Genomic DNA, 53,589 nt, shown 5'->3' on the forward strand with positions numbered 1-53,589 from the left:
AGGAGGCCGTGAAAAACACTCCAGAAAGGTTTTCTTTGAAAAAAAGAATCATCATGAATTTTGGCGCAAAAAAAAACGCCTTACTATACTATGTCGAAAAAAAATTGTATTTTTCAAACATGTTGTCAAAACGTGCCATATGATGAAATAATGTAAAGGAGGCCGTGAAAAACACTCCAGAAAGGTTTTCTTTGAAAAAAAATCATCATGAATTTTGGCGCAAAAAAAACGCCTTACTATACTATGTCGAAAAAAAAATGGTATTTTTAAAACATGTTGTCAAAACGTGCCATATGATGAAATAATGTAAAGGAGGCCATGAAAAACACTCCAGAAAGGTTTTCTTTGAAAAAAAAATCATCATTAATTTTGGCGCAATAGAAACGCCTTACTATACTATGTCGAAAAAAAATGGTATTTTTCAAACATGTTGTCAAAACGTGCCATATGATGAAATCATGTAAAGGAGCCCGTGAAAAACACTCCAGAAAGGTTTTCTTTGAAAAAAAAAATCATCATGAATTTTGGTGTAAAAAAAAAAACGCCTTACTATACTATGTCGAAAAAAAATGGTATTTTTCAAACATGTTGTCAAAACGTGCCATATGATGAAATAATGTAAAGGAGGCCGTGAAAAACACTCCAGAAAGGTTTTCTTTGAAAAAAAAATCATCATGAATTTTTGCGCAAAATAAAAAGCCTTACTATACTATGTCGAAAAAAAATGAGATTTTTCAAACATGTTGTCAAAACGTGCCATATGATGAAATAATGTAAAGGAGGCTGTGAAAAACACTCCAGAAAGGTTTTCTTTGAAAAAAAAAAAAATCATGAATTTTGGCGCAAAAAAACCGCGTTACTATACTATGTCGAAAAAAAATGGTATTTTTCAAACATGTTGTCAAAACGTGCCATATGATGAAATAATGTAAAGGAGGCCGTGAAAAACACTCCAGAAAGGTTTTCTTTGAAAAAAAAATCATCATGAATTTTGGCGCAAAAAAACGCCTTACTATACTATAATAATAAATTTTATTTATAAAGCGCTTTTCCAAAAGCTCAAAGACGCTGTACATAAAATACAATAAGATAGAGCAAAACAGTTATTAAACAGTAATTAAAATCAGTAGATAGTAAAACAAGGTCAAGATAAAATACAGAATCACTTAAGGAAAGCAGATCTAAAAAGGTGAGTCTTTAAAAGGGATTTAAATGTGGTGAGGTTGGTGCAGTCACGGAGGGCATGGGGGAGTGAGTTCCAGAGTGTGGGGGCGGCAATGGCGAAGGCTCTGTCCCCCCAATGTCGCCGGCTGGTCCTGTGCGGGATGGAAAGGAGGTTTGTGTGGGAGGAACGGAGATTCCTGGGGGGGGTGTAGGGGAGGAGCAAATCGGTAAGGTAAGAGGGGGCTAGATTATGGATGGACTTGAAGGTGAGGAGAAGCAGTTTGTACTGGATGCGGTGTGAAATGGGGAGCCAATGGAGGTTCCGCAGGATGGGTGTGATATGGTCGTGAGAACAGGTTCGGGTGAGGAGTCGGGCAGCAGAGTTTTGAATGAGTTGAAGTTTATTGAGAACTTTGGAGGTGGAGCCGAAGAGAATGCTATTGCAGTAGTCAAGGCAGGAAGTGACGAAGGCATGAATGAGGGTTTCAGCGGCTGAGAAGGAGAGGAAGGGGCGGAGACGGGCGATGTTGCGGAGATGGAAATAGGCAGTTTTGGTGATCTGATTAATGTGGGGTTCAAAAGTGAGGTTGCTGTCAAATATCACACCGAGGTTGCGGATGTGAGCAGAAGGAGATAGGGTGGTGTTATCAATGGTAATGGGGGAGTGGGGAAATGGTGTGAGTGATTTAGGTCCAATAAAGATGAGATCAGTCATCTGATCTCATCAAAAAAAACGCCTTACTATACTATGTCGAAAAAAAATGCGATTTTTCAAACATGTTGTCAAAACGTGCCATATGATGAAATAATGTAAAGGAGGCCGTGAAAAACACTCCAGAAAGGTTTTCTCACTAGCGGACCACAACATGGTCACATGACAGCGCTGAGCAACAGCAGGCCGCTACGTGGTCACATGACCGAGCTTTCAGCTGGACAGTCCGGCAGACAAGTCGGATAAACACAGCGGCTCGGCCGCAAACTTTCCCTTTTATTTCAAAAACATGTCACCGAAAAGTATTTTTGAAAGCATTTGCAGCTAGAAATAATCTGTGCAGCAGCTGAATCAGTCCTCGTTTTAGGTCACCGAAGCCTAGTTTAGAAGTTTGAGGACAGTTTAACGCGTGGAATCTCTGCATGCCGCATCCAATTTGCATAAAGTAGAAGTCCAGTCTACTTTATGCAAATGAGCTGCGGCCCTTTCTCGGTAAACATACCGGATCGCAGCGGGAAACGCACCACAAGAGGACCAGCATGCCACATGCCGCGCATTTCCAGCTGCAATCCGGTGTGTTTACCTGGAGAGAGCCGCAGCTCATTTGCATTAAGTAGACTGGACTCCAGCGTGACGAGATTAGGTAGGGGGTAAAAAAAAATCGGATAAATCGTGAATCGGGACTTTTTGTGAAAAAATCGGAGATTTTTTTTTTTAGGCCATATCGCCCAGCGCTAATTTGAACAGTTTTAAAAATTACTATACTTTTACTTGTGCAATGAAATATTATTCCATGGCATTTTTTAGACAACATATACTCTGATGTTTTCTGAAAAAACATACTATTTTGACAATATACTGCACTATGACATTTTTTGAACCACATGTCATACATGACAATTTTAGGCAACATCCTATCATTTTGCACTTTTTGAACCACATAATAATCAGTTGGGTTTTTTTGCCGACATGCTACACTATGAACTACAGGCCATACTATGTTATTCTTGAAAAGCATACTATACTTTGACATTTTCTGAACTACATCCTATACTATGGCGTTATACATGGAGTGCTTTGGTTACATGTTGATTTATAATCTAGATTTTTTTCTGTTTTGTTTTTTGACGGGATTACCACAGACCTGACCGTGAACACCGTTGACACCCACCTGAGGGAGATGCTGTCTAAGATCTCAAGGCTGCTTGGTCGTGGTCCTTCTGGTCCTGCTCCAGAACGCCTTCATCAACTACGTCTTCTTTTGAAGAGGCCCTCAGATGCTGCAATCTCTGACCTTAAGGAGGAACTGCTGCTTTCACTCTGTAACGAGACGGCGGCTATTTTAAAGACCCAGCTCCTGGCGGCTTTGAAAGAAAGTTTAATACCCATCAAAACAGAACTACAGACAGTTAAATCTGAGCTGTCGGTCAGTATTTCAAACATCAAGTCCGACCCGGCTGCCCTAAAGCACGCTGTGGGTGAAATGGAAACTTCACTCTCCACATCACCGACGACATCGTCACACTCCAAAGCAGAGCACCTGTCTGCTGAACTTTTAAAAGTGGACTATAAATGTGAAGAATGTGAGCAGCAGCAGACTGTGAGCAGCGGAACAGATGTGATCAGAAAGAAGTCATTTTCTTTTTTTATTTTCTTTCTGGTTGACTTGATGCTGTCAGATGCAGATGTTGGCGCTGATTCTGATCTTTCAGAATAAAAAGCTGCTTTTCTTTCACAGACTTTTCAGGAAATTATTCTCTCAGGTTTTCTCTGCTATTTATATTTTTTTTTATCTGTGATTAGTTCATTATTTCTTTATTGTAAAAATAAAGTTTGAGGTATAAAGACTCATTTGGTTATTTTAATCCTGAAATCTTTGATGTAGCAGAACTAAACTTCCATTTTCCTTCTTGTACTTCTGATACTAGAACTAAATGTATCTTCAGCAGGGATCATCTGCTTTTAATGAATTAGCAGCAACATCACAACAACAAATGAGACAATTTTCAACAAATTAATGAAACTGATGTCATTTAAAACTATCAGAGTCTGTTTTAGTGTCAAATTAAAGCCGATTACTGACAACTAGAACATTAACATTACTGTTTTAATCACATTTAAGTTTCCTGAACGTTACATTAATGCCAACCAGCCACAGTTTTATGAACTTAATGAACCACATTACAGGAACACAACACACTTCAGCTGTTTACATGAAACTCAACACATTAGCTTGATGCTTCGTTAGCTTTAATCAGGCTACGACTGAGCAGCTAGCTCGGTTAGCATCGCTAACATTAAAGCTAATATGTACTATGCTAACTTTCTTCTCTGGTCAACACACACTGAAACAAACTCCACCAACATCTGGAGTGCATGGCACACATTATATCTGACACTAAAGCTGCATATAAAGTGCATTAAAAGCGGCACCGATACGAAAATAAACATTTACTTACCGAACTATTCGAGTCCTCTCAGTGTCTGCTGGTAGAATCAGCCGAAGGTAGAAAACTGGTTAAAACAAGCCAACGGGCAGGAAAACTGTCTGTGGAAAATGTTGTGCTGCTCCACCGATAAATAAACCAACAGTTACTATATCAGAATTAATTCAAACGAGGAGACCAGAGTCTCTGCAGCCTCCTCCATAGGACCTGTCAATCATTCCAGACCGGACTGTCAATCAAGTAGTCCCGCCTCCTGGCTTCGCAAAACTTTAACGCTCTATAAAAAAATCAATATTGATTTATTTTAAGATCTGCCACCTGATCTCTCATTTTGACCATGAAAACTCACGAAAAAAAAAATGTATGTACAGTCTATGCACCGTACTCTGTTTGGCTCCACACTTGCTGATGACCACTTCCGGTCTCAGAACATGAAAAAACGGACCTTTTTTCGTTTCTGTCTCTTACTGATTTTACTTTCTTGTTATTCTAAATATAAAACGAAAATCAAAGCATTTTTAAAAAAAAAATGTATATCCCTTTTTGATCATGAAAAGAGAAAACGCCTTGTATTTAAATTTTAATTTTTGTATTTTAAAACGAAAATCAAATAACCACTCGTTTTTTTGTTTTTCAATACCTGTTTCAGAACGGAAAATCCAATTACCAGATCCGTACACGGACCACGGAGCCCTGCTGCTTTTCACTCTGGTCGTCTAATATCAATTCAACTAACTGCAAATGCTAAACAGGATTTTAAAATGCTTTCAAATAGCAGAGCAATGGGGAAGCTGGAGTCAAATGTAAAATTGTTTCTCAATTTCCCAATCTGCATAAAGTCAGATGTCATTTATACATGCAAATAGTTTTTAAAAAATACGAAAAGGAATACGTATTTATGTAATTGGTGTTATTCAGCACTGTAACTTAGCAGGTGGAAATGCAAATACTGACCCTTTACTGAGGTATATTGTCAACTGATGCTTTATCCAAACTTTCTAATTGTGTCGCCTCACAATTCGAAAGTTTGGATTTGAACCTATTGGTTGGTTGTTGCCTTTCTACGAGGAGTTTGGATGTTCTCCTTGTGTTCGTTTTCTCAAAGTCCTCTGGCTTCTTCCCACAGTCCAAAGACATGCACGGCAGGTTAATTACTGCTTCTAATTTCACTGTAGGTCAACTCCATCTCCACAAAATTATGTCCCTGAACAACTAAAATTGGCTTCTCGTTAAAATTTTTAAAAGTAATTTAAGTTTGGAACAAACATATTTCCTCACCTATGACACTGTAAGAAAGACTTCCAATTTCAAAGAGCATAATGAGGTAGAAGGGGAGGATGGAGGCAAAAGTTGGTACAATACAATACAATAAAATACAATACAATACAATACAATAACTTTATTAATCCTCGAAGGGAAATTCAATTATCTGGGGTCTCATCTGTTTATTTTAGAATTAAATAGTCTAATTGCTGATGGTAAGAAAGATTTTCTGAATCTTTCTGTCCTGCAGCGCAGGGATAGGAGCCGTCCACCATCAATGTTTCGTTGTTCATGGAGGCAGGTGTGAAGTGGATGATCCATGTTTCTCAGAATGGCATTCATCTTGCTCAGTGCCTGTCTCTCCACCTCATCCTCCAATGAGTTCAATCTGATTCCAACCACAGAGCCAGCCTTTTTAATCAGTTTGTTCAGACGCCTTGCATCCTTGTTTTTTTTTTTTATACTGCCTCCCCAGCAGACTGCAGCATAAAACAGAACACTTGCTACCACACAGTGATAGAACATCTGCAGCATCTTACTGCAGATGTCTAATGATCGAAGTCTTCTGAGGCAAAAAAAAAAGTCGGTTCTGGCCCTTTTTGTAGATGAAGTCTCCGTTTTTAGACCAGTCCAACTTATTATCAAGGTGGACACCTAAATATTTATACAATGTCCACACCACAAGTGTTCACTGGCTGAAAAGGGGGTTTGGATCTGCGGAAATCTATGATCATTTCCTTTGTCTTTGAGGCGTTGAGTAGCAGGCAGCTTTTGTGACTCCAGTCACTGAAGGCACTTATCAGATCCCTGTATTCAGCTTCATGTCCATTTCTGATACATGCACGGTAGCAGTGTCATCAGAGTATTTCTGAATGTGGCAGGACTCTGCTGAATTTGAAGTCTGATGTATACAGTGTGAACAGGAATGGAGCCAGGACTGTTGCTTGTGGAGCCCCAGTACTGCTCATTAATGTCCCAGAAACACAGTTCCCCAGCCTGACAAACTGTGGCCTTCCTGTCAGGTAATCTATGATCCAAGAAACACAGGAAGGATCCACTCCCATCTCTGTGAGCTTGTCTTTAAGTATGATGGGTTGGATGGAGTTGAATGCGTTTGAAAAATCAAAGAGCATGATTCTCACATAAACTCCAGGTTCCTCCAGATGAGACAGGACACGGTGAAGCATGAAGAGGATGGCATCATCCACTCCAATGTGTTCTTTGTATGCAAACTGCAGGGAATCGAGTTTGTCTTTGACCTCAAGCCTGAGTAGGTGTAGAATCAACTGCTCCAGAGCTTTCATGATGTGCGAGGTAATGGCAATAGTTCTGTAGTCATTTAGTTCAGCGAGACATTTGATTTTTGGAACCAGTACAATACAGGATGTTTTCCATAGAGCAGGCACCCTCCCCAGCTGTAGACTCAGGTTGAAGATCCTGTGGAGAGGTTGACACAGTTGTGCAGCACAGTCTTTAAGCAGCCTTGGACACACACCATCTGGACCAGCTGCCTTCCCAGAGCAAAGTCTCCCAAGCTCCAACATCACCCCTGTCTCTGTGACAGAGCAGGGTAGAGGTGATAGAAGGGAAGTGGTTGCAGCCGTGGAGGCATGTGTAGGAGACGGAGAAGGAGAAGAAGGTGCTATAGTGGGGATTTCCATATGTTGAGGAGAAGAAGGAGGAGCAGCAGTGGAAGCAGTTGTGTTCACAATGTCAAATCTGTTGAAGAACAGGTACTAAGAAGGAAGAACAAGATTAAGACTACATAGAAGATCAGGGTTGATGGTCAGTGTGTGAATATTATATTAAGACTTTATTTTAGTTTTCAAGCATCATTTACTCTTTGGTGAGGTTTAGGCACCAGAATATTTTGGTTAGACTTCAGTAAAATATTGCTCTTTGGCAAACACAACAAAAACGCATTAGAAGCTTGGTGAGGTTTAGGTACCAAAAGTAGTTGGTTAGGTTTCTGAAAATATCACGGTTCACCTCAAAATACACCTTTTCATTACATATTTAAAGCTTTTCCTCCATTTTCTTGGTTGCCATGGTGATGAATCCCAACCTACTCTGTAAATTATTTTTAGTTATTTTAGCTTAGAAATGTAATTTCCCCTGCTACCTTAAAAATGTGAGTTACTTGCACTTAAGTTGTAAAATCAGCTTAAAGCTATCTGATAAGTTGTGAAAGTATAAAACTAGCTAAGGTTAATTTACTAAATTTGAGAAAACAAGTTCAATAATCTTATGATATTAGGTCGAATCAGCTAGTCATACAGACTGTGGTTACAGACAGACTTTCTCTTGTTTTACATTTCCGAAGTTCAAAGAGTTTTTTTACCTTGTTTAACTTTGAGAACTTACAGCCTCGGCCATTCAGGTCATTTTTCTTTACCAGAGTCAGTACAAAGACAATCTGTGAGGCTGCTCCCAGTTACATTGAGATAAATTGTAAGTCTATAGTGCAGAGACTGAATTCAATACTACCCTTTATTATGAAAAGACACAACCGCAGCTTAATTTAACAAAGACACACGGCAAATTTCCACCATATCCTCCATGTTCTCTGGAGAGTTTTAACTGTGTAACAATACATCCTGGGAAGTCTGCTCATGTACCAGTTTTGCTTTAAACTTAATTGAATGAGTTGAGTGAACTCTCAACTCTTCATTTGTTCAACTCATAGTTTTAAGTCAGAATGTCACAAATCATAAGAACTCATGTTTTGAAATTCTGAAAGTAAAAAATACACATTTAAAGTTCAGTTGACTAGAAATTATTTTTATATATATATATATATATATATATATATATATATATATATATATATATATATATATATATATATATATATATATACACATATATATATATATGCATTAAGTAAACTAAAAAAATAGTATATTTCACTTATGATGCTTTGCAGTGCATGACTGCATGGCTATATATAATAAAATATCTTGAGGGAAAGATATCTTGATTTACAATCTGTTTGAAGAATTACATTTCTGGCAAAACTTTAGTGAGAATGCAGTTTAGTTTTATAGAAACATCATCTTGTGAAGACAGACTTGCAGAGCTGTGGGTGTACATGTGAGTCATTGTCAGTCTCTTTGTGTTTGTCCTGCAGTGAACTGGTATCCTGTCCGTTGTGTAGCACACCTCTGTCAATGTGTCTGCTGCAGTAGGCTTCAACCCCCTCCCCAAGACCATCCGCATTTAGCTAATGGATGCTTAATCGTGTGTTACATTTCAAGTCTGAAAACTACACTTTCCCAGTGGTTCTTTCTGGCCCGCTGCCACACGGTGATGATATATTATTGAAAAATATGCCAGCAGTTAAGGTAAGTTACCACTTGAGAAACGTTTATCAATTATTCAGGAGAGAAAAAAACTCTTTAATGCCTCCCTTTGCACTCCTGTGATGAAACATATCTATCCAAGCATACAGAAAATATGTACACTTCCACAGTGTCGGCCATGATGCCTGCCTCTGTGCTGAAACACATGGAAACACATCAGCTGGCGGATACCCGAATTTTAACAAAATTTGTTCTCACAGGAAGAGCTCTCCGAACTCCAAATTTCTGCCCCTGAAGCTCTGATTTATGCGCATTCATATCTGAAAAAGGGCAGCAGCAACACCACTCCTCTTCCACTCATCCAGTCATCAGCAGCAGGTAGTGCAGGAGAGCAGTTTGACTGAGGGGTTTCACCTGTGATCAGTGAACGGCAGCGAAAATATGGAGCTGTATCATTTTATTCAGTAATACAGGGCTTCACTCTAGTGGGTCTCAGAGAACTTAGAGGCTGAATCCAGATAACTCTAATGTGACACAAAACACACCGACCACTGCAAGCACATCTTATCTGTATTTATACAGTCCTGCTCTGATGTGGGCATTTTGTTCTCACCTAAACCTGAGCAGTCGTCAGACCTCATTTCCTGAGCAATGAACAAAAATTACTGCAGTTGTTTTACCCAAGTGAATAAAAAAACTGGTGCTGTAGTTACATAATTCACAATGACAGGCAAACACTGTGTGAACACTGAATCTGTGCTGACTTTAAGGCGGCCACAGTTTGCCAAACTGACCAACATCATCATTCTATTTTGTTATTTCGTTTAATCAGAAAGTCTGATTGAGATCAAGATCTCATTTGTAAACAGAGGCCTGTACATTCATAGTAACACAGATCATTCATCCCCAAACAGTCACACACAGGCACACAAACAAATAGCATCTCTAATTAAAACCGTTACAAGCGTTTGAGAAGTACAACCTAGTCAAGCTTCTCGTGATTCGTTGTGACTGTGGAAACTGCTCTTCCCCAGTTCAAAGTTCATGTGAGGATCTTTTCAAACCAATTTCTCCTTTGATCTGCTGTCATGATGATGAGCTCTGAGCTCAGCTAAAATGTTCGATATTTTAACAGTTTAGAAAGCAAGGCGGTATAAATGAAGATATTAGTATGCTGAAGCCTTCTAGCTGCCAGTGCAGCAGACAGAAACTCACAGTGGAGAGAGTGTGCAGTAATGAAGCGCAGGCTGCTCTAGTAGAGGGCATCCACAGGTTGAAGGGTGCTGATGGCAGCATGAGTATCCAGGACATCTCCATAACCCAGAGTGGACACTGTGGTGGGTTGTATAATGATGTTTGCTGCTTTCTTAGGAGACACAGGCTCTGCAGTGGAAGAATCCAAACTGAATCTTTAATTTCTCGGCTTACATCTATCTATCTATCTATCTATCTATCTATCTATCTATCTATCTATCTATCTATCTATCTGTCTATCTATCTGTCTATCTGTCTATCTGTCTATCTGTCTATCTGTCTGTCTGTCTATCTGTCTGTCTGTGATGTTGTACATGAGTTTTGCAGGAGGACTATCTGCAAATCAAATTTCCTATACATTTATAAGGCTGGACTGTATCAATTAGATCACCACTTACAATATGGATGGCATTGGGAGCATCAGTGATTCATGGTCTTGGTTAATCATTATACATCTAGTCGTTCTGGAGTTCAGTAAAAGCTTTAAATTCAAGAGAGAGGCAGCTAGTTAAAATTCTTTAATAAATTTGTAAAGCACTACATGTCCTTGCACCAAACTACCTCTGTGAAATATTATTGGTCTATGAACCAGGAAGGCCCCTCTGATCCTCCAGTTCCTCTTTTTAGCCGTTCCACACAGCAGAACAAAGACCTTTTTTTATTATTTGGTGATGCTGCTTTTAACACTCTGAGCCACTGCAGTAGCTTTTCAGACGATGTGAGAGGAGATGAAAACACAGAATCCATCTATTCAGGTTGGCTTTTATTAAGTGTTTTATAATGTATGGTTTTAATATTCATGCTTTATCTATTTTATCATTATTAATAATATTCTATGTAATGGACATTTACGGGAATAAATTGCTGTAAAAATACAGTGGTTCCCTATTTTTCCAAAACACAGAACTGAAAATCTGACACTTTTTTGAAGACAAAAACAAAAAAAAGATCATTAACAGTAGGCTACTATACTATACTAAACTGACTGTGTGACTTCAGCAGTCAGTTTTCCTGCAAGTGTTCACAAAGTATGTTTTATTGTAGTGACTTGATTTAGCAGCTAACTTAACACTGAAACCCTGAGATCGGTCACTTTTACCTTTGTTTTTTCACTTTTCAAATAATTCTTACTTGGTTTCTGAAATATATTTCCCGGACTACAATTAGTCATACATAGCTGCCTTTGAGTAAATCTTCCCAATCCATAAAAAATGTAAATTGCCTAGTGTTTTATCCTTCATTGTTTGATATGCTAAACAGAGTTATTAGATCTCATTGCCGGATCATAAAGATTAGACGACATATTGTATTTCGTAGTTTATATATTTTAAAAGCAGAAAATGTAATCTGCAATTAATTACAGTTAGTCAATTATTGTGCCAATACTATATAAATACAGTATATTATTGGAAAATCAAGATAGAGAGCTAAACAGTAAACCTCATTCTGTTGTAAAATGCTGTCATCAATTACACAGTAAATAACTGTTGAAGTAAATTACAATAGTAACACAAAAATACACTAAAATACTGGTGACAACAGCTGCCAGTAGTCTGCTGTAATCTTTTAGGAACATTTGTTGCAGTGCACGTTTATTTTGTGATTTTATCTTTATTGATTCTCCTACCTTTTATTCATCTTTTACCATCTAAACTACCCGTCAAATACTTTGCCTTATTCCAGTTTTATTTGAGCAGTCTCTGAATCTATTTTTACCATCCTATGCTTTGTGAATCGCTTGTGAAGCACTTCGAACTGCATTTGATTTGTTTGAAAAGTGCTGTATAAAGAACATTTAATGGATTGCACGATTGATATTTGTGCTCGTAGAATCGCCAGGGTTGTGTATTCTGCATTCATGCAGTATTCTGTGCTGCACAAACCTCAGCAGAGTGACGAGGTGACATTAGTCTTAAAGTTTTGTGTGTTTACGACGTGAATAGTAGATGTTTTGTTGCAGGCAGGCAATTCAACACTAATGAACAAAAAGAGTCACTGTCTTAAGAGCTATTTAAATTAATTCTAGCAGCAGCCTTTGCTTATGTGATTATTGTAACCAACAGAGACAATTTCTTGGTCACCATCACTCATCACTGTTGCCAAAAATTCTCCTGAAATTCAACACAGACTCCTGGATGTCGTGTTGTGTAAAACCCACTGGAAGGGTTGCTGTCCTTGCTGTTGTTTTCGTTTATTGTTGACAAAGAGTTACATTAATTTAATCATTTTTCCAACGAATTTGAGATCACATCTTCTTGAAAAAAACAGAAAAGCTTGATTGATTTTGCATTGCAGCATTTTGCCTGTCAGCCCTGACGGAGCCTTTGGGGTATCTCCAGTGCATCTGAGAAGTGTTGCCGTAGCAACAGCCTGTTGTAAGTAAGGCCGTGTACGCATTTAAAATCAGGAGTTCGGCCAAAGAATGGGCAAAAGTGAATGGGTCACTCAAATCACTATGTCCGATTTATCTCAGGTCCTTTAGCTGAGAAAATGCATGAAAAGGTTAAGTTCTAATGGGTTGATGTAAAAATTACATATTTTATAGCATGAGACAAACAAAAAAAAGAAAAAGAGCTGTAATGATGCAGTGCTAACATTTTACAGGTGAGCCGGTGTTCTCCAAATAACCCTGGGAGAGACAGGTGCTCTTTTTGCTTTAAACTATGTACCGATTTGCCTGGTATGAAAGGCAGAATAGAGATATCAGACCATTAGGTGGTTAAGGTGACAGGCTCCTTTCAGAATTCACTGCCTGCAAACCACCTTTTTCTTTCGCATGGCTGCCATTACACTCAGTTCTCAGGGAAGTTAACAACGAGAAGGCCATCCAGTGTGGTGAGCATATGTACATGGTGCGACCCTTCCATACTGTATGAGTATTTATTAATTCACAGATAAGGGTGGAGGCCGCCGTTCCTTCTCACCAGGATTCATTATTTTCTGTTCCGAACTCCTGCTGGTTATGTTAATGTGTCATGAATTTCCATAACAAAATAGGCATCAAGGTAGGCAGAAAAATCACTACAGCACAGCATGCAATTTAAATGTGCCATTTCACAACCAATCATTCTGCAGTGAAGAGTGCTCGGTTACACATAGAGCCGCTAGTCATCTCTCCAAGCTACTGCTGGGTAGGGCGGAGGGTAAAAGACAACAAGTCAGGAGATTTGTCAGTGTCCCCTTCCTTTTTAAACTGCCATTAGTCCTCTTCTTTGTCCTCTTTATGACCCTCATTCTCATTAAGCTGAATAACTCATAATGTATTCTTCACAATTCATTAAAACTGAGAATTTTAACTCGTGTTTACTATGACAGTAATGGGGAAACAATTCAGCGCGCTTAACACTGGTGTTGATTTATTTTGATAATGCATAACATTATGAACTCCATTAATAAATATGATTCATTTAGCATCATTGTCAAGTTGCCTGCTGGAGAGGTGCTAACAATTCAAATGAGCTGATAGAGATGATTAAAATTATGCCAAATGACACTTTTTAGACTTCTCTGCCACAGAATGTCACAGTTTCTCTGCACGCATCAACTCATAAAACACCTCACGCTGCAACATACAGGGAGATTTTCTCATTCACTGTTAATTGGCTCATTTATTCCCGAGTCCAGAGAAAAATAAAAGATGAATCAACCTTGGCTAACAAAGTTTTGAAGCATGTCTGCGTCGAGCTGTCTGGATTGGAACAGACACTGACGTTAATGGAGGGAGGCTAGAGTGTCTGCAGACAGTCCGTGCCACCCGTCTCTCTCGTCACCAGGCTAAATGCTTCTTGTCACAGCTGACAACTTTTGCAATTGATTAAGTCAGTCCTGCTAACAGGAAGACACAAGGTTACAGTTATGATGAATGCTCTGCTGACTCTGTGGATATTATCTTTGCAAAGACTTGCATTTATATTCCTTGAGCTTATAATCATTAGACTGAGCCAGTCAACAGGCAATAACACCATGGTTCATGTGTTAGAGTTTAAAAAAAAAAAAAAAAAAAGCATTTCTGTGAGATGCACTCGGATGAATCTCAAACACGTCACAACACAGCAACAACTTTATCCACTTTCCCTAGCAAAAGGAATGAAATTCAATTTTTCGGTTTATTCATCGCACTGTTCCGTTGTGCATCTATCAGTTCACCAATCTATTAATGTAGCCTGTCAGATATAAGCTTGGGTCCCTCCCTCTCACCTTCAGCATCTGTGCACCTTGGTATCTCCCATCTTTCTAGCTCTTCACGGCTCAATACTCTCTGCTCTAATATATATGACCGATCCTTTCAGAAGCCAATTCAGAAGCTAACCACCACATTCCGGACTTCTATCAGGGCCTGATAACGTGAGGTTTGACCATCTGTCAGCGCTGTGACTGCTGGCTATAAACTTCACGCTCTGTCTTTTTATTCATCTGTTTCTCGGAGGAGAGATGCAGCCAACGCCCGAGAGCTACTGCCAGAGTCAGAGACGAGAGAGAAATCAATTACTGCCTTTGCCTCTGCCTAAAACAAGCCGTGTCGAAGACCATCTACAAAAGGGAGGACAAAAGGGGCTGGGGCCCCTCAAACTCCCAAACCTCAGGAGACAGGGGCGGAGAGCATCCTGTCACGAGCTCTGACATGCAGCCATCACTGCCACCAGTGCAAAATAGGCCCCTGTCACACCTCAAAATGGGATCGAGCCACTTCATGTGCAATCAGGCCTATATCAGTGATTGATGACCGCAAAGTGAAATATGAGGGAAGACAGTAGAGAAATAGCAAAGACAGAAAAGTGAAACCATTTTGAGGAGTAACCTTTACAAGGTCCATACAGTTTAGAGTCTGTCATAGCACAATAGTGAATCAAAACTTTTCTAAGTGGAACAAGTAAGTTAGAAAATGTGCTGCTATTGTAGAGACATAAAAGTAATATGCTGGCACAAGAGAAGGTAATGGATGGGTGTGTGTGTGTGTGTGTGCATAATGTGTTTGGCCTGACCAGCTTTATGAGTAGTAATTGAAGCTACAGTGCATTTACCTTCAAAATGATTATCTGCCACAATTACAATCTATTTCTATCCAGTATCCATAATAATTCTGTTTGTTTCAGTGGTAATAACATGGAGTCAAACGTCTGTGGCAGGTGTTGACATTCTGTTTGTAAGCAAGTACGTTCTTTTTCATATGATATGGAAATTCTCATGAGTAACTCTGTTTTGCATATTATAAAAGCTTATGTCTACGCAAGTCCCTGAACCGCAGGTGAGGCAGATGAAATTAACTAAAACCCATTAGAGAGAGAAAATTACTTCAAATCACTATTTTTTTTTACTTGCTGAAAACTCAAAATGACTTTGCACTGTCACTATTTGCTGAAAGACTTTTTTCACATCACATCCCATGAGTGACAATAAATGCTAAGCGAGTGAATATGAAGCCAGAATGCAAAACGATTTCAATAATGCAAGCAATGCATATTGAAATAGTAAACACCCCTGTTACAAAGTTACTAGTGAGGCCCTGATTGCTTCAGACACTTTGAGTGATACCTAATGGTTTCAGCTGCCTTGTCTATAAAAGCTAGAATGTGCTTTGAGGGAGTGAGAGTTGAGCAGAGCCATCCTCACTTATGTCAAGGCACTGAGATATGAACTCAATAACACTCTGCTTTATTTTCTCCAACCATTTGGTCCAAACCAGCTGGTGAGGCCAGACACAAAACACAGCATCTGGCAGGGGAGACTGTGGACGCCTCGCCACGGCGTGCATGTGTGCATCTGTCTGTCTTGGTATGTGTAGATGGGAACGGTCGTGGATGTGCGGGGCGTCCACGGAGAGGAGATGTGTCACAAATCGCTGCTTTCCATCCACGCGCCATGGACAGTGTGCCCATCAGCTTAGCATGATTACAGGCATGAGAGAGGCTCTGATTGTGGGATGCTGGAGCGTGAAGCCGCTGGAGAGGAACAGAGAGGGGACGTGGCAGGGCCAGAGAGGAGGGATGGAAGAATGGAGGGGAAGCCCAGCTGGCGGCTGCTTCTAATTGGGCTGAGCAGGTTTCCATGGCTGACCAGACCCATATGCAGTGTGGATCTAAAGAGAGGGAGAGAGAGAGAGAGGAGGCCACAAGCAAAGTAGCAGGGCAGGCCAGGCTGCAGGGGTGGAGGAGGGGGGTGTAAAGCGGGCAGGCGGGCGAGAGGCTGGTCACACTCCAGTCGTCACAGCCTCTTTGTGACAGGGGGCAGAAAGAGCCAGCTGTCACCCCCTGACAGGAGCGCACACACACACACACACACACACACACACACACACACACACACACACACACACACACACACACACACACACACACACACACACACACACACACACACACACACACACACACACACACACACACACACACACACACACACACCCCGCCACTGATAACACAGGCTCAGTGAATGCACAAAAACAGAGGCACAACACTCGAGAAACAACTACTTTAATCAAGGCCCCCAGGTGAGGGAGTGAAAGAATGAGGCGAAACAAAACACACATGAAAGACTAGAAAGGGATCTGATGAGAAGAACCAGCGTGTATGAATGTAATGCACTTCTTCACGCAGAATATTTACCGCGTGCCATTGGAAACAATTACACGTGATTAAAACGGAGGTGAACTGACAAGGGGAGTGCGGATTCCCCCACCACCACCTCTACCCCGGCTACCCCCCACCATGCCTGTTAGATGGGGGTGCTAGTGCGTGTCGTGCTCAGGGGGCGAATCGATTCACTTCACACTCTCGGCAGCATTAATTAATGATCTGTTCTCTGTATTGTACAGTGACTGGCTGTCACGCTGCAGTTTCTTTCCTAACTTCACTCCATCCTCACTCGGCACCAGCTTCCCTCGAGTTCCTCTCCTTTCCCTCCCTCTCTTCCTTTTTACAAAGACATAACACAACAACACAGATACACTTAAAGCATAAACGCTGACACAAACAATAAATGTACCAATAAGGATTATAATATTGAAAGGGAATATATGTGTGCATGGAACATAAATTCTTGGAGCGTCATTCATAGGCCTTTGTTCTTATTTATTTGTTCCCTTTACAACCAAGCAGATGTCTGGAGGGCAAACCACAATCCTGTTTATGAGAGAAGAGAGGAAGGAAGGAAAGGTAGCAAGTCAAAGATGACACTCATGGCTCACTGCTGCCCCCTACTGTATGTATGATGCTCAACACGTAATGCACCGCATCCCCTCAAAGAAGCTTTATGGCTGTCAGCGAGGCAAAAAAACCCCAAACATCTGTATTCTTAATATTTTCTTATAGCTTAAGGTCTCAGGTTTGATGCCTCTGTGCACAAATATGTCAGCACTTTTTGTGTGTGTGTGTGAGTAAAATACACACTAACGGAATACGCAAAATAGTCCTTGGAGTTTCTTGTCTGGTGTTTGTTATATCTGTATCCTGCAGCAGTTTGACATTTTCGTTGGGATTTATAAAATGTCAATAAATCTGAAAATTTCAAACTACAACTGGAGAAGCTTAATTATATACACCTTTCTTCTTAATATATTTCTCACACCCACTCCAAGTGATATGTGTGGTTAGGCAGAGAGGAGTTAGAGCAATAGGAGTGACTGCAAGGAATCTCCAGGGGGCTGAGGGAGACGGTAAACTAAGCCATGAGAAAAATCAGATCACCTTGAATTTGCATAAACAGCCTTCAAATGGCTGCGCAGAGGGTATAAGTGTTAGCCATCCAAGCCTGAATAACTCCCAGCCGTGGATTAGTATTGGGTTCACCCAGGTCATTTAACACTTAAGACAGTCTCCGGGGAGCCTATTCATGTTGGACAAATTGTTTTGCCTTTACGGCAGCTCTGTGCTGTACAGGGGTGTTAGTGGACTTCTGAGGAGTAATTTGCCGCCTGTAGTGAGGGACACTTTGCACCCCTGTTCCTCCCCGTTCAGAAAGTGGTGCCGTATCAAAACTACTAAATGGCAACAGGAGCAACATCAGCACCAATTACATGGAAATAGTCACTGTCTGGGTTAAGGTCCCGGGGATGGGCTAAAGACATGGGGAATAATGAGCGAGTGCTTCCTCTTTTTGCTGCAGGCTGAACAGACAACTCGGATGAAATGTGGAACACGGACCTCAGTGAACCTACATGGAAATACTAAAACTTTACAAAAAGCTGGCCATAGCTTGTCAAGTTAGAAAAAGGAATCAGAAGGTTATCAAGAAACTCTGTCTGTGTGACCGAGAGGAAATTGCTTTTGTTGGCTACGAGTCAATTGAATGTGGCTTTATGACACTGCAGAGAGCTGGGACATGCATCCCTACAGCATCCTGCCAAGTGGGATTCACTGGGTGTGAACGTCCTTCATGTTCTACACGATACACTCGTTTGAACACATGAGGAGGCCAAAGAGATGCAGGATGGTCAACCATGTGCCGTCCTATTTGTCCAAAAGTATATTTCTTTGCCCTCCCCATTATCAGATGAGCCAGCAATACTTCAGGTCCAAAGCAGTGATCATTATCCCTGCAGAAAAACATTTGGAGGAAAATGCATCCCCATCTGAATACAGTATGACTGTAAAATAGATTTGTTGCAAACTAATTATGCATTTCCCAAGCAATTTATAACACAGCAATGCCTCCAGTAACACTTAACTTCTGGAGCTTGATTAATGGCAGCATGCTGGGAAGCTGGAAGCCCCGAAATAGTAGGTGTGGAGAAGGAGCTCACAACGCCAGCATCAGCAGTCTGGACTCACTCCTTCTGTCACCGCTCTCACCTCCTTCCCATAAAAGTAAAATGCAGCAGGTTTGGAAAACAGCCTTGTCCTGTTTGTCAGAGGGCTTGTCGTAAATATCATGTTTGTCAAACCCCGGAGGAAAGAAAGCGTTGGTGACAGCACTCATCACCGCCATGGCACTTCATCTGCCAGTGCCAGCTTCAGTTAGTGCAAACGATTGTTTCAGAATGCGCTAATTTGTTGCACCGCAAAGTGATAATCATTTACTTTTACAGCTGCAGTGAGTTAGATTTGGTTCCAGTCGCACTGCGCAAATGACAATGCTATCTCAGCACAGCTTTGATGGGGGTGTTGATCAATTGCAACTATAAATGATTGCTTTAGTCTCTTGGAATTCAGGCCTTCAAAAGTCACTTTTCTGTTTTGGTACAAAAGCTTACCTGAGCAGTGATGGAGGTCGATGCTAGAGCAAAGAATCAGCATCATGAGGAATTTTGTCAGGCTAAATTAAAACAACTATTTTTTTATATAGTGTATCAAATTTGGATACATTACATCTAATTCAGGTGGATTTCCATTTAAGTAGCTTACCCATCTCCTTTGCTAATTTAGGACCTTAATATTTCTTTCAATTACAGGCCAGTATAACCCATGACAGAGATTTATTTGTGTGGTTGCAGTTTGCTGGTTGATTATTTGATTCGGAAATAATACTTCTTTCTCCTATACTATTGGAAAAATGCAACTCATGTACATAATTTAGCATAAAACTGCTGTGATTCCTCATTGCCGTTTCCTTTCCATCAGCTGTAAGTAGGCCACTTCGTGACTTTCAGATCACATCAGTACAGTTGTGTAAATCAAATTAGTGACACTCATTATTACGTGAAGCATGTACCATTTCTCAGTGTATATTTGGAACTGAAGCAGCTGAACACGAGGACCAAAAAGCCAAATGGTGGTTGATTTGACGTCACTACATGCTGTGAGCATGCCCTGTACTAACTACAAGCTCCCACCATCAGACGTAACAATTGAACACATGAGAGTTGAAGAAGCCTCTAAATGAAAGTGATAAAAAGGACAGCTCAGACTATTCTTATGGACAATTTACTAATCTAAGTGCGCTCCACTGACTGGAGCCCAGATTGAATCGGCTTTAACATGGCAATGGCACAATCATTTGCTTCATAATGAAGTGAGAAGTTGAAACCCAGCTGCTGCTAAAATAGAAGGCTGCTATCATTCTAAATGAAAGATGCTGACACAATGTGCATATACAAATAGCAGCACCATCCGACTGTCAACCATTCTTATCGTTCACTAATCCCTCAGCATGTTTACAATGAACCGACATTTTGACTGGAGACCCGTAAACCACCGTCAGGGGATCAAGCTTTACTGAAGGGCACATAACTACAAAACACATTACGGCTGGTACCGACCACAAAAAAGGCAAGTCCTGCAAAAAGAAATGGAACGCATTAACAATTCAAATGCATTTTATGATCATTTTAAACCCATATAATTCAGTGAACCAAAACATTTTAGGTCTCTTATTTACAGAATGTGCCGTCTTTAACTCCTTTACAAGTTTATTTTGTGGAATGTGTGCAAAGCTTTTAACTTAAGCACTACTCATGAATATTTGAAGTTCATCTCTTTCTCCAACTTTCATGAGTGTCTTAAGAAAATTATGTAAAAGCACAGCCTCTCCGAGCAGTTCGTCGTCTCTGCGACCTGCTGCACGGCACCTCTATCTCCTTTTGTTAGAACATAATCAGAAATATTTCAGGTCTCAAAAGACTGCAGTGCCAGCAGCAAAAGTATGAACAGGGCTGCTTTTTTTTCAAGGTGTTAGCTTGTACACCGAACATTCAATTTATGAATAAAAGAAATACAGAAAAAGCAGCCACACAGGCAAATCCTTAAGTTAAAAGCTAATTAGTGGTGGGTGTCACGGAAACAATCTTTTTATGTGAGTTTTTAAAATGAACTGAGGTGGCTTTCCAACAGAGCTGAACCCCCAAGCAAAGTAAAACTGGCTGAATATCTTAACCAAACTTAGTCAGAGCTCACGTATAAAGAATAGTTCTCAATTATCTCAATTCTTTCCTCTTTCTTTATTCCCTTCCTAAACTCCTATACATTTCTACGCCGTTTTCCATCTCTCCGGTTTCATTCAAGAAATGGTTCAAAGATCTTCACGTCACCAAATCAGACGAGCTCAAAACTATCTCTGCTGTTCATCCATAATCAGCACAGTGATGCCCAAGCTTGGTCATTTATGCAGCCAGCAGATTGTGGTGTTTCCCCCTATAATCAGTCTACAGCAGAGCGCCTTCAATACTGCCACTATACACACAGGCATTTTACAGAAATCAAATGTTTTCACTCGCCTGCCAGTTTTCCAGACTTATAATATTATCAGATAAAGCACTGATGCGGAGTGAAGAAAAAAAAAAACTTTTATAACCCAAAAGTCAAGGCAGCAGAATAAACACTGAAGTTATTCTGAAGATAAAAGTGTGATACTGGCAATATTTTAAAATACAAACTTTAAAACTAACTTTGACGTGAAATAAATTTATAATGTATGTTTACATATTCAAGAAAAGCTTTTAGTCTCTTTCACCTCAGAATCCAGGTAAATCAAATCCGAACTCAAGTGTATTTCCAGTTCTTGTGTGTATACTAGAATTGTCACTGGACTGCTCGCTATGGCAGAAAGGCAGCCTCTTATGGAAGCGCTGGGTACATTCACAATCAACAGATGGTGAGCACTGCCTCTTCCCCCCCAGGGCAACAGTAAAATTGAGCTTGTGAAATCTGTCACAATCCATGGTGGTAAATGTCTCGTAGTTCCTGCAAATGCTAATGAAGCTCATGTGAGGTCCAAAACTGAGCAGGGGTGGGCAGGGAGAAATGGAGTCCAATTTAAAAATGACACTGTGTGACAAACTCATTCTTCTAGAGGGCAGAGACTTTTCTCTGGCCTGCGGACAGACACTCACAAATGAGCGCAGCTGAAAGATGCCAGTGACATTCAGGTCACCATTGTGTCTGTCTCCTCTGAGACTCACTCCCAACACGTTCCATCAGAGGCCTGGATAAAACCCGCCACTGCTGGCAAACGCTAGCCTTCATTAGGCAGGAACATAGTGATTAAGTTAATTACGTTGTCCTGCTATTTAGCAAAATGAATTTCAACAAGTAGGGATGCGCATATTGGACATTTTAAAGACCTCCACTCAGCTGGAATTAAACTTGAAAAAGTGCCCTTGACAAGCCTTCAAAAACAGAGTTTGCTATGTGGCTTTGTTTTTAATCTACTAATGAACATATTCAGAAGCCCCACTGATTCACATTACACATTCACACATTGAACTTTTTAATAATTAGCAGCATCAATGTTTTAGACGACAGCTCAAAGTTTAGGATCAGTGCAGAATAGCTGATTAAATCCTGCGAGTCACTACAATGCCTCTAAAACTGCCTGCACTGCAAATGTGGCTTATTCCTGCTACAAAATGAATGATTGTGTGACCGTGTTTACAGCTGATACCTGGAATATATGCTCTGACCTTGCTGCTCTCCACACACAAAAAAAAAACACACTTAGAAAAGCAGATATCAGAGAATGAAAAATATCACTTCTAGCTGAAAATGTGTATTAAATGCAAAGCCTGATGACAGGCATTATATGGAATCTAGTACATCTAGGTGCAGCTAATCCCCTGCTACTTCCTCCACAAGGGAAATAAGACTCAAATATACCATCTAGTAAAGATCAATCTAAACCAGGCAACCCCTCCGGCATGCAAAGTACATCAGCAGGTACTTACAGTGGTTATTTACATAGAGGCTATTAGTCACAAATTAATGGGTTGGAGCAGATAATCTCTTCTTATTAACAGTTACACGCTATGATAAACATAACCATTAACACACAGGTATATTGGCTTAAACTTGGTAGCGACTTTGTGCAGCCGAGTGTTGCAGTATAGGAGCAGGAGCTCTGCAGTAAGACATGATTGGACCAATGTTCCTTCAAAACCTCTGCAGAGACCTTCAAAACCAATGCGCACATTTAACCTAGAGATAGAATGTGAACCTGAGAGTATAATGCAAATGCCCAGCAACAATAAAAAGAAAATGAGCTCTTCCAGTAAAAGCAATTCCCTATTAATATCATTTATATTTTAATAGTGAGCTGTTACCTTCAGAGCAAACCAGCAGTTGGCAACGACATGACATTGGTAACAAGAAAATAGGCAGAATGTCCATAAAAGAGAGCAGTTTGCTGCAAAAATCATTCAGCAATGCACAGAAGTTTATACCAGATGATGTGTGCAGGTGACAACTGCAACCACAAAAAGGTTGTTTGAATGAAGGTGAGCACTGCAGCAAACACATGGTAATACTACACATTTCAGACACATTGGCTTCTTTCCATGAGATTTTAAGTCAAGCATCTGCCATGACTTCTTAGAGTCCATATTTGATCTTTGTCTAAATGTACCTGTCCTTTTCCTGCAATATAAAGAGCAAAAAGTCATCAGAACGACATCAAGCATCATTCTGCATTCCTCTGTCACTGTTAAAAGAAAAAAGTTGGAGGAAAAACTCCCCTCATTCACACCAGAAGGCGCGAAGGTACCAAAACAAGCAGCTCAATGATTTAACACTGCAGAACATGTCTGGCTGCAAGCATCTCACGCCTGCTGATAACAGCCACTCATGAGCACACAACCAACAGCCCCACAGAGCCTACAGCTACGGAGCTTGTTGAAGTGAAGCTGTGGTCCCCTCGCATCCCAAAACACTAAAAGTACAACCAAGCTGACACATCAGAAAACTGCAGTTTCCGATCCTCTGAGAGCTGCTGTCATGATACTGCTATGACTGTGTGCCTTTGTAATCTGAGCAATGGCAGGGATACACCTGGAGCAGCTGCTGGACAGGTAACACACAAATCTTTCCCCCGGCCACAGCGCTGTTCGACACGACTGGGCTGTTGGCAGCTGAGAATACTAACAGTAGCTTGAGATTTTAGCAGCGTCTGCAGAGCTTGCTGAGTATCCGACTGCAGCCAGTTTGGCTGATTGAGAAGAGTGGCTTACACCATTCGATTACAAAGGGCGCATTGCAGCCAGAGGATATGTTGTGAGAGAGCAGCAGTGCTCTTGAGTCACTCAGCGCTCTCAAATCATGAGTGAAGGCTTCTTTTTCTTTTCCAAGATACTCAATACCTTTTCAAAAACTGCTGTGTGAAATTTCAACTTAGTAACACCATTTTCCACCAGTGAAGAAGATGTTTTAAAATATGATCAGCTGTACATAGTATGGGAAATTAACAGAATTACAGACTATCACAGATTTGTGTACTAAAACTAAGTTTTTTCAATTTGGATTTTAGAAGGTGACTTTAAAAACTGCAGGCAAGATTTGCATTGTATTCGGTCCAAGGCTTTAAAAATTGCCTTTATGCACACATTGGCTTGTCATTGCAATATAGGGCAAACTCACCACCAGCATAATAAATGTTCTGTGCTGATCTGCTGGCCTCTTTTCCAAAGGTCCTGTGTTAGCACCAGGTTAAATTGGGAAGCCAGTTTCTCTGAAAGATTAGTTTTTGGCTTAACAAGATGTTTGTTATTCTGAAGGAGTCTGATATATAACCGAGAAACTCTCCAGGCAAACGAAACTAAAGGAGTTGGGATAGTTTAAAGTTTGTCAGGCAGAAATTAATTTAATTATAAAACATTATATAAACATCTTCAAGACCAATTTACACCCACGCAGCAGGCTGTAAACAGGACTTGGAAACCTCATGCTGAAAACATATAACTGAATCATTGAGTTTTTGGGGCTACTATGGGTGGGCAGAATGATCACAATCGACTTAAAAAGGATTTAGTCCATCAGCGGCTAAGCGATGACAGAACTGACTAGGTCACGTTCACATGCTTCCAAAGGAGGAGATAAACAAATTATCCTGTTATGTGCTGTCAATGACGGTGCATATTAGGGCCAGAGAACCCAGTGGGAAATCACACAGTAATGATTAGAGATTCACAGCCTGCCAGTGGGTATGTGTATCAGCTGTCAGAGAGTGAGCACTTCCCGTAACCAGGCTGTGCCCAACAAGCACTCCTGTCTATTTCAGACACAAACCAGTCAGTGACAGAACATCGGATAGAAGACAACCACTTTTTTCCAACAGAAAAAAATCAATTCTGAACTTTAATTTACAACCACTAATTACATTCTCATGGTTCAAATATAATGTACCTCTAGTATAAAAAAGTGTTTCTCGCCTATACAATAATTTGCATTCCAAAAGAAGCATTTCATTAAAAAACACACACATCATCATGGTACTGCGTGATGCAGAGGAGTCAGAAAGGTTGCTGATGTTAGCCAACTGCCTCGAGAACAAACAGCTCATCAGCCCACACTGCACATGGCAACAGCGAGAACAATCACTTCAGTTTCTTCAAACTAACAGAGTTCTGTGATACTGGATAGAGAAGTCTGTTGAACTCTGTTACTAAATACTGCCACAATTTAAGGACTTATCTGCAGAAGGACTCAGTCTCATTCTGCAGTTTATATTAGACTATTCATAACCTGCAAAACTATTTACAATGCATTCGCCTTGATCTAATCTAAAAATGTGGAAACTAACCTCTGGAAAATTAAACCCATAATTCTGATCTTTGTCTGGCTCATAAGACTGCTAGCCTCATTTTGGTGTATCAGGTTGGAATTTGTCTGCTTCTTGTCTTTAATTTGCGGTAAGTTTTGCTAGACAGAAGATAATTTCAGTGTTAACTCTCACAAAAAGGAGAAAAAAAACAACCCTTTCACATCCCCGAGCTTTCATCCTGGCTCATACCTCATCGCTACAAGGTGTGATGCGCTTCTTCATTTGAGGCCAAACCTCCATCCTTCATGCTGGAGCAGACAAGGGGATTGATTGCACTATATTGCCCCTGTAATTTTCCATGTTGGAGGGGGTTACTCAGTCAAGAAAAAGGAGCAGACAGCGTTTGGCTCCACCTGTTGAAATGTGAATTAAACTAGAGTTCTTTCTCAGAAATGCAGCAAGATCAACCTAAAAGTTCTATCATGAACAAGTTCCAAAAGTTCCTTTATAATGAACAAGCCTTGTCCTGGAATGTACTGTGCTGACTGGCAGGAGTAAATCCACTGAGCAATCACACAGGTAGCAACTGTAACTTATCCTCAGTTTAGTTCAATGGTAACAGTTTCTGCAGTCTTACACAGTGAGGAAAAGGCTTAAAGTGATGGGGAAGATAACAAAAACAGAGCCTATGTCAAAGCTAACGTCGGAGAAGATGGTGTAGGGACAAAGAAAGTCTGGCAGAGATGATGGGAAGAGAAAGCTGTGCATCAGGCCTTAAATACTTGGCTTTCTGAAGTTAAAAGCTTAACTAGCAGAGTGTATCTGCATTTTAAGTAGCAAACAACACTCGAGGGAAGCAGTGGATTTACCTTTTATTTTTTACAAATATATTCACACACATCCATTTCAATAGCTCTATTTTTATAAACAATGCTTCAAATTGGTAACAATACGTCATACATATATAAACAACATAACTATGGCAGTGAGATAATTTGGTCCAATTGTTTATCTAAAAATCTTTCAAAAACATTACAATGCCTGTTAAACAAGCGGCTCTGGTGCAGACATGTTTTTATCCTCAATCCTAGAACTTCAACCCATAATTATTAAAGTGACAAAAATAATAATGGGAAGGAGGTGAGAAAAGAACAATCCAAGAAGAGTTATAAAGATAAAATCTTCAGGTGCTAATGTCAAGTAACATTAAAAGGACAAAAAAAACTTCTAAAAAACAAATCAATACAGAAATTTCAAAATAGGTCATAGTTTTTGCTGTCATTAATAGTGATTTCATCCTTTACTCTGTCTGGTTGGGATGCACTTTTGCCATTGCTCCGTGTGAGTGAGAGTTTTCAAGCTGGGCTGTTCATTACTGGTCGTTCAGTCCTTGATCAGACATTTGACAAGTGATTAATCAGGCAGGCTGCCTCAGCGGAGCAACCGAAAGTTAATTTCCACACTTCTGTATGCGGGGATGAATTTAAAGTGTGTGCAGGCAGAGCAGTGGCCTTAGTCACGCTTTCAGGGTGACCCCTGCCCCTCGCATTTCCAAAGATTATATCCAGTCTGACAGATCCATTCCTGTGTTCATCATGCAACAGCATGCAGCGCACATCTGAGCATTGACGAAGACGCAAGTCATGGAATTGGGGACGGGAAGGCGCTATGGCAGAGTGTGGAGCTGGGCGATAGACAATATCCTCCTGCACCAGACCAAGGTGGGTATCTGTAAGTAAAAACTGGACCAGGTGTTCACGGTGGGCACTGGAGCTGATGTGCACTGCTACACTTGTGTACAGTAATATCTGCACCTCTCCCAGAGTGACTGTTTCTTGATCCATGTTACAATGAAGAACACAAACCAGATCAGCAAGACTCTTCTGAAACTGACAGCAAACCCTTAAACCATCATCAAGCAGCAGGTCAGGTACGTAAACCTGCCAATCTAGAGACATCTTCAATAGATCTCCATTGAACAGTGGGTGCTGAGATACCCGGCTGTCTCCAGGGCACATAACATCGAGTATGGCCCAGCACAGCTCTTTGGTGTGATCCTGGCTGTGGGTGTAGACACCTAGGATGCTCTCTTCTGTGGTGCCCATCAAACGCAGACTGTAGCCTGCTAAACCTATCTGAATGTCCTTCAGCTGCAATAAAGGGAGGTAATGGAACAAAACCAGGACCCCAGAGTCCATGGTCAAGGCATAGAGGCCAGTTTCCATCAGGATCAGGAGGGCAGGCTGGGACTCAGGTTGGCTGCATTTAGCCACATTCAGCCAGTGGAGAGCTAAAATCCCATGCAAGATAGGCTCTGACATGGGAATGACAGAATTTAAAGTGTCCATCATGTCTTGCAATGACAAACTTTGTAAGTTCAAAAGGGAATCAGGAAACTCTGTCAGGGTTTGAGTGGCAATTTGGAAAGTCCTCTGGTTTTCCAATGACTCATCAATGTCTTTAGGTGCACAGGTAACCTCTTTCTCACTGTGCTGTTCCAATGGCAACAGCTCTGTAGTACGTTTGTCTTCTTGTTTACCATGAGAATCAACCAGATCTTGCTCTTCTGATGACAGCGGGTCCGTGGAACTCCTATTCCTTCTCCAAATATCCTCTGGGATTAGCTGCACATCATCTACCTTGCTTAAGGTTTGTGTTTGTGTCAGAACTGGGAGTTGTGTGTTGCCAGGATGAATGCATCCCTGAATCACCTGAGCTGCCCCGTCAGGCTGAAGGTGCTGAGTGATATCCATCTGGATGTGCTGTATGAGAGGTAGTCCTTTCACCATAGAAAAAATGCGACTGTCCCTGAACAGAGAGAAGATGAAACTCCCTCTAACCATGGAGAACACCTGGCTGTCCTTCACCACAGATAGAACATTACTTTCCTTGACCAGAGAGATCACATGACTGGACCAGCGGGCTCCAACAGGCTGTAATCTTACTTCCATGACTTGCTGCAAAGTTGTGGGAGAGTTCCAAAGGAACCGTCCTGCATCCTGCACAATCCAAGAAACTCTGTTGAACAAAGAGCCGAGCCCTGAGCTTTGAACTGATGCTGCTGCAGCCTCCGTCACACACACTCCTGGGATCTCCTTCAAACCATTAGATTCATCCATCTCTCTGCAACTGAACTGGCCTTCGAAGGCGGTTTCTTTGGGCGGACAGCACGCTGCCTCACTGCTCAGAGGCTTTCTGTTGGGCTGAGAATGAGTGCTGGTCTGTGGGAGGACTGACATGGAGCTACTTTCTCCTCTGCTCTGCAGGTGGGACATGCTGCCTAATGAGATCCCACCAGAGCCAGGTCTCCCCTTGTAGCAGTCAGTCACAACACCTTGGATCTCATTAGCATTCCCTTCTGGCTTCATGCCACATCCATCACCTGGGCCCAGGACACTTTTCTGCTGGAGGCTGGCATCCCCTGACCAAACCTCCTCTGTCTTATAACTTGCAACTTCAGGCCCAGTCTGAGCTTTCCTCTGCAGCCTCTCAGACACAAGCCCTCGCCCTGATTTATGACACAAGTCCCTCTCCTGCTCCTGGCCATCCCTGGTGCTTACTCCACCCTGTAGTGTCTCTCCATCCAACTCAAAACTAGTGTGAGGGACGAGATATCTTCCAGGTATGGCCTAGTTCACATTGTGCAGGTGGATGAGAGGAGGAGGAGGAAATAAGAGGAAATAAAACTTTTAAAGATTTCAAAAATGTACAACACATTGCTGACATGCAACTAAACATACCTTTATTTATGCATTCAATTATACTTGAACACATAAAGGCATGCATAGGAAAATGAAGTGAATAAAACACTACATTTATAAACAACATTTTTTCAAGTGTGCTCTCATTGCACTGTGCTTTCACAAAGTGAATGTCATTTTCTTTGAAACCCCTACAGGAAAATGTAATAGGGTTTAAATATGTGCATAATAAACAAACAAGCCAAGGGAAAAAGTATTTCATGGCTCATAAATATCTTCATTGGGCATGGCAGGAGAGTGGGTAGGTATTGACATTTTCTTTGTTTTGCAAAGACAAAAGGGACTAGAACTTCAGTTGCACAGTGACAATATAGAGTCACAATAAGCAAAACTGCAGAACAAAGTGTTTTTGCTTTATTCAATTTATTCGGAAACAATGCAGCCCTATCTAACTGCACACTGGCTGATTGACTGAACCCATATTTCTGTTATCTTAATCAACAGTGCCACTTGCTGTAACTGCAGAAAAAAATTAATACATACTGTAGTCATGAACTTCAATTTTGGGGAGGAGGTGAGGCAGACGCTTGGGCCTTTAGACTCTGCTGTCTCTGCATCCATTTGAATGAAAAGGCTGCAGTGAAAATACACAAATTAAATAATATATTTTACATTCTATCAGAAAACAAAAATTGCATCTTGATAAGAGGAGGTGTGAGCACAATACAGCTGTGGTTATAGGCTTATACATGTTGCCTGGCTCTTTGTTTTCAAGAACAAATTTAATTATTTGCTGTGGTGTGACACTGGAGACTTCAAACAGTTTGCAGGCAAAAGACAAGACTGCAATAACCCCACCTCCCTCTTCAGAAAAACCATCCATTAGATTTGAAAAGCAAACAGCCCAAATGGCTGGATGAGATTAGAGACACTCTACTAGCTGTGAAATTAAATAGAATCTGTGCATGTTGATTTGAGGATTTACATACAATAGTCAGCATTCCAGAGGGGGAGCCGAAACCAAATATACAGCTCAGAATGATTTCTGACAGTAAACAGTGGCTTTGGTGGAGCTTTGCGTGTGGCAGCAGGTTGACGACGGGGGAAAGCGGGAGCAGTAAAGCATTGACAACATCAACAAGAGGGACACAGCGCAGGTCCTCATGACAATTAAAGGATTTTTGCAGATCCCGTGGATCACCACAGAGGATGTCCTGTACGCAGCGATGTTTGTCTGCTCACAAGAAAAATGGAGAAACGCTGATCTGGAATTGGCAGCCTAAGAAGCTGACCACATTTGCTTGCATAAATTTTTTCTGTTGCACGCAGAGCTCACATCCAGAGTGTTCTTGCTATGGCATGACTGCATGAAACTGGTACATGATTAGAGATTCATTAACACCCCCAAATGGAACACAGTTCACCTCCCTCTAACTTACCTCTCTGCAGCCCCACGGTTTTCCTTTGGAAGTCTTTTGATGTCCTGGTTGCATCTGCGCAGGCTTTCCAGAACCTGTTGCCGTCCCAACCCCTGCTGGTTGAGCTTCTCTTCCATCCCCCTAGTCAGTACATCACAGAAAGCACACATTATATAAGGCGGCCCACATCCTTTCATATGCTCTTTAACATACCTCATATTCCACTTTCAAATATGTCCTGTTTTTTGGTTGCTGCTTTATAAAACTCAAACCCAGATATTTGAAAGAGCAGATTTAATGTTGCCTAAAAAGAACAACCTGAAGCGAAATGGAAAAAATAACAGGCCTTCAGACAGGTTTGTAGGCAAACTTGTTCTAGCTGCACTGTGGCGGAGGGTGTTAAGTGGCACCAAAGCCACTAAAGTGCTCCTTCTACACTGACGTTAACCAGTGTAAAGACCATTTCAGGAGATGCAAGCTCCTAATAGCAGCTTGTCAGCGGTCAGAGGAGGCAAAGAGTAAAGTTGCCACTTGGCCTTGTGGCCAGAGATGGAGGCTACTGAGAGGGTTGTCAGATAAGGGACTTTCAGAGCATAGGTGGCCATTAAAAGCTGCGTGGGTCAAACACCAGTTGGCCGGCTCCATCACTGCGAGCTCTCAGAGTCCACACTCTCTGGGGTTTGAAATAGTTGCATTTCAACACGGCTTCAACACAGTGTCTCTATTACACAGTCCATTTAATAAAGAATGAATGAAACACTGTGGGCCACCCTTTACAAGGAGGTAAGAAGTGGGTCTTGTGGACAGTGGTGGGTTTAAAACTATGTACCAGCATGTGACCTTGCCTCAACAGACAAACACAAACCCTTTCTTTACTCTGCTAGCAAGATCCATCTAATGTTTCTATACTTAAAGCTCAAGGCTTCACATTTCTTATTTTGCGCTGTCCTCTGCCAAATGTAAGTAGTTTCACCATCAACCAATAAATAAAACCAAGTGATAAACACGGCTGAAATTTTTTGAAATAACTGCCACATTCTCATTTTTATGCTTCTCTCAACACACACACACTCCAAAGTCTACATTTCAAGTGTTGATACATCCTAATTGGCTACAAAGACATCTCATTTTAAAGGCTCCTTCAAATAGGCCTAAAAACTGCAGAAGCCACTTATTGGAATATGACATGTCATGCCATGACAAAGGTTTCACTGACAGAACTGGATGAAATAAAATGTTCTGTTAATACAACATTATGCAGAGTTGGTTCATGCGTGTTACACTTACTGAGCAAATGGATGTTTTACTTTTTTTGTATTTGTTTCTATTTAGCTCAAATAAATGTATGTGAATATCACATGTATACAAATAGAATGAAAAATCGGTACAAATACAACAATGTGAAGCGCCGCCATGCCTGAAAAGCAGGTCAGATTTTTGTCAATGCAGTTACCCTTTCTTTGTCCCGACAGTCAGCTGCTAAAGATCTAAATGATGGAGCCAATAATGGGCAAGTTGCTTTTGTTCCTATGGAGCACCTCCCCAAGCAGCTGCAGGTCATTTCATTGATGTCTTGTGTCATTCCCAGGGTTGAACAGATATCCACAGCCAGCATTTGAATTCAAATTATCCGCTCTTATTTACTGCTGAGGGTTATTTCCAGGATGATTGAGCAAAGATAGATCAATTCTGCCCTTGCTGCGAGGGAGTTTATGCTATGCAAACAACAGAACAAGGCTAGAATACATATCTGAGCAAGAGATAAAAAAGACCTTCCCTCACTGCCCATCTTCAGTGCACAAAAAGATAATGGCTGAGTGTGCGGGGTGAGAGGAGGCAAAAATAAATAAAAGAATACATCATTTAATATTTTATGGTGCCTGTTCAGTAAGAAACCAACACCCACAGAGGAACCAAATAATCAAAGTGTGTTTTGCAACGTGCCAAATTTTCCTACATGTTTTGCTCATATTCTTTTCTGTAAAAAACAGTCGACATTCTTACTGCTGCTCTGCTATAAAAGCCTACAGGCTCAGTCGTCCCTTTCTTCTCCCAGCAGCAAACCAAATGTGTCTGACACAGGACAATGAAGACAAAGACTGTGTAGTCGGCTAATAGCAGTCTTAGAGTAATCCTGAACATACACGGGTATTCACCTTTTCATATTTAAATCAAACATCATCAGATCGGGAAGAGGGTTGCAGGTGTCAGAGTGAAAGCAGTATTAATCACTTGAGCAGAAGCGCTGCTTTTTGGGCACATCGCAATGTGAGGGGAAAATTAGATGTCAGACAGCTCCACATGCTGTAAAACATCAGAGTTAGCAGATCATAAGAGACCAACGGGTGTGTCTCAAGCTGCTCACTACTTTAGGTAGCAGTTCTGAATCACTGGAGACTGAATTGGATTTTGGACATTAATTCAATGAACACTGATACACTGACAGATCAATGGACTGTCACACAGTTCCAAGGCAATGGTGGAGTATAAAGATGTCACATTACCATCATGTCTCCCAGGGTTTGGTAGGATATAGGGCAGAAAAAGAACACAACGTCTGCTAATAGATCAATAGTGAAGTTTGATTCAGGTAGACTATAGAACTGAAAATATATTCCTGTCGATGTTTGCTGAGCTTTAAGGATTTTATGTGACTGAAGCATCATTTAAGTTATCTTGATGGCACATTTTTATAGAAAAATTATCCACTCATGGTGAGAACTTCTGCAGTCTAAGATTTGCTTTTAGAAAAATGATCAGCGTCCACATGACGGGTTTAACAGTCCTAAACCAATTTACCTAAATCAGACTTGGCTGTCACTTGATGAGTTACAGCAGTACCTTCTTGTTCTCAAGACACAATATGCTAAAACTGGGCTGACACCACAGGAGGTAAAAAACTCTAACAGATTTTGAAATCAGGTTGTACCACACATAAGCAGAAACTTTGGTGATAATCTTCTTTCTAAACTCAACAAGATTTGAAAATAATGGTACATAATAAAATGGATAGTTTTATTACGATTACTGGGCCAAAAAGAGCAAATATTAGCTTAATATTAGCATCAAGGGCTATATGTTTAGTTTTGCTTGGCACTGCTGCTCTAACTGGTATCATGATAATCTTAACCAGTCCCATAAATATCAAACATGTCTGGCTGTAATTAGTGGCCCATATTTAGGAGGTTTGATGCTGAATCTGTAAACCTCTCACAGACTACTATCAGTTCAGACCAAGATGCCAGACCAGATTTTACCTTCAGCAGTCAGGGGAAATGAAACGTTAACCGCCCTGTAGTTTTTACCCAGCTAAGTTTACATTAGCATATTTGGGAGTTTGACCTTTGTCATGACACTTCATCATCAATATTTTGAAAAAACAATCTCAAATCTAAAGGCTCAGTTAGTAAGGTTTTGTACAGCTTTCATACATCTTGCACCTTTTCATTAAAATTACATGGATTTATTATTTTGTGTAGCCAGATATGAGGTGCTACATATACACAGGGGCAGCACGACAATGCAACAGTCTTGTACAAAACATGAACCAGACCTGCAGCCAAACTAACCTGAGAAGCAACAAATGTTACATTTTGGCTCTGACAAGCATTATATCTTATGTTTAAAATAGTACAGAGACAACAGTAGCAGTTTCTGAGGAAACACCATTTTACATAAGGTGACCGTAGACATTTTTCGCTTTGGAGTTTAAAAAATTCAAGAAACAGAAGAAACTCATCATTTTTGATATATTGTCAAAGTCTAGATGGTTAATTTCTCACCTAGAACTGTCTCAATATTGTCCAATATCACAGCTGGTAAAGCAAAAACAACTGAAGTTAAATCAACTGCTTCAGAATCACTGATAAAGTGAGGGAAGATTAAAAGCCCATCCATGTATTTGGCCTGTACTGATAACACTTTATTAATACAGATGAGAATACAGACTGAGAGAAAGCCTAATGTGAAAAGATTCTGCTGCAAGTGTAGTACTACAGTGCATTGTGGGAATTTTCTGGGGAGCTGAACCTGAAGTGCACTGCAGTGGCTTTGGAAATGGAACACTGGGCAGTTCACTACCTACTGAACTAGGGGCCATTTCAGGACATGCCCTTGGTTGTAGGAGGTTTGCCTGGTGTGATTTCCACTGGCTCAGCATGAAGCACTACAGAATGTTTTTATTTTTATTTTGCATGTTCCCACCTCTCCTCACTGAAACGCTGCCATGATTTATGGCTTTGATTAGGTCTAGGTGCCCGATGAATGCTGCTCAATAAGCAGGCACGTTGCAGAGATTGCGGTGGAGTGGGTACAGTTATGTTGGGGTCACAGAGTGTAGAGAGCTATCAGACATGACTGCATAAGTCTTACCCTGCATTTTGCAGCATCACCTTTGCAGGATTCTCAGTAGATTTGGATAAGTCAGTCAAAGACAGGCTGAAGACAGACTGCAGCCCACTCTGTAGACAACAGAAGAAAAGAGTGCTGTGAAATGAAAATCTGTCTCAATGTTAGAAATGAGTGACAGCTGCTGATGGTAGATTTGCAATTATACAATGGTGCAGTTATGGTATACATTATGTGTCATCTGGAGTCGTGACAGTTTTACACAAAACACAACAATGAGCGTGAAGAACTGTGATAGCATTTTGGAAAGATACCAAAAAAAAAATCAGATCAATCAAAGCCCAGAGTCAACAGTATTAACTATCACTTATGTCTGAAAAAAAAAAAAAGAAACAAAAAGATGGTTGTAGATTGTGATTGATTGGTAAGAGAGCAGCTGTGATGCACAATATGCTCCATTCTTGTTGTTCAATAGAGTTTTTAAACAGGAAAATCTAAGTGTTAAACAACTTGCTAAAATTCAAAGAGACCACTTGAAAAATCCCTCTTACACAACAGTTGCAGGCTGCATTCTGGCTGTGCTGGCACACATTCAGAGTGAATGAATGTGGAACTCTTGAGAATATCTCATTTAGAATCGATGTTAAAAATGAATGCTAAAGACTCTCCTTGGAACCACAGCGGGGCCTGGATGCCTGTGCTTCACTTGGCTGTAATAATGTGCCGTTTTCAATAATGCAGAGAGCAGAAAGCTGTCAAAGACCTGAAGTACAGATGTGTCCATAAAATGGTGTGTGAATCCATTTTACAACATGAAATGGTATAAAGCACGGGGTGCTTAAAGCTGCAGGCTTTGCGGACTTATACATTAACTGAGTCATTTTCTTTCATAGCCCAAAATAAGTTCTTTTTATTAATGAACTTATTTGGATATAAGATCATAACATTATTCTAAAATACTATTAGTGTGATGATTAAAACAATACTATCAGATTTCTATTACCATCGGTGCTCCTCTCCAAGAGTTAGTTAACTTAGCATTTTGTGTTCTCTGACGTCTTTAACGACTTAAAAACACCAACCTTGATGATAAATCCTTCTTAGTGAAAGTATTAATTGGCCCTTGGTCTGTTTATTTTCCTTTAGACAAAGATTAAACTACATGTTGTGTGCTTCAAAGATGGTTTCGGATACCTCCTCCTCCTCCTGCACCTTTGCAACATTGGATTAGAGAAAGCGATTTGACATTCATTACCAGAAGAGTGAGAAAGTGGATACATTTCTCTCTACAGCTCTATAGTTACACAACTTTATGCAGAACTTGTGTGTATACTTGAGTGCAACATTATGATTGTCTTCCTAGAGAGAATGTCTGACCATACACCCTGCAGTCCCCATTTTTTTTAACAATATTCCGCCTCTCCCTCGTCTTCATGACACTTTGCTTTGCTTGCTTTGCTTCGGTCCAGGTAGCATAACCCAAACCCAACTCTCACACTGTCATAAAGCTCTAAATAGTGAAGCACTCAGAGAACAGTATTATGTATACCCAGTGTCTAAACATCTCAAATGTCACAAAATAAGTGTTCTTTCCTTAATAACTGACAATATTTTTGTTATTAGGGAGTTTTCAGTACATGTCTTCCAAACATTTTTTTGGGAATGTCTTCATAGCTGCACCTTGAAAGCAGTTTTGCCAAAATGATACATCTAAAAAACATCACCTGACACACCATAAGTACATACAGATCTCTATTTCACTTGCAATTTCTAAAGACACTACAGTAAGCAACAGTGATTTGCCTTTACTGACAGGAATCCTTTTTTCTGTTGATCCGAACAAGATTAATCCTAATTATATCTATGACTGATGATGTAAAATGATAAAATGTCAGAGGGGTGAATGCTTTTCACAAGAACTGTTCATAGGAACACTAGCTGAGGTCACATTAAGACTATGCTATGATCATGAAATTTTAGTTGCAGATAATTTATCACACAAATAACCACGATAAACAATTTCTTTTTCTGTTCATTTTGTTTCTATTAGTTTTAGACTGGCAGTATTAAAGCCTTTGGGCACCACCTTTTTACTGCAAATCCTCCTCTAAATTACAGGACTCTCCTCCTTCATTTGGCTTAAAACCAAAGTGTGCCCACAGCAGAGCTTGGCTGTTTTTATTTGCAACTAAATCCATGATGTTTAATGGGCTTTATGTTAAGCACTTTGAGGTAAACAGTTAGTGCCATTAAACTGCAGGAAATAGAGGAACAAACGATGGAATATTACATGGAAGTAGTGATTTAAATAAGACATTTCTGTTAGTTTCATTCAGTGTTTATTCATGTACAATTCCCCAAAACCACTACATTAGAGTTTCAGTTGTTAAGTATATCATTTTGTTGGACTTTTTAGCCATCCTCTGGAAAATTTTAAATGAGAATTTTATCATGCACGTATGTAATTATTATTAACATTTAATTGACACGGATCGATTTTTTTCCGGAATACTTTACAATGGCAAATTACTGGAGAGAAAACATTGTTGCAGCATCCTGAAGAGGAAGGCTGGATTCACGCAATGCTTCTTTAAAACCACATGAAAGCCAAGAGAGAGTTGCTTTAAGATGGACCAAAAGCAGGCAGCTTTGAAAGACACTGCACCTGGCCTCCTCTCAGGAACAGCAGACAGCTTTTCTAACGTGGAAAAGAGATTGTTCATAATTTTCAAGTCTGCTTCTTTTCTGAGCCAATTAATCAGAATAAAGAAATAGAGTTTTGTACAAAATTAGGTGAAAAAAACCCAACCAGTACCAGCTAAAAAGCTCACAGTACTTCTTATTCAGAGCAGAACAAAGCTGCATAGATCCCACTGGTGGGCTTATGGAGCTTCTCATGTGGTGTCTGAAAGTGATTTCAATATGAGCAATGTTTGCTGGAAGTAGCGGGCATTATCAGCTGTAGTTATGGCAACTAAGTGCCTGATGCCACCTTGCTTTTACAAAATTACCAGCAGAAAATGCAGCTGAGGCAAACACTCTCTCAACCTTACCAAAGGGTGAATAGTACAAGAACACAACAGTCTCCTTTGTGGATACTGCATGTACCTGGCATTTCTCTCTCAGCTGGGAAACTTCAGCCGGGTGGTTAAACCGGAGTGTGGGTCCTTCTCCTAGTTGTATGATTGCACCTACAGGAAACCAAAAGAAGTAAAGCATTAGAAAAGTGGCAAATTACCAACTAATTCACCATCTCGAACTTTACTATTTGGTATAAAAGCAGCACCAACAATGACTAATGCATTACACTGGGAGAAAGGCTGGCACGGGCAAAATCTGATGCATTCCGAGATAGAATCAAGTGACAGTAATGGCGATGTCTGACTGCCAGGAGGCCGTTGGAGGTGTGGCAGTATCTATAATGCATTAAAAAGATGAGGGGACTGTGGCCATGGGAATCTTCTTGTCATTGTGAGATTGCAGTGAATTCAATGTGCACTGAACTTGGGAGAAACTTAACAGCAGAAAAGTTCTCCTCGAAGCAAAATGAATGAATTGCCACAAGGAACACAATCCCCCAATGTGATTGGCAGTGACCTCAACCAGGAGGATGATTTACCACAGAAAATGGTCCAAGGAAACTCGAGAAGGCTTGTAAAGCTTTAGAATTGAAGAGATATTGAGGTTTATATATCAGGCTCACGTTCATATGGCCATATCCACAGATTTTCTCAAGGTCTTCTCTCCATTCTCCTCCCCTCCTCTCAGCACAGCAAATACTAATCTTGCTACTACTAATGACTTCTGACGAGTGACAAAGCACCTGAGAGAACAGTCTGTGATGGATTCCAGCTGCTGTTGGACTGAAAATTACTATCATTTGTTCAAGAAAATAGCTTCAGATGCAGCCGTTTCTGAAGGGGATATTGGATAAATTGAAATGGTTATAAAAGAGACCGGCATCGCCAGGCACTGTGCTGCCTGGTTCTGTACGCAGTTTTTTATCTCACAAAAGCAAAGCTATGTGGATGAGGAGGAAGTAAGCGGTGAAAGTGCCCGGGTCCAGCGAGCAGGGCCTGCTCAGGGGGGCCAGAGTTTCAGCTCGGCTTGCCACTGTCCTTTGAAAGGTTAATGCGCCGGCCCACTTCAAACCTGTCGGCCCTATCAGCTCCATCTGCCAATTAAATGGAGGGCCTGGGGCTTTGTCTGGAGCTTTGTCCGGGGCCTCTCGCCCTTCAAAATGTTTAGTAAGAGAAATGGCATCTGCCCTGTGGAGAGCAGTGTTCACAATCCACTCATGCCCTGAGTGCACTGCCGTGGGGGAGCCAGGGCCCCAAAGTGGATTTCATTTGCAGATGTGATGCAGTGATCTCATATAACTGCATTCAAAATGGATGAAAGTGTTATTGGCTCCCACTAGCCAAATAATTGCAAATCTGAGAGAGAAATCTTCATTATTACAGACATGCTTTGCGTTTCTGTTTTTTTTTTTTTTTTTGCCTCCCTCCCCGTGTTCATTAAAGAATATCAGGAGCAAATTAGATTTTCACAGAACAGCTTACCCTGAGTCAGCTGGCAGGGATCAGTGACCACAGAGCCATTGACTGAACACAGTGCACCATCCTGAGGGAGGAGAGTCACGGTCCCAGCACGGTTCTCAAGCACACAAGCAGTGTGTTCACCGAGGAGCCCAGGCCCATGAGGCACTAGAATACAACGATGAAAAGCCTGGGAAATGCAACAGCTGGGAATAAAGTGGAGGAACTACAGCGCAGTAACCTCGACTCACCGATGCCCTGACTGCACGAAGCTTCTGCACTCCCAATCAAGGTTCTGCCCTCCTATGAGCAAGATTAAAAGATTATTATACAATACGCAAGCTGTTTATTGACGAGCAGAGCAAATTAAGAAAGCACTGGACCTTGGCTGCTTTTAATTTCATTTCAATATATAGAGTAATGTGGATTACATGAAGTCCAAATGGTTTATTCACTTTCAAATAATAGAGGATGACTCCAGTGCCGAGCAGGCCTTCATCGATGCCGATGAGATGAGGTAACTGGCAATCCAAGATGACTCCACTTCCCGCCTTCCTCAGAGCCACGGTCTCCTCCTGTGGAGCGAACACACCCGTGAGAGAAAAGAAACTCATTCAATCGCCTGTAGCTGGAATGGCACATGATATAAAATAAGAATGCTGACAGACATTTAATGGCAACCAGCAGAAAACTGAATTCTTTATGACTGCTCTTCCTTGCCTGAAGGCCAAGCAGGATAGCAGAATTCCAACCATGTGTCGCCATGAAGCGGCAGAGTGGCTAACGGCAAAAGAGGCGCCATAAATCATTCAGATTATCGTGGCGAGAGTCAAACTGTACATTGTGTTCAGCGAGTGAAACAGACGCAGCGCCACCGCCCACACAAACACACACACACACATAAACACAGGTGGGTTCTATAGCATGCGCTGTTTCTTTTATTGGTACATAGCTATCCACACTGCATGCTGCTATGAAAATACTATAGAGCTCACAAAATACGTCAACTTTGGATAACAGCATCAAACTTCAACTGCTTTAATGTCATTTACAATGTGTCTGTAAACAGCTTTGTATGGAAGGTGAAACTACAGAGAATGTTTGTGCTTACAGGCGAAACGAGCCCAGCATTTTCAGTCCTTCCCCCATAAAACATGGCATGTGTCTGCATAAATGCTAAATAATGAAAAGTCCATATTTCACACACAATTTATGCATTACTACTGCACTACAGTGATGCATAAAACAGAATTACATTTAGATCACAACTTAAAAGTCAGACAGAAATTAATCTCTTTATGGAAAGAAGAAAAAAAAATCCATGTTTGTCTGGAAATCCCTGCTAAATATGTATTTAATGGTGTTACAGCACCGCTCTACAGAAATGCGATAAGAAGTAGAGAAACTGATTTAATCCTTGAAAGCTATTTCTAAAGCTACACTTAAAACGTCTGATCTGCTTCATATACCACTTGACTGCCTCCAACAATTGTTGCTGAGGAAATGTAACAACGTGACTTACGCCACTGTACAGTATGTGTCTGTCAAGGAGCAACATTCATTTAACTTTGCAGAACATGTCATTCTGTATAACTCCATGCTCAGCTTGACTAAAAAAAATCCACGCTTCAGAAAAGACCAGACATGCTGCAGATAGAATAATTTCAATGAGCAGCTAATTTGTCAGCAATCAGACAGGAAATGAAACACAGCCTCGAATGACCTGCAGCTTCAAACGACACGCATGAATTAAACCGCAGACAGAATTGTAACTCTTAGCAAGTGTTTAATGCTGGTGACCTTTCTCTCAGGGCAATGGCTGTGGCTGTTCAATAACCCAGTCTACCAACATATGAGTGGCCCTATCAGGAGCATTCTTCTGTTAAGCTGGTGGACTGACGCCTCACTTTGCCACGGATTATCAAAAGTACCTTCCCAAGAGGCCAAGCAGAAAATCTCCCACATGGAGGAATCAGACTCTGCATAAACTAGTTCCCCTCGATTTCAACCCCCTCTTGTTCCATCGTATAGATTGGACTGAAGTGGGAACATGTCCGCAGCCAGCACCACCTCACTCATTGGCAGTTGTGAGATGGGAGAAATCCTTTTTTCTAATGAAGAAGGAGAGGCATCGACCACAGCCCCTGTACTTAATTAAAAGGGATTTTTCACAGACTTCATTAGAGGTGAGGAGCAGCCTGGCAGATTAATGCACTGTGTCACTTCCCTCAGACACCAGGAACAGATGAGATCCTCTTACTTTCGCCTCACATTCACACAGAAAGTGGCTCCTCACCACACCCAGTCTGTGTGCGGAATGAGGACAGAAAAAAATTCTGCTTTCAGATTGTGGCAGCTGGTGAACATACTGTAATTAACTGTGGCCTAGACCAGCCATTAAAAGCAATCATTTGTGGTTGGGCAGAGTTTTAATGGATTTTCTTTCTCCAATCGGTTTGACAGTTCAAGTTCCCGACTTGGGCAATATACATTTCAAATCGCTGCAACACTAAGCCCACCAATCAACTCTCCTGACTGCCGATCACCCTCGTCCAGTGGAGCAACTTCAAAACAGAACATTTTCTGCATTTCAATTGCTGTTTTACATTAAAAGGTTAATTTCCTCGAAAGAGCCGTGTTTTTATCCCAGATTGCTGGTCTTTATAAAAGTTAAAATGTCTAACACTTAATGAGAAAGGCAATTACATGGCAAGTTTTCAAAAATGGTATGAAGCCTTTTGCATGCAGTGATGAATAATATGCCATTGTTAACTCACAAAAAAGAACTGGCACCTTGTTAAGTCATTTCGTTTTCATACTTCTCTTTGTGTTTTTTTTTAGTGTGTGTCCTGCGTGTAAAAGCAGAAACTCAACAAGAAACTTATTCTGGTTGTAATTTAAACAGCTTAATACACATTCCAGCAGTCAGGTAATATAATTCACATCGGAACTCAAGTCAGGTAATGGTTGATATTCTACACACATGGACGATATATGGCGACATTTCACAGGACTTTTATATTTTGGGCATTTATTTAGGTAAAAAATGTTGTGAATATCAACTGGAGTGTTAATTTACCAAAATACAAAGCACATTTCATTTCAGAGGCCCAGCAAGGACCTGTAACACATGTGCTGCCCTGCGAGTTTAAAACATAGCCAAATGATAAATTATCACTGATTAAATTAAGAAGAAGTCAGTTCATTTTTGAGCCAACCTTTACCTTCACATGAAGAAAGTCTGCTGCTGATAAGAATTTGTAAAGGTCAGAAAATGCTACAATGACTATAATGTATAACTGCTGACACTACGAGTTAAACTGACATTAAACAGAGCAAGGCTCAGAGCATTCAAAGCTTAAGTTGTGCCGTTGTGCTGATTGGAGCATGTTTGGGAAACGCTAAGACTAGCAGGATCAAAGGAAAGCTGTGGCTCATTTTATCTCACTGAAATGGAGGTTCCTCCCACCATACTGTCTGACAAGAGGACTTGAAAGGGTGGCTCGGGGAGCAGAATGCAACTCCACTTATGAACCCTTTACAAATCTTTGAGTGTGCATGCGGTTGTGTATTTAATAGATTGTTAAACATTTTTTTTAAAAAATGCCTCACATTGAATATATACATATAAATGTACATATGGAATAAATATAAAATAAATAATATATTAAACACACAAATTCATGCACGCATAGGGACTTGCATATTTGAGTCCCCTTGTGACCACAGACTGTATATACAGTCTGTGCTTGTGACACAGTAAAATGGGAGAATATATATACACATATTGTACATACACATATCTACATGTATACATACATACATACACATAACCTAATGCAGTAGAACGTCATTTGCTTTTCCCTCTTCCTGCCTTTTGTGTTCTCTCAATCTGTTGCCTCCTCTGTCTGGTAAGAGGCTGCTCTGGAATCCATCTCATATTAATTACTTTCTCTTTCCCACATGCCCTGTAACCAATCTGGGAAGCTGACGATGAATAACTTTGCATTCTAAATCTGCTTTGAATACGGAATTCAAAATTCTGTTTACACCGCTCTTGGTCAACTTCTCTCTTAAAGGTCCAAGCAGACAGTTTCATCTGGCTTTCAGCAACAGTGTCAACTGAATTAAACACAAAATACATGCGACTTTGAGTTGAGCAAAACTGCTTGTAATTTAAAAATAATGTGCGAGAGATGGATAAACGTGCACTAGGTTGAAGCGCAGAAACTCAGACATGGAGGTTAGATAAGAACTCTTTTTAACAGACATGTGCTGAAGGCCATCTGTTAAAAAAATAAAATGAAAAAATCTGCTTTGAAAAATTCCACCTCCGTGATTAGGCTTTTGTTTTGAGCTATGTGTGCTGAATTTTGAAATGGCCAACTGCAAACCAGGGCTGGCCGTGCTTCTCTGTACTGAACCAAATAAAGACTCCACCTCTAATGTCTCTGCGACATTCCATGCAGGAATCCTGCTTATCATTTCTCACCCAGGCAGAATGTAAATGCACAGGAAGACAAATGTCAAATCCATAAAGTCATTCATCAAACACTTAGAGTTTCAGCAACACCAGTGCGGCTACCAGTCACCAGTACAGTGGCCTTTTCGCCCAGGTGTCACATCGAATCATGCATAATAACAGATGTATCTACATGGATGGGCACAGCTCTAAATAAGGCGTGTTTTTCACCTCTGCCAGCGGAGATGAGCGATGTTGCCTCTGAGCATAAAGTCATCAGCGCTTAAACATGCAAACAGATTTACGACACTGTAACTTTAATTAATATGCTGGACGGTCAGAAACGAAAGTGCCATATGTCAATAATCAAGACCTCTTAATTAGGAGCTGTGACAGCAGCTAATGAGGTCCAATACACGCTCACGAATAAAGGGCTGTCAAGCCACTAAATGTCACCTGCTAACCACCATACAGAATAGAATGTTAATTATCCAATATTCTCATACAAAGCTGACATTCATGAATACGGTATTTAAAATCCTTACAGTCTAATAAAATGTGGCTTCACTTAACCAAGCAGACGTGTTACTCTGGTGTAAGATGTCTGGTGCATGTCAGAAACACTCAAATGTGTTCAGATATCTGTCGATGCGAACAGTCAAAAGACAACAGTTTAACCCCATGTAGAAGATGCTAGAAACAATGTACTACCAGCATGCATAATGAAGACGAGAAGTCACTCCATACTTTTCATGACTGGCACGCTTCACTGTTCAATGCATAATGCAACAGGCTACTTGGCTGAACACAATCAGTCCCAAACAAATGACATTTGGTGTTATTTTGGAAGTTGGGCACAAATTCAACAGAGGAATTCTGGGTTGGCAAAAGCAGCATTTTGTTTGTTTTTTTTTTTTGTTCCACCTTGGGGGTCTTCAGACAATGTGACCACACTGTCCTCGCCTCAGAGAAGCCATACTGAGAGCATCTCTGTTCTATTTCTCTTTGTCAGACTCCCTAAGCACTGTCACACACTTCATGATCATTACAGAAACTCTACTTTTGGATGCCATTTAAATCCAAATAGATGGAAAATGAAATTTCAATGCCAGGTTGACTCTACTCTCAGCGCCCCTTCCACTCCATGAAGTGGTTGTTCTCAAGACTTGCAGTGACACCAGCTGGCAGAAGGCCTTTACTGCAAGCAGAAACATCCACAAAACTGTTTCTAGGAGCTTGTGGCTTTGTTGATAGATATTGGTTAAACTTAATGGACTCAGTCACCTCCTCTTTTACTGAAAAATATGCTTCTGTACCAAACTTCACTATTATTATGACATGACATGCCACCAAATTCCAAATGGGAGCATAAAAAACAAGTTATCAAAGATGGGCAACAAGGGCCCCTAACCAACGCCTGTGAATGTGGCTGCATCACATTGTATTCTAAGATGTCTACCCAACTCTGCGCAACAGAGAAGAAACAGTAAAACTACAGGGTTTTGGTTGCCTTTATATGTGATTACTTGAGAAAGCTACAAGAAACCTTGGAATAGTGCAGGTTATCAATTCAGTTCCAGTCTTATTATCCTCTGTGTCTAACAATCTAACTGCACTGTACATTTTGTTATTCACACAAACCCTCTTAAATTGGCCCCAGGATGCTGACATAGAGACTCAGATTTAAATGAACGAATCCCTGCTGTACCTGTAGAATACTCTGAGTCTCCCTCCATTTTCTGGTCCACTCCTTAGTCAGTGCTTCAACCTTGAGGGAGTATCAGAAAAAGCTGATGTTATTATTTACCGAAGAAGAACGTCAAAACACGTGTTTTCTTCAAAGGATGACTCACCTTTGCCTCATTCTGATGCAGTTTATCCTTCACATTCATAGAAGAAGGCAGCTCTCCATGGAAAACCTGGAGTAGTTGTGAAAATAAACCTACATTATAAACTTTGAATAAGAGACATGCAGAATGCAACATCCTTGAAGGTCTTTTACATGACACATGCAGGACCTGAGTGGCTTCTTCTAGCAGTCTTCGGAGCCTGGTGACCTCTGCCTGCAGCTCTCTGATCACCTTCACACTGCCGTCTTCGTTCACGGTGGGAGAGTTCATGATGTTTTTAGCTCGGGTGGCATAGCGCAGAGTGTTCAGGGACTCCCCATAGTTGACATCAGCAGGAGAAATGGCTGCCAGGAGAGGCCACCATGAAGGAATGTGCACAGGATTCATGAGAAGTTGCCAGATAAAACATCAAATCAAAGTTATCTTCAAGAAGAGGTAAGAATAAAAGAGTGGCATTTTTTTTGAAAACAGCCTGAAATGTGTTTGCAGTACATACTTGCTATCATAGTAGTCATGGAGTTTCCACCCAGGCTGTCTTTCAGTAGCCACGTCAGCACAGAGTCTCTGTAAGGAATGAAGATATGCTTCTTTTTTGCTGACTGTCCTCCCACGCTGAGGTCAGCTGAGTCATATTGGGGGGAAAAAAGAAGGATATTGACTCTGGAGAGAGCAAACAAGATATGAAATGCTTCATCCTAAAGCTCTATAGATCCATTTTGGCACCAAAAGTGTCACTAGCCAGTATTAATCCTCATAACGGCCCCCGGTTTTCTAATACAATCTACAGTGAGTTTAATTCCAGCTGTAATTTTATCCGGGCAGAAGTCGATTTTTTCCTTTTGAATGATGAAACACCAATTTAGAATTAAACCAAACACCAAATTGCAAAATCTATAGTACCAATTTGGGCTCTATGAAACAGGCGGAGAGGTAACGACTACACTATGTTGTATTGTGAAAGAGTAATTCAACATCAAGCAACATTACCATACTTGCATAGAATGCAGTCATTATTCACCATCTTTTATCGATCTGATTTGCTCACTACGAGATAAAGATGTTTTGTCATGGAGTGTCAGTCATGCTGGTGTAACTGTCTTTACCCAGAGCTGAGATCACATTGCCCAAGGTGACCAGGGATTTGTTGATGTTGGCGCTTTCCTTCAGCCTGATGCCTGTGGTGCGCATGGCATCAGCTCGCTCACTGCCTGCCAGGTCCACCAGGTGGATCTTACTCAGAGTCTCACGTGGCAGCTCTGCATCAAACCCCGCCTGTGGCATAAAAAAAAATAAAAACAGCTGAGAGAATCCTCATTTAGTTCAAAAGAAGCAACATCACAGAGAATACTTGGGCACATAGGTGGCATCACGACAAAAGCGCTACTTAAGATGGAAAAAAATTAAAAAGCCCTTTGAAGATGAAAACGCATGTTAAAAAATTATCACTACACAAAACGGATAAACAGAGCTAATTAGAACTCTTGAGGGACGGCCTGTGCCAACACCCAGAGTTTCCTGGAAAACTTTACTTCTACCTCAATTTAAAAAGACACAAAATGAGACACGGCAGCGACAATATGTTTAAGCTCTACAGCTCACCTGGGTGAACATGATGGTGAAGATGGCGTGGGAGCGGCTGCTGTAGTCATTCATGGCTGTGCTGGCTTTGGTGCGGTTTGCATTGCCAAGAACGATCAGGTCCTCGATGTCACTGTGGTTGTGGACCAAGTGCTTGGACAGATCTACAAATGAGTTGCACTTTTCTGTATTACACTTTATGCCGTTTGTACCGACTCCGCTAACATGGACGTGGGATGTAGAATGAATTACTCACTCTCTACATAAGGTCCATCCCTGGGGTGCTCCCTCACTCTCAAGCCTCCATCTGTGGGTGGTGTTCTCTTCCGGAGAAGGTCCTGGACATGTTCATTGTAGATCTCCAGATAGCTTGTGCCAAAACAGAAAGCCCAAATCCAAATTTTAAGCCAAGATTTCATGAGGCCACAAAGGCACAAATTAATGGCGGGTTCCATTGTTAATATGTGAATGGCACAACCCCAGATGAGAACAAAACAAGTTATTATTCACTGTCTATTATGGAAAGAGATGCACAGTAGGTTTAAAGCCAAATTATTGTCATTGCTTTGTTCTGCTTTTATTGGCAATGAATAAACAAATATGCAAAGCAGGCTTGGCAAAGCACTTCAATCAAAACTACAGTGTGTGTGTGTGTGTGTGTGTGTGTGTGTGTGTGTGTGTGTGTGTGTGTGTGTGTGTGTGTGTGTGTGTGTGTGTGTGTGTGTGTGTAAAAAAGCAAAAGAACTAGTCTGAGTAGCTGATTCAAAAACAATGCAAGGCATGGTGCAATTAGGTTTTGTGCGAGCGTGACAGAAATAAAAGGCAGGGACCATATCCTGTGGATGAAGCCATGCATGGTGTCTGCTGGCACAGTGACGCAAACTCAGACAGGTTACAATATTAGATACTTTCTACATGGCTACGGGCATAGCTGCCATCATTACAAAAGGAAAACAAGAAGGATCATTAAAGCCAGATATATGTGATTCCAGCTATCCCCGCATTCGCCTCTTTACAAGAGCAAAAATTCAGATAATGTTGAGAGGAAAGATTGAACTGCCTACTCGAAAAACACAACAAAGACAAAAAGCAGTGAAAGGTTGGAGAAAAAAGGAAAGACTAAAGTCCTCGTTCACATCCACAGGCAAGAAGAGGAGACCATGACCTTAAGACAGGACAGAAAAACTGTCAAGTAGAAGCCAGCAATGTTGCTCTGTTGGCAAAGAAAACTTAAACTCTCTTCAGCATGCAGGTTCATGCAAGGAATATTAAACACATCTTACTTGAATATTCCAGTCTGTTTGTTTTAAATCGCTTTAAACCATAAAATCAGGCACCTCAGTAAAATCTGTTGAGAATTTTAACCCCAGGGAGGTTAAAATGATAAACAAGTACAGTAAAGCATACACTGCTATGATTAATAAATCCACATTGTGTGTGCATGAGGAATGTCAAAACATTTTATCATACCTGCAATCCCTGGCATGTCCTATAACACTGACAGTAATGGGCTGAATTATTTTTTTCTGAATAATTTCTTTGGAGAGAACTCAGACTTCTGCTGCATATTTCTTCCAAAAAATACAGCACAAATGCATTTGTCAAAAGTCATCCTTCAGTCATTTTCAAGTTATTCAACATTTCCAAAGCAAGGCCAGGCAGAGTGGATTAAATTAAACCCCAATTCTGAGGCTGAATTAAATCCAGATAATAGACCAGTAGCACACAAGAAACCAGATGGCAAAATAATGGTTTCACAGCAACTTAATAGGCTTAAAATCCTCAATTTTACTTCCCATCATCATTTAGGAGAAGAGCTGGGACATGAAACAGATATTGTGATGAGACTAGATATCATCTGGGATTTTGAATATTATTTGATTATAGCAATAAAGCCTTAATGTTGTCTTCTTCTGGCTTTAAAGAGCTACATTAGAGTTAGGTCATGCAATTTTCAGAAGTTATGTGGCTGTTCAAGCCAAGCCAAATGAACAATGAATGGCATCCCCTGCTTAACTGTCGTAACTAAATTAATAATAAGCCCATGCCTCTGACCACTAGGGTGAATATTTTATGAAAGCACCAAAAATTACAACCAACAGATTATCAATAGAGGTTTTGGGCTCTGGGTTTTACAGAAGGTGATGAGATTTTAATGTGTATCTGCAACAATTGCTCATTAACAACAACAGTCTTAAATCTGACAGGAGATCTGAGTCACCATCAGCTAAAAGGAGGAATCTCCAGCACAACGTACACTTGCTTTTACCTTTTGTGCACTACTTTGTGCAAGTCACAGTGTCTTTAACTGCTGTCATAAAATGTACTGCAATTCTTTGTAATTTTGAAAAAAAATAAGTGTACTGTGCTTCCTTCCTGCGTGTAGCAATTCTGATGATGCACCATCTCTACAGACCACTTCAAGTTAACACATTTCACTACATTATTACACAGCAGTTCTGAAAAACAGCTTGGAGTGGGAGTCTTAATCCTTACCTTTAAAGATTGCTGGTGGCAGTTCTATAATCATGAAGACTGCCTCTATTTTTTGGCAGCAGTAGCACTGCTTCAGACCTTCCAGTATAATATTGCTATGTTTTATTATTTAGCAGTAATTAGACCAGCAAATGGCTCACAGGGCGTCACCCTGATGTAAGCAATAATAGCTTTAAGGCTGTTTTCCTGCCAGCTCTCTGGGTTTAGTCCCACAAAATAAGTGTTCCTCTTTTTTTTAAATTTCTTTTTCATTTTCTTCCCTGAGCAGTAAGCACAATTAAGGATTTTCCCTCTCAGTTCTATTACACTGTGTATGTTGGAACAGAATTAGAATAAAGCACAAAATGCAAATTCTTGAATGCAGGGTGAAATCATTCAATAGGTCATAACCTAATCTTTAAAAAAAAAACAAAGCATTTTTTTCTGTTGCATAAACAGAAAAAATTCTAAAAATAAAGAAAAACTTTTCAAAGAAAAGAAAGTTGCATAACAATATCAGTAAACCATTGTTGGCATCACTTTGACAACTTTCTCAAACGCTAAACCTGTCACGTTTCCCAGAGCTGCTGTTTCCAGGTACAATGCTGTCCACCCTCAGATCACCAATTTTAATGAGGTTCCACATGTTTTACATAGAGTCGAGGTGATAAGTGTCGCCACACACAATTTTTTTGGTCTCTTTTTACATTCATTGTAGTCAAGGAGTCATTTGTGCAACAGGGGATGGATGCTCTGCATGGGAATTTTTTTTTCATTTTTCCCTTTGTATTTTAGCAGGAAATAGTCCTTCAGGAGTTCCACATATCTTAAATCAATATTCCAGCCCAGATTATCACTCCGAAACTTTCTTGCTGACCTTGTTTAAGGAGAACAGCCATTCACCAACCATGGAAAGATGAATAAAACAGATTAAAATTAGTTTAGATATTCCTGAGCTTTTTGTTGAAATGAAATTACCAGGCTATGGAGAAGCTGTTTTAAAAACTGCCGGCTGCTAAACAGTAGTTTGTTTTAAATATCTGCCTTTTTAATACAATTAAGTTATAAGACAGAAATTTATTTTCAGAAATCTCTATCTGACCAAATTCTCTGTGCCCTGAAACACTCAAAACTTTTCATAGTTAGGTAATCTTGCTCTAGTTCTTGCCAAACATTGCACTGTTCCACACTTTTCATCTTCGGAAGCCCTTTCTTCTACCATGCATCGCACGAGAACTGTGACTATATTGTTGAAAAACTTCTTTAAGTCAGTTCCCTTTCAATTATACAATTTTGTACCAATTATACAATATATGACCAATAAAGATATGAGAAAACAGAAACTTTGATTGGAAAAAAAACATATTTTTTCTTCTAATTTGCATAATGATCTGGCTCACAAGGTAATTCTTAGATCAGTGAGTCACTGAAATGCTTCTGAATGTTTCATTGTTGATTAAGTATGATGATTCCTTACCTGACCTCCGTGTGGAAGGACACGCCATCACTCTTGCGTCTGTGCGATATCTCTGTGAACAGTCCTTCACAGATCCGTGGAATTAAACCTTTATCTTCCTGTCACATTAAAGGGAGAAACTATTGCATTTAGAACCCTCACTACAAAATGATACAGATAGTGTACCTTAAAATGACAATTACATTTTGCTCCCATTATGTTCTCTTAATTTGGGGCGTCAGTGCTGCGCTGTAACCACAACTCAGCACATGTGAAGACTGCTGAACAACACGAACAACAGCTCATCTGATCTGGAGTTACTGAAGCATAAAAGCAATTCCAGTCCGAGCTGCATGCCCTCTTGTTTTAATTACACAGTAACAGATAGTAAGTATTAAGAGCCATATATAATTATCTGTGATGTTGACAGCTGCTCTGCTGACGACCTTGCACCAGTCTCCTGACAGACACCCAGAAACCTCACTGGTAATGTGAAATTTTCATTGCAGTGCAAGGTGAGGAGAGGAAAGCAGTGGGATGCTGCACTCATCAAATTTTCTGATTAGTGGGGAGAAAAAAAAAACATGTCTGATGAGGCTGCCATCAGTCAGGTATTAATGTGAGGGAAAAGTCAGAGCGATGTGCACACTGGGTTGGCACTCCTGGGGCATTCTGCAGCGTAAACTCTACAGGGTTGTGAATATTGTGCCATCCAGTGTGTAACTGATTGTGGGACTAATTTACAAGACTCATTTGGTATGCACATTTGAAATGACCAATAAATTTGACAGGAAAGCTTCATTTCAAATTACTCCTCCACTCAAAACCGTGTTTTCGTCATTGTTTCATCTCTTGGGTGTTTCTCCTTCACTGTGCAGGATGATGTATGTTCAGATTTTGAGACGGTTTTCAAATTCTTTAGCTATAAGTGACAAGATGAATTGAGGGCATGCAAAAATGACTTATATGACCTACAGCTAGTTTGCAAACCATTCATGGCCCAGTGATTTGGAAACATGAAGCTTGCATTGCGTAACCACTCAGAATAGTCTTGATGAACCCAGTAATGAAAACTAATAGCATATTGATGGATTTTTACTTGGGGGAGGGGGAGCAGATATCATTTTAAGAATTTTTAACAGGGCACTCCAACTTTTGACACAAATTATTCAAAGCAGAATATTTTCATCTGCTCTAAAACTTGTCTGGAGGGGATCTTAACGATAAAATAAAAATGCCACTGAGAAGTTAGTCAAGATTAGAAGAAAAGTAAGAGAAGACCTTACTTTATGGCCCATCATGGTGTAAGATTTCCCTGAGCCTGTTTGACCATAGGCAAACACACAGGCATTGAACCCATCAAATGCAGCTTTCAAGACAGCAGTGCCCAAGTCTTGAAAAATCTAAAGCAGAAGAGACAAAAAAAATGTTAAAATCTTAGCTTAAAAATCAATGCAAGAACCCAAGACTCTGGCAGATAAACCAAAGCCACTGTCCTGCAAGGTTGATGATAAACCGAAGAACACAGATACCCTCTTTTGAGACGCAAACGCGGGTCTTCCTCTGTCAGATGAGTCATATGAGAAGTCAAAAGAAAAGCTTTTCACGCTGTCCTTCAGCTGGTCCAGTCGAACAGGTGGAGGCTGGAAATTCAAACAGTCTCACTAATTATTCTTTCACCTGCAGCGCGGTGCGGTTCATTTTGTGATAACCTACCTTATGAATAGTTGTTGTGTTCCCCTTCATGTGAATTACAACCTTCGATGATAGCTGCTTTTCTCTGTGAAATGTGAAAGTGAGCGACGTGATTTTGACAGACTGGAGGGGAAATAAAAGCAGTCAGGCTACATACCTTTTGTTCAGTGGACGGACTCGGACCGCTACACGCACAGAAGACATTATAAATCAGAATCAGACAAGGGGGAAAAAGTAGCAGCTCAACTCTTTGAGAGAACAGTATGTCTTCAGCGTGAACATCAGCAATTATCACACCTGGGACCTGCCTGACTTTATCCATGCAGTGCACAAAGTGACCACTGTGGTGTGCCCGAAACTAAAGTCTTCCCTTCTCTTCTCTTTGTGTGATAATTCTGTTAACTGAACCACTCTACATCATAGAACTGAAGATAGGATAGACTTAAAATTGAGAGCGCTGTGCGCATTTACGCACGTGGCACAGCAGCCGCAACTTCATTAGTACAAGATCTGATGTTACACCAGTTT

The 53,589-nt window shown here is 40.7% G+C and overlaps 1 protein-coding gene across 1 annotated transcript; it reads right to left on the minus strand.

The window, feature by feature from the left end:
• Nucleotides 1-26,406: 26,406 nt before the first annotated feature.
• On the minus strand, nt 26,407-53,356 carry kif16bb (kinesin family member 16Bb). The gene is made up of 20 exons (XM_023294666.2): nt 53,219-53,356; nt 53,083-53,146; nt 52,899-53,009; nt 52,653-52,769; nt 51,388-51,485; nt 47,692-47,804; nt 47,457-47,599; nt 46,961-47,129; nt 46,354-46,479; nt 46,026-46,201; nt 45,861-45,926; nt 45,716-45,775; nt 40,001-40,120; nt 39,797-39,848; nt 39,570-39,713; nt 38,116-38,198; nt 35,032-35,120; nt 30,682-30,801; nt 29,786-29,876; nt 26,407-29,170 (listed from the first exon to the last, which is right to left on the minus strand). The coding sequence occupies exons 1-20, from the start codon at nt 53,263-53,265 to the stop codon at nt 26,936-26,938; spliced, it is 4,224 nt and encodes a 1,407-aa protein (XP_023150434.2). The 5' UTR covers nt 53,266-53,356; the 3' UTR covers nt 26,407-26,935.
• Nucleotides 53,357-53,589: the final 233 nt, after the last annotated feature.

The sequence above is a fragment of the Amphiprion ocellaris genome, chromosome 16 (assembly GCF_022539595.1).
Source record: "Amphiprion ocellaris isolate individual 3 ecotype Okinawa chromosome 16, ASM2253959v1, whole genome shotgun sequence".
Classification (NCBI taxonomy): domain Eukaryota; kingdom Metazoa; phylum Chordata; class Actinopteri; family Pomacentridae; genus Amphiprion; species Amphiprion ocellaris.

Excerpts from the sequence above, each read along its gene's own strand:
- kif16bb (XM_023294666.2), bottom strand. The coding sequence starts at position 53,265 with ATGTCTTCTGTGCGTGTAGCGGTCCGAGTCCGTCCACTGAACAAAAG. Across the intron at positions 53,147-53,218 it reads GTCCGTCCACTGAACAAAAG|AGAAAAGCAGCTATCATCGA; the intron begins GTATGTAGCCTG and ends CACATTTCACAG. Across the intron at positions 38,199-39,569 it reads TCCCTGCCAGCTGACTCAGG|GTGCAATCATACAACTAGGA; the intron begins GTAAGCTGTTCT and ends GGTTTCCTGTAG.